The sequence below is a fragment of the Polypterus senegalus genome, chromosome 4 (genome assembly GCF_016835505.1).
Source record: "Polypterus senegalus isolate Bchr_013 chromosome 4, ASM1683550v1, whole genome shotgun sequence".
Taxonomy (NCBI): Eukaryota; Metazoa; Chordata; class Cladistia; order Polypteriformes; family Polypteridae; genus Polypterus; species Polypterus senegalus.
This window is the reverse complement of record NC_053157.1, coordinates 137,509,987-137,576,741: the sequence shown is the minus strand read 5'-3', so window position 1 is coordinate 137,576,741 and position 66,755 is coordinate 137,509,987. Positions and strand designations below refer to the sequence as shown.

At 38.7% G+C, this 66,755-nt stretch overlaps 1 protein-coding gene across 1 annotated transcript; it reads right to left on the bottom strand.

The window, feature by feature from the left end:
* Positions 1-25,000: 25,000 nt before the first annotated feature.
* Positions 25,001-50,374, bottom strand: chrna9a (cholinergic receptor, nicotinic, alpha 9a). Its single transcript, XM_039752780.1, has 5 exons — positions 50,333-50,374; positions 44,356-44,501; positions 43,979-44,133; positions 27,240-27,772; positions 25,001-25,852 (listed from the first exon to the last, which is right to left on the bottom strand). The coding sequence occupies exons 2-5, from the start codon at positions 44,467-44,469 to the stop codon at positions 25,275-25,277; spliced, it is 1,380 nt and encodes a 459-aa protein (XP_039608714.1). The 5' UTR covers positions 44,470-44,501; positions 50,333-50,374; the 3' UTR covers positions 25,001-25,274.
* Positions 50,375-66,755: the final 16,381 nt, after the last annotated feature.

Below are 66,755 nucleotides of genomic sequence, written 5' to 3'. Positions count from 1 at the left end.
GTTCGTTTTAACTGAACTATAAAATAAAAAGGTATAATAATAAAAGAATAAAAAGTAGCTTTTGTTGCCTTTGTCTGCTTGCATAGGATAACTCTTCTGATTCCTTTTCTCAGTTTATTACTTCCTTTAATGTAAAGGCTAATATTCTAATCTTTTAGAGCCTTGACATGGGAAAGGTGCTATACAAATAAAATGTATCATTATTATTATTATTATTATTATTATTATTACTAGCCATATGCGCCCAACTACGTTCTGCGTGTTAAAGTTGTCTGTGAAGGGCTCCCTGTTTAAACGCGTCTGCCAGTCGTGAACTGGGCCCTTCGTCGCACACCATTAGGATTTTTTATAAGGGAAACAAAATTACAAAAGAAAACCTTTGGACATTGATTCGATAGGAACGGCCTACTCGGAATCACTGTCCGAATAGTAATTATGTGGTGGTGTAGGAGCATTTCTGCTTCTGTCCATTCACAGTCCATCTCGTTTTCACGACGCTGTCGTTTCCTCTCACGATCTCCTCTCAACCTTTCTCCAATCTTGCAGGTTGCTTTGTGGCAATCCAAAGAGTAAGGCAATATACACAGAGCAATGGTTATAAAAGGGGGACACATAGGTATCCAGGCTCTTTAAAGCATAAATAGGGATCACTTCACTGACATGTGAGCAAGCCATGGTACAACTGTAAGACGTGCAGCACTCTCCAGCTACAATGTAACAATAATAATTTCTGGAACGTGCTGTTACGTTGTCATTCATTTTACCCACTGTCTTTCATCCATATGTTACATAGACACGTACCTTTTATCTTCAGCAATCTCATTCTCTAACCAGGCCTTAAGAGCTAACCAGCGTAACACTGTCCATCACCCCTTTCGTTATTCCGGCACATTGTTGACATCCGTAAGTAACAACAACGTACTAAACTGGAAGGTGGTCCAGGCATGCGTGGAATTCGCGGACAAACAAAGATCAAGATCTAAATGAAGATCTCTTTAGTTCATTTAAAGCACAACAATTTGTTTAGTTTGAATGTCTGTGTTTTGAGGTGTGACTGGAGTACTACAGTCTTCAGTAGTATAAGCCTGGAGGAGATTCTTAATGCAATGCCAATGTTTTAGCTGTTTCTCTACTGCCATCTAGTGCTTCTTCTTCTAATTCATTCACGGACAAACAAAGATCAAGATCCAAATGAAGATTATATATAGAGATTATTATTATTATACTTCATCTGTCTCTCTGGTAAAGTCTACCTTGCTGCTGGGTCATTCTATGTCAAATCAACCAATGGCCCACACACTTTGGATTAAAAAAATTCTGGAACAATTACCAGGTGTACTCATGTTAGCCAGGAGACAACCTGTAAAATTGTTTAAATATAAGATCAATACTTTCCCAGATACAGTCAGTGTAAAAAGGGGAGGGGGTGTTGATTTTATCTGGCCTGATTTTTTCAGTCCATAGCTCAAGAATTAAGCCACCAAGCAGATTCAGACTTTGCACGCAGGTTCATTAATTGGTATTGTATGTGACAAAATTGAAACATTTGATCCAGATGATCCTGCATGGTTAAAGCAGCCTCTTGAAACATATCAAAATTTAATTTGAGTTTTTGGCTTAGCTATGTTTAGGCCTCAGAAACATATATTTGCAATCAACACAGACTGTAGATTTTTTCATTATTAAGATAATTACTGTATATGGGCTTTCTGATAAACCAATAAACAGAAAAGTAACTGTATCAGGGTTTAAACATCAGACCTCTCAAATCCAAAAAATTATTCTGAATTTCATTTTCAGAGCACCCTAACGGCATGTGGGAATGTGCAGATCATTTTTAAAAATATTTTTAATTTATTGTATATTGTCCCTTCTTTCTCGAAACACAAACCTTACCTTTTTTAGGCAAATCTTTCATGTTTAGTTTCCAGCAAAAACACAGGCTAAATGTGCCATGTGTCAGTAATGGTAATCATTGAGTATTCAATCAGTAAGTTATCAAAAATGTAAAACTTTTTTCATATCAAATGACGATTATCCTGTCTCATGAAGCTGAACAGAGAATGCCATTCTGCATGGCCGAAAGATTATCTGGTACGATTAGAATACAGTAATCCCTCGCTATATCGCGCTTCGACTTTCGCAGCTTCACTCTATCGCGGATTTTAAATATAAGCACATCTAAATATATATCACGGATTTTTCGCTGGTTCGCTGATTTCTGCGGACAATGTGTCTTTTAATTTATGCTACATGCTTCCTCAGTTTGTTAGCCCAGTTGATTTCATACAAGAGACGCTATTGGCGGATGGCTTAGAAGCTACCCAATCAGAGCATGTGTTACATATTAACTAAAACTCCTCAATGCTATAAGATGCTTCCCGCGCGTAGCTTGATTGTTTGCTTGTCTCTGCCTCTCTCTCACCCTCTCTGACATTCTCTGCGCCTGACGGAGTGGCTGTGAGCAGAGGGGCTGTTTGCACAGAAGCTGTTTGCCTAGCGGATACCAACGCACCTCTAAGAAATGCCGGCCGCTCTATCGCGGTGCTTCCAAAAACACACTTATTGATTTTTTAAATGTTTGCTTTAATCTCGCTTTCTCTCTCTCTCTCTCTGACGTTCTCTGCCTGACGGAGGAGATGTGAGCAGAGGGCTGTTTGCACAGAGGCTGTTTGCTTAGAAGATACTGACGCTCCTCTAAAAATGCCGCGGCAAACTTAGAAGCACACGTATTGATTTTTTGATTGTTTGCTTTTCTTTGCGAGCGATCTCTCTCTCTCTCTCTCTCTCTCTCTGAAATTCTCTGCTCCTGAAGAGAAGATATGTTTGCATTCTTTTAATTGTGAGAAAGAACTGTCATCTCTGTCTTGTCATGGAGCACAGTTTAAACTTTTGACTAAAGGGTGTTACTTCATGTCTAGAGGGCTCTAATAATGTTAACAGTGTGGGAGAGTTTCTAAGGGCTTAAAATATATAAAAATAACCATACAAACATATGGTTTCTACTCATGATTTTCATCTATCGCGGGGGGTTCTGGAACGCAACCCCCGCGATCGAGGAGGGATTACTGTACCACTATGTAATCCCTACAGATGATGGCAGACTCAAATTCAGCTGTGTGTTTGGTGAAGGCAGTCAGTTGACTGTCCAAATATTCACCACTGAAGCAGCAGCTGAGATACTGCCCTCTCATGATCACACTCCTGATGGATCAGATGCATCCCTCACATTAGACATTTGTCCTTTTGAATACTATGTTGGGTGCATGTATGATGAAAAATATTATATTGATGTGATTCGTGACAAAAGTGAAGTGGACATCTTGATATGTTTCATGCATCCAAACTGCCTTTCCATTGACCACCTAGAGGCAATATTTGTTGGGTGCCAATAAAGTGTGTCATTTATATGCTTAGTGCATTTACAACAGATGGTGGGAGGCAGTACCATCTTGATCTCAAAGACAAAGGTGCCCTAAACACTGCACTTCAATTGAAACAAATAAAATGGGTCACATTGCTGCTGCTGCAATACCAGGATGTTAACATTTCATTAGATCTAGTGTTGTGTTTAATGATAAATCGAACAGCTGTTGTTCGTGTGCTGTACTTAGTGTGCCTTTGGTGATTTATTTTTTTCTATTAATCCCATACCCAAGTTAGTGATGAAGAACTTGATGATTATCATCACTGACAATGGTGAATTTAACTCATGTTTAGAACTGAAAAAAAATGAAAGATTCACCTAAGAAAAGTAAGACTCATTTTTTGAGAAAGATGGGACCATGTATGGTAGGTATCTTCTGCAAAAATGAAAATGAAAATTACGAGATGAAAAGGCAATCTCTCTGTTGCAATTTCATTTTCAAAGTCTGCCTGCAAGAATGCTGCAAAAATTAAAATGAAAATTAAACAACCCCACCCATTTTCATTTTCAAGTTCTCAACATGCAAATAGCATGAGTCAATATGTGGGGCATTGGCATTGCACCTCGATTTCCCTCAGTTTTTTGTCCTTCGTAGCTGCAGAGCCACTTCAATCGATGGAATACTTGTCACTCTAACTGTGTTTAATTCACATGCAAAAAATGAAAATGCAAAGTGGAAAATGAAAATTCAATGAGCAGCAGGTGGCGCCAGTACTTATTCGCATTTTACTTTTCATTTTTGCAGCTTCGTTGCAGTTCAGGCTGAAAATGATATTGCAAATGGGGTTGTTTCATTTTCATTTTCATTTTTACAGCATTATTGCATGCAGACTTTGAAAATGAAGTTGAAATTTAGAATTTTCATTTTCATTTTTGCAGAAAATGCCTTCCATTGACCATGTAGGATACAGGAAAAATAATTTTTTAAATGTCTAGACATTCCCACAATGCATTAAGCTAGTCTGAAAATTAGACCCAAAATGATTTTTTTCACATTTGAGAGGTCTGCTGGTCGAACCATGTTGGAGTTTCTTGCTTGTTTATAACCTTTTGAAAAGCTCTGTGTACACCCCTGCTGCATCTGTTCCGGGGGAGCAACCATGGGCAGCTCAGTACCTTCCCCGGGACGCTTGGTGGCAGCCTCCCTGGCGGACGGTGATCCCCCAGCCTGTCGCATGGCTCCATGGGAAATGGAGTCCTCCACAGCCGGGTTGGGGGCTTGGATGGCCGCTAGGGGTTGCTGTATGGAGTCAGCAGCCCGGCTGGACGATTCTTCTGCCCAACCCGGAGGTGCAATCAGGACCAGGTGGTCAAGCACCTGGAACACTTCCGGGTGGGTTATAAAAAGGGCCAGTCACCACCACTCAAGGAGCCAGAGTCGGGAGGAGGAGGACTAAGCTTGAGGAGGAGTGGTGGTAAAGGAGAAGTGTTGGGCTGTGTGGCACGGGGAAGACGTGTCCCACAGCTGAAGAATTAATAAAGCCTTTGTGTTAATTTGGTACGTGCCTCTGCGTCAGTCTGTGCCGGGTCGGGCGCTTATATAGCACCTTATTACAGTACCTAAACATGGAAAAAATCTCCGCAGGTTGTATTGGTCAGAAGTAAACTTTCTGAAAGCCTTAACATCACAAAGCCAAAGACGCAAAATATTTTTTTCCATTTTTGAAGTTCTGCGCTTATCAAGTGGTGTCATCTGCACCAAAGATTTTCATTTTGTAACGTATTATACCTATAAAAGTACAATTAGGCAAAAATTTAGCCTGTTAGGTAGTTTAGTTTTTGAGAAATTAAACTGTACAACTATGAAAAAATAAAGCTGTGTCAAATTTGATACCCCTCTTCCCTCACAAAATTGGCTGTATCTTGGAAAGTATCAATCTTACGTCAAAATAATTTTACAGGGTGTCTCCTGGATAACATGGATACAACTGGCATTTTTTTTGTTCAGACTTTTTTGAGACCAAAGTGTGTGGGATTTCTGGAAAATCGGTTGATTTGACATAGAATGACCCTATTCTATGTTTACAGGAAGGTTTGCAGCAAAGAAATGACACATGCCTAGCTCAAATATCACAATACCTGGAATAAAGAAGCACCAAAATTAAATTACCATAAAGCCTTGAAAAGCAGATGCCGAATTTTTTTTTTTGTGATTGGCCAAGTTATCAATCACCAGTCTTTTGATGTGAAAACTGACAGACTGACATTGGCGGCCAATCAATCAGAGCCTCAACAGTGCACAGTTGGAGTAGGCTGTGTAGCAGACATTTTGGCAGGGCTGAACACAAATGGGGAAAGTAGAAAAACATGGAATGCAGCATTTTTAAAGGAAAATTCTGAACTTCAAGTATAACAGTACGCAAATGAATTTCTTTATGCATTCTCTGTAAAAATTTGTCTTATTGTCAGTCCTGAGGATGATAAATGCAGGTGAAGCTTAGAGTTTTGAAGCAAATGGAATTATTTAGCATGCACATTATTAATCCTCAGTTTGTTACCGTTACTGTGTTCATCTGTCAGGGGGAGTAACTTTTCAAGCTGAGGACTAGAACAATAACTTAATAAAAGTTAATAAGTTTTAGTATAGCAACATCAGTGCAGGTTCAATCATTACTAATGCATATGTAGAGTCCAAATATCAGCCCAGTATTTTTTGGTTATGTCCTAGTATCAGGCATCAAACCATCTCTGATTTTTCAAACTCAATAATTATGTTACAAAAAAAAAGCCATTAATAACAACGTAAATGATTTAGTGGGTAAAAAATACATACTTTATTCATATGGAAAATTATATTGTGGCATGCTCAAACAATCACAGGATCACCAAAAAAGCAAAATTACATAAATTAGAAAGGAAAACCATTTCAAATGTTATTTGAGAACAAAAGCAATATCACAAAAAAAAACCTGACAGACTATGTTTCCAACCAAAAAGAAAGTTAACATTTTGTACAATATATTTCCAGAAAGCAAAATAACCTATATAGTACACTATGCATTTAGGACATATTTACAATAATAATGTAAAACAGAACTGAGAGTATTAATGTCACTGACCACACTGTCAACAGTAAAATGTGTCACTTGGGCTAAAATAATATTCATTTACCTCTCTGGACTCATCGTGACTTCTGTGGAATAGTATAGAGCAGGGGTGTCCACCTCCAGTCCTGGAGGGCCGCAATGGCTGCAGGTTTTCATTCTAACCCTTTTCCTAATCAGCAAGCAGTTTTCACTGCTAATTAACTCCTTTTCCCTTCATTTCAATATCCCTGTTTTTAAGGATTCAGTCCTCTAAATTGATTATTTCTTAACTAAATGGCAGCCAAGCAGAAATGAGATGTGAAATGAGCTAACAGATGACCGGCTGAATTAGAACTTCAAACTCCAGCTAATTTCACTCCAACCAGTTTCTTAATGAGACGCCAATTCTTGCTGTTAATTAATGCCGCTTTTGAATATTATGTCTTATTGCTGCTGTCATTCTGCCACAGCAGTCTGCTGATTTTCTGTTTTTTCTAAGACCACCATCAAGATGTTTTGGTGACCTGAGCAGACCAACACCTTTCTTTTATTTTTAAGGTTAGCTGGTCGTGTGGCGGCTTGGTTTGTGTCTCATTATTGTTTGGCTGCTCATTAAGGAAAAAAAGACAACTAAGGGGCCTGAGTCACGTCAATTAAAACTAAAGCAAAACAAGTTTATCAGCAGCAAAAACGGCTCACTAATTAAGAAGATGGTTAGAATGAAAACCTGCAGCCACTGCAACCCACCTGGACCGGAGCTGGACACCCCTGGTATAGAGTATGAACTATCGCACTTTGCTTGCATCTCTAAGAGTGGATGTAGCAGGAACAGATTACAACACAAACAAATAAGCTCCCAATTTTTCATCATCACTGAATACTGGAGGTGTGCAGAGTAAACAATTGTAGATTAAGTACAATACACTAATAATTATCTCCACTGAATGTCTCATTAAGATTAACTTTACATTTTTAAATGCTACATAGCTCATTGCTGACCTGTTCACTTATTGAATGCACCATCCCATCTACTGTCTTGAACAATATAATAGTTTCTTATTATTTCTGCCGTAACATCCACTTTCAGAGCTCAGTTATTTCTGCCTAGTTTGTAAGTAGCTTTCTCTGAATCATTGAGTGCATGACAGGAAATAACACCAGAGAGCAGGCCAGCCCATCACAGGAAACAAATAATTGCATCCTCATCCAGTTTCAAGGAACTAATTAGCCTTATCTGTATGTTTTTAAGATGTGGGAGGGAAAGAGAGTATATGGACTAGAAACTGAGTCCAGTTTTGAGAAAGCATTGCTAACTTTTGTATTACTTTTTTGGACATGCTGCACCTAAAGTCTGTCATAAGTACTGTACCAGGAATACAATAAAACCTGGAGACTACAAGCCAGTCAGACTTTGGATACACACAGAAGTGAAAGATTAGGTGGCAAGGCACTCAGGTAAAAGCTGTACTTTCTTAAATTTTGGGGGATAATCAGAAAAAAAAACTCTGCTCAATTTGGAGCACAGGAGCACTCAGAAATCTGCAACAAATGAGAGGCCCTAAAGTTAAATTTCAGATAATCGAGTCAACAATAACATTAAATAACGTTTAGTGCTTACTAATATAGACAACTGGTAATGGCATTAATAATAATTAATAATATAAATATAAAATAATAATAATTATGAAAGATTTTACTGTAATTCAAACTCAGTACATATATGAAAGTGGCCAATGAATCATTACTTTCAGAAATGCTGCCTGCTCGTATATAAATAACATTATGCTTTGCAGACCTAGCAACACAAGATGGCATTAGAAAAAAAAATACCAATAAAAAAAGCAAAAGATGTCCTCAACTGCCGTCCCTGTTCACTTAACAAACTAATTTTCTAAAGCACTGCTTCATAAAATGCATTAAAATATAGTGATATATGCATAATTCAGTTTTGTAAATTTCCAACTTAATTAAAGAAGCCACACTGACTTGAAACATTATCTGGGCCTGGTGGTTTTACGTTCATAATTCATTTGATATTCTTTCTGATTGAACACCTTTAACACACAGTCCAAAAAACATGCATAAACCCATGTGGTATCCGATTTCCCTACAGCAATATGACTTATTACTCCTGGCATAAAGGCCTTAGTAAAAGGAACTGCATTCAGAAAAGATTTGTAAATCATGGAGGTCTCAAAGCTGAGCGTCCCTGTTTTGATTATCTACATATGTCTCACTGTTCCAGCCGTTTTTGGCAACTGTTTCATTATTTTTGCCACCAACAGGAAGCAGACAAAACTCAGTACACCTGGACTTCTAGTAATCTTCTTAGCTTCATCCAATTTGCTCTATATGATTTTCCGCGACTTTACCAGGATTATCCCTCTTGCCATAAACAACTGTTATCCTATGAGCCTCCCTTGCAAGTTTGTGGTCATGATAATGCACACGGCTATGAAGATTAGTGTCTGGACCACACTGCTTCTCAGTTTATTCTGGCTTACTAAACTGAAAAACGTGCCCAGGGCACCATTTCTGATCCTAAAGAGGGATTTCATCCTGAAGGTAACTATGTCTATTCTGTGCATGTTTTGGACCACAACCTATATTCCCTTTCTAACTCTTCCTTCTGAAGACAGCAGCCTCAATGAAAATCTGTGTGTCTGTTCCGTTAACATGATGACTGATAGCTACAAAGGATGGTTACAAACGTATCGCATCTACTATTTCTCTTATGCTGAATACCTGGTAATCTTATTAATGGTTGGTGTCAATCTCTACATCATCTGGGTGTTGCTGAAACAGCATCAGGCTTTATTTGCTGACAATCAGTGTAAGCGATTGGCGTTAAGTCATCGCAAAATTAGTACTGTCAAGGTTATTTTGGGCTTAGTTTTGCTCTATACCCTATGCTGGGGATTTCTAGCAATAATGCAAAATGTTTCCGATTTATTAGGTCTGATTTTAGGACAAATTGGCTCTGTGTTGTACCCCACAATCTCTCCATACATAATTGGTCTTGGCTACCCTAATATTCGTTACCAATTCCAAGATATCAGTAGATGGATGAGATGCACACCCAAACGAAATAATAAAATTCTTGTCATTTCAGGAAATGGACAGAACATGGAGACCATATGAAATTTTACAATGTAATCCAGTATAAGGGATAAGACTTTTAAAGAAGAAAGCAGCATTTAAAAATCATGCTTTGTGTTTAATGGCAAAATGTGATTGTTTTATGAATATCTGTGAGCTGAAATGCTTTTCACATTCTAAGTTAAATATGTTAAATGTATTCACTAATTTGTTTTGGTAGATTTCAAACTGTCAGCAACATTTTTTTTTATTTTTAGTCAATCACAACTGAAATGACTTTAGATATATTGACTATTTCCAGTGGATTTAACTCAGATTTTACATATTTATTGTTTCCTTGATATGTATGAAAATAGATGATCATGTTTGAAATGTAACTAGTAATATTCTTGTATTCATTATTTGTAGGTTATCACTTTTAAACTGTGAGCATTAGGATTTTTATATGTATATATATTCAACCTTATATGTGTTAAAAAGGTCATGTAAAAAAGTGTAAGGCCTAAATCTAAGGCGTTCTCTATATCTGCTCTTACATCTGAAAAAGTAAAATTTACTAAAGGCCACTTTCAGAAAGGGAAACAAAGAGCAAATTAAATGTTAATATACCATCTGCTCTTGTCAGAATTGATTAGAGGACTTATGGCAGCTTACCAACTAGAACTGTGCGGTTAACGCAAATGGATCCCATGTAGCTTGAATGTTATGTGAATGCTTTGTCTGTGTCTTTAATGGAACTTACAGCTGCAGCTATTGTACACTCATGCAATGTAGTGTCCTGGCAGTGAATGAGTTAATAATCCCACCTCTAGCCCTTGTGTTTTCCAATGCTACTTATGCATACTATATACCGCATGCATTTTCTTAAGTTTCCACAAGTTATTTCCACTTAAAGGTAAAACATTTTTATATCCACTGTGGAAGATGGCTGGGGTCCATGTCTGGCCGGGACGCCCCTTCACTGTATGTTCAGGGGGAGCAGCCATGGACTGTGCAATACCTCCCCCTGGACGCTAGATGGCAGCCCCCCTGGGTTGGAGCGGTACCTCGGTTTCCTGTAGGGCTCCATGGGGATTGGAGTTGGGTGCAGCCCTGTTGGGTACCACAGGCGCCGCCAGGGGGTGCTGCAGCAGAGATTCCAGAGTCCGTATGGGCAATGTATTCGGCACACCCGGAAGTGCAGCTGGAACTCGGCAGTCAACCACCTGGAGCACTTCTGGACTGGTGGACTATAAAAGAGGCCAGCAGCCACCACTCAATGGCCAGAGTCGGGAGGAGGAGGATGAAGCTTTGACAGAGGAGTGGTGGTGGAAGAAAGGACTTGTGTGATGGTGGTGGTTTTGGTGTTTTGGGACTGTGTTGTGCCTGTGGGGGTCACAGGGAAGGCGTGCCCCACAGGTGAAGAAAATTAAACTTTCTGTGCTTTTTATGCGTGTCACATCAGGTGCCTATATAGCCCCTTTTTACACCACTAATAAACTACAGTAGATGGAGGGTGCACTGTAGAATCTCAGGTTAATGAATTCAGATCTAAGCTCAGACTACTACAAGTGGTTTGTTTGCTGTTATTTAATAATAATTCCTTTACGTTCAAGGGTGCTGTACGCAAAACATGACTAACATACAACTATAAATGGCTGGGGTTGTTAGAGGTGTCCTAGTACTGGCATTAGTGTTACTATTGTTTCAACAGTGTTAAATTGCTGCCTTTCTGTTGAGATCTGTGAAAGTCTGAATAACAGGGTGATTGTTTTTTCCTGCTTTGGTATTATAAGAAAAGGCTTCCAAAATTTGGAGTGTCTTCTTCAAATTACTATTTGACATTTCCTTCAGTATACAATTGGAAAATTCAGTTCTTCCCTGTGTGATGGAAGGATGCAGGAAGGCAGCTATTTTGGGAAACTGCCTCCACCAAGACACTAAATGGCAACTTCCCAGCAGCATAGCGGTGCCCTGGATTCCCGCAGGGCACCATGGGATCTGGAGTTCGACTTCACAGCCCTGCTGGGTACCGTGGTTGCCACCAGGAGACACTGCAGGGAGACCTGGGAGATTTTCCTGTCTGGATAGCCCGGAAGTACTCCAAAGTCACTGGGACAGAAGTCCCAAAGTACTTCTGGGCTGAAGAAAAAGCAAGTTCTCCATCTGAACCGAGGACTGTATAAAGGACTGCTGTGAACCCAGCAGGCGAGCCAGAGTCAGTTGGAGGTGGACAAAGCTTGCTGGGAGGTGTGGAAGAGAAAGAGTATTGTGTTTATTATTGTATTTAGTGAATTATTTGCCTGTTGTTGTGGCTGATGTGCTTAGGGAGCACTGTTTATTAAGAAGAACAGAATTAATAATCTTCTTAGTGCTTTTACCTAGTGTCCTGAGCGTCTGTCTGTTGGGGTTAAATGGGCAACAGTGGCCCCTAGCGTCCACACACTGTACTCGGCTCCAGTGAAGACAATGGTATAGCAGACCAATTTCTTCCCAGAAAGATTCAGTTCGGAACCTTGTGTCCTATACTGAAATAATCTGACAAATCATTTTTATGCAATGATACTTTCACAGCTTATTGTCCATGAACATTTTCTGTATTTGCATTTCATTGTCTGTCTTATATTTCTTTTTGTCTTTATGGATAAGCAATGTGCTTTTTGTGTCCTAATTTTGAAAAGTGTTGTGTGGTGTAGCTAACAAGCACGAGAAACACAAAAATAAAGAATACTCATTTTTACATTACACAGGAAGTGAGTATCATGTCAACTAATAGTTCTGGAAACAAGGTCTTAATCTCCCAAGCATAGTATTTGATGCCTCACAATTCCAAAAGCTTAGATTTAATTCCAAGTTTGTTTCTTTGTGAAGATCTTGCAGAGTCTGCATGTTTTTTATTCAGGGTACTCCAGTTTACATCCATACCTGTTAGGTTAATTAATACGTATGAACTGGCCTTGTATGTAGAAGTGAGAGTGTGTGCATCATCTAATGCAGCCATAAAAGCCTTCATTTCTTCAAAAGTCAGTATTGTTAAATTCAGAAGTAGAAAAACTGACTGGTGAATCTTACATTTAAATAATTTACCTCAAGCCATAAATTTATAAGAACAGCAAGATAAGCAGGCTGGAGTCACATATACATTTTGATAGTGGGCACAGTGGGTAGTGCTGCCACCTCACTGAGCCAGCATTCTGGATGTCAATTCCACACCTGGCTATTCCCCATGTACGGTTTGCACATTCTCCCTGTGTCTGCAAAGGTTTTTCTCTGGGCATCAGGTGTGCCTATCACTTCTCCAAAGACATGCAGTTTAAGTTTCTTGAATTTTCCAAACATTTTCCTAATGTGAGTGGGCTTTTCAAGGGACTGATGCCTGTCTTGGGGTAATTCCTGCTTTGTACCCAGTGCTGCTGGGAAAGATTTTGAACCCAAAACTCCCGTCCCTGCAACCCAGAACTGTATGAAGAATTCAGAATTTCAGTTTTTATATATTATCCTTACAGGAGAATAATAATGAAAAAGAATTATTCCCTCCTTCCCATGATTCCTAAAGTAGCAATTCAGGGTTGAGATGAAAAGTCTAACTGCAGTCACAAAGAGTTCCACAATGCATTGCAAAAGAAATGTTCTCAAGTAATCACCAATAGTAATAGTTAATTATGATTCTGTTACATCACGATAGATTGACTTGGCATCCAGGTTTAATTCCTGTCTTGGGCCCAGTGTTTCTGGATTATATTTTAAACTGGATAAAGTAGGTTTGATAATAGATAAATATGCTATGTATTATATGAGTGCTGCGGTGGGCTGGCGTCCTGCCCGGGGTTTGTTTCCTGCCTTGTGTCCTATGTTGGCTGGAATTGGCTCCAGCAAACCCCTGTGACCCTGTAGTTAGGATACAGCGGGTTGGATGATGGATGGATGGATGGATTATATGAGAGAAACCTAATTATTAATAATAATTAAAGCATTTACTTATACTTCTTACAGAATATTCTAAACTAAAAACTGCAAAATGGTACTAAATGTGCCCTATCATTAAATACAAAGAAAAAAAAGATGTCAAAAAATTCCTTCTGCAAGTTTTATCCAGGACCTAATGGAGTACTGTCTAATGCTTGTTCCAGCTTGATGGTGCTGTGTCTTTGCATTTTGACCACCAGAGGTCCCAAGTAAAAGCTGCATTGCCATAGTTTCATTTATAGGTCTGCTATGATGAAGAGAGAAAACCAGCAGCTAATTCTATGTCTGTGCTTGGACTACAATTCAGCTTTACACCGATCGTTTCACTGTCATCATTTGCACATAGCACTCCGTTGGTTCATGGTGCTCAAAATGGTATGGTTAACTACAAGGCTGCATTTACCTGTGATATAAAGGGGCCAGTTTATCCCCTGAAATCACTGGTTGATGACTGGATGCTATGATTTTGAAATACCTTGAACCAGGCTCTGAGGTTTTGCCTAAAGGCAAGGACTTTGGAAAGCAAGGAAACATAATCTGCATGTTTATCAGACTCATTTAAACATAGAAGCAGAAATTATTTTAGTCTCTCTTACTTTAGTATAAATACATGTGCAACTGTTAAGTCTGTTACACTATGTAAAGTAAAGCACAATATTAAACTTTTACTAATACAATATACAGAATTGTCTAAATAATTGCAGTTGTGCCCATCAGTCGATTTCTTGAAAATGCTTTATTGAGGAGGGGGTTGACTGTTAGCAGTAGATTGGGCACACTAAGAAGAATTTGGCTAGAATGCAAATTAACTCATGAAGACCTCCATCCATTCCGTGTCAAAAATGACTTTGTTTTCTTACTTGTGGACGCAGCAGTGATTCTCAGAAACCGTGAGATTAATATGTTAGGACTGAAAGAACATATGCAGCTATCCTGTTTCTAAATGTATTTTTATCAGTACCAAATTACAGAGAGCATCAAGCAAATGTAACATGAAAGTACACTGTATATGTGAGCCATACTGGACTTTTCACTTTCTACATTCAGACATGCCCGGATCAAGAGGGTCATTTTTCTGGGCTAAGCCCCACTGATCCAGTCCCACTTAAATAGCATATGAGGCCCCTCAATCAATGCTATCAGGATTGGCTGACACGACTTAAGCGACATTTCAATTGCCTCAGGCAGCACTTTCTAAGGGTGGTGATGTCATGTAACATAAAAGTGATAAAACAGAAAAAATTAAATGTAAACCTTAATAATTACATATACATCCAATGCCTCATTTATATATTATCTTTAAAACATTTTAATAAAAATTTTCATTTTAAAAGTTCCAAATTTTACATTTTACAGTGCAGTTCGCAAAGCCTTGCCACACTGCAAGCATCCGAGAATCAATTCAACAAATGCGCATTTCAAAGTCCCATGTCAGTACCAGGTACTGGCATTCATTTTCTTGATTTTTAACATATGACCATTGGATTGTAATGGTAAAAATTAGTTTGAAAAATGAATTTCTGTTTTGAATCTCTATGTTGTTTACAACTTCAGATTCATTTGCAAGTGGTTCAAATCCAATATGACTGTGCACTGATCTGAAAAAATAATATAAATGAACTAATCAGGCAGATGCAGCCTAATACACAAACATGAATACCAGCTACATGCTGACTTTACATTGTTATCGGTGCAGGACATCCGTGGATTGGTCAGTTCACAACGACCGCTGCTCAAAGGTGCTTTGAGTGGAATCATCACTGGCGAATGTGTCTACAAGACTCTTAGAAAAAAAAGCATTTCAGTCATGACAGTGCAGAAAGATTCTCATTCATTTAATTTGTGAACGAATGATTACTCGAGAACGAGTTGTATGGTTCTCGAGAACCAGTTATACGATTCTCATTCATTTGATTCATGAATTAAACATTACCTGGGAACCGCTTGCCCAATTCATGTATCATTATCTAATTCTTTTGAATTCAAACTAAATCATTACTCATTAAGGATTCACACGATTCTCATTCACTTGTGATTCTGTAGCATAATGTCTTATTTTGATTATGCATCTTAAATGTGATGTCCTGTTTTATGTGATGAAGCAGGTCAACATCAAATGAATTATTGTAATGTTAAATATATAAAATATATTTGATGGTAACAGCAGAACTGTATATACAGTATACTGTACCTATATATATATATATATATATATATATATATATATATATATACCGGTATATAAATATAAAATTTACTCATTTACTGATACACTCATCAACAAAAGCACTATTTCCCATTTAGTTAAAATGCTACAATTTGGCAGGATGGACAGATATCTGCTAAGAAAGGACACTTTGATGTAATAGAATTTAGGGGCAAAAACACCCTACAACAGAAAAGCTAAATACCCCAAAATCTCAAAAATGTTTGGACAGGTTTGATTGAAATTTGAAGACATTACAGAATAAAGAAAACTAGCAGACAGATGTTTTGTTATTTGTCACTATTTATTAATATTATGTTAACTTAAATGCTCTGTGCTGTGCTGACAGGGGGCTATATGTAACCAAAGGATACTAAATACCCATTACAATTCAAAAGAATACATTTCCTGGAAAATAGTGCTTTGCAATGACCATCAACAAAAGCCAAGTTACTAGGAAAAGCAGGAATGTTATACTTGTGTGGAATTGCAAATACCATGTTCATTTCATGATGGAATCAAACTTTGTGCACTGTGAATGTACCCTCTTCTCAGAAAGTACCTCAAATATTTGGACTCCATCAATCCAAAATAACATTCCCATGGATTGACCCGAAGGCCAGCTTTGCTTAGTGTCAGAAGCACAGCATGAACATGCTGTATGTAATCCTCACAAGTCCCAGAACAGATGACAACATCATCGAGGTAGGTGGCACTGTAGGAATTGTGGGGACGTAGCACTCTATCCACCAGACGCTAGAAAGTCACTGGGGCCTCGTGCAATCTGAATGGGAGGATAAGATGCTGCCAGTGACGACTACGGATACTAAATGAGGTCTTTTCCTTAGTGTATTCTGTTAAAGGAATTTGCCATTAACCTTTCATCATGTCAAGCCTGATCAAGAATTGAGCTTTAACATGGCATTCAAGGAGTTTGTCCACATGTGGCATCAGATAAGCATCAAATTGGGACACTTGGTTGAGTCAGCAGAAGTTACTGCAAAAGCGCCAACTCCTGTCACGCTTTGGGATCAATATGATAAGGCAAGACCAGGAAATAAAATGTTCCTTAATCATACTAAGATCCAAGATCATTTGATCTCAAGTACCACTTGTACACGCTTTGTTTCCAGAAAGCAGTATGAGCATTCTCGATTCACTACTCCCGGTTCTGTAATGATTATATGAGCAATCAGAGCGGTCCTACCTTATCTCTCCATTCTCCAATTCTAGGACAGACAAGATGGCTGCTTCAAGCTCTTGTTTTTATTTGGGTGTTTAATTGGTTCAGAAATAAAGGTAATTTTTGTGGGCAAAGAAAGAATGTAGTTGTCCAGAGTAAGGATATTTACTCATTCAGGAGGTCAGTGATTTGGTTATTTCACTAAATAATCGACCAGTCCCTTTCTTTCATTAATTTCATAGTGGTTTTGCCAATGGGCCATTCATTCAGAATGGTAAGTAGGAATGTGAATCATGACACAGTCTACAGGATAGAACTCACAGAGAGTCGTGCCATTGTCATAACAGCAGGCCTGTGCTGTTTGTGAATGCTCCATATTTTCCTTTCAATTGAGTTGAATTTTTCCAAATCTGTTGTGTAATTGCGCAATATACTCAAGAATATTTATGGAGGGGAGTGCCTCATCCTTCCAACCTTCTTTCCCTGGTCTTTTCAGACTTCCTTAGGGATGCTGACACTCGCAATGACCCGTAACAGTTCCCATGCAATATTGTTGGAACTGGCAACTCTCAAGGGGATAGCCTCTGGATATCGTGTAGCATAGTCTACCAGCACTAGTATATATTTATTGGCATGGGCCGAGGGCTCAAGTGTTCTTACTATGTGCCAGGGATGCCAGGGGCCATGACCCGGCCGGGACGTCATGAGGGACTGGATGTGGGTCTGTGCCCACCCTGGATCACGTGGGGGTTGCCTTCCGGGTTGCTCTGGGGGCCACGGGTCGAGAGCATGGAAGCCCTACCCTGAAGGGGCCCGTGGTCACCGCCAGGAGGCGACCCAATGCCTCGGAGACCTGTCGCGTGGTGTGGCGGAAGTGCTGGGGGGAAGACTTTGGAGGATACCCGGAGAGCTGCCGGGAGAACAGCCGGCACTTCCGCCACTCTGGGGCGTGGCTAGAGGAGGAATGCCGGGAACACCTGGTGCTCATCCGGGTCCTGTATAAAAGGGGCCGTCTCCCTTCATTCGAGGCTAGAGTCGGGTGGAAGAAGGACGAGGCAGAAGAGAGTGGAGGCGGCCCGAAGAAAGGCATTTGTGGCTAGGACTGAGTGTTTTGGGGTAATTGTGCACGTGACTGAGGTCTGAGTGACCATTGGCTGGGGTCTTAGTGACCATTATTGTAAATAATATATTGTAAATAAATGTGTGGTGTTTTAAACAACATGTCCGCCTGTCTGTGTCCAGGTCAACTGCCACATATGTCAACCCCAATACGCTTAAAGGGAATATCAATGAGTGGCACAGGAATCTGAGAAGCACGGTCCTTCTGAGGAATCTGTTGCAATTTATATTCAGGACACGATGCACAAAAGTGCGGACGTCCTCATTTATTCCTGGCCAAGAGTGTCTTTTCAGCTCCCAAATGGGCACCTAGGAGACAGATGTGAACTAGTTTACAGACCTGCCACTGATAAATTCAAGGTACTATTAGCATCATCCTTATCTTGCCCTCATGTCCCACTGCAGGATGTAACAAATCATTGCTTAATGCAAAGTGTAGCCCAGGTGGCACCAGTTGAGACTTGTGTTGTCCATCAACCAGAACAACTGCATTCTTATCAAAATTTAAAGGAAGCCAGAGTTTGCTGAAACTGGAAATGTAAATTTACTAGAGGATCAGTAGGGACCTCAATAGGGGTAGACAGGCTTTGGCGAGTTGGCTTCTGAGTCTTCAGAACGAGTTGATGGCAGCTCAGACTGGTCTTATCCGTTTCCCACTGTCGTGGGAGCACAAAATGGCGAGCAACAATAAAAATGTTACTGCTAAAATAAATCATTAACAATAACCACCCCAGTGTAGGGAAGGGACAAGGGATTGGTAGTGAAACTATACCTACAGTACCTCCTCACGCCTGTCTACACTTAATCAGTTCGCTGAAGTGAGGGTATGGTGTGGCCAACCTCCCAAAAATTGTAACAGCAGAGAAGGAGTAGTGTACACTTCTCCTTGGGTCGAACTGATGGTTCTGTCTTGTGGCAGATAGACTAAGGTATGGTGACACATACCATTGGGAGATTAGGGTGATCAGCGGACCATTCCAACGGTGTCACTCAAGGGTTGTGATGAGGTATTTCCATGGTTGTTATTTCAAGTCATCGGACTGGCTGGGCAAGGAACTATGGCAGGGCGTTCAGTAAGAAGTCAGAAGCCAAGACCCTGATGACATTCTTGGTATCTTTCACCCCTGGCTTTAGCCAACGCAAAATTCTACCCTGTAAATAGAAAGCTTGGGAGGAGGTTGGCCACTGAAGGTCAATGTTTCACTCCCTACATGCTTTTGCCTACTGGTCTGAACATACCCAGTATCTCAGCAGAACCTCAGTTTTAAGTTGATCATAATCTGCATTGACATGCTTCTCAAGGTCATAATTAGCTCACTAAGCTGGCCCCCTCAGGAATGGCATCATTATCTGTGCCCATTCTGCTTGCTGCCAGTGATGACAGGTAGCAGTACGCTCAGATATAAGAAAATAAGTCTCAACATCATCATCAGGCTGTAAAGGCAATACCTGGGAAAGTCCCATCAGGCATTTCTGCTGGATGGCCCAATGCACCTCTGCCTCAGCAAGCTGAGTCCATTGCTCTCCCACCTGGATTCTGGGCACCTATAACTCCGCTGCCATGGACTGTATAACAGTTGTGACATATTGGGACTCGTTCATCTTGCGAATCTTCATAAATCCTGCGGACTATGCCACTGTAATGAAACAGACAAACATCAAGGTTTGGGGCACCCACAGGCAAACCCTGTATAATTGAAAATATATGCGAGTCTACTGGATTTCTTTTTGTGGCTAGAGGTCCACAAAGGGAAAAAATGAGTCACGTACCTTAAAATACTTTTTTATTCCTAAGCTTTCGACAACCTAGCAGGTGTCATCGTCAGAGGAAAATGATTAGACATACAGGATTCAAAAGCAGGTGAAGGGTTGGGATGGAGGGAGAGGTTGTAAGAGCGGTGGGCTTCAGAATGTGTTGGTCATAAAGTCTTTTCTATTATTTGGATGTTTTCATTTTCATTATAGAGCCATGATATATACTACTAAACTAATCTGAATAGCCTAATATAATAACAAAATTCAATGAAATTGAAGTATTATCATCTCTAAACATTTAACCATAGTTCAACCTCACCATGTTTACCTCATCATGGCTAAATGCAAAGTAGTCAATGTAAACATTCAAGCAATGCATAGCGTCAGTTTTTCCAGGCTTTGGAGAACTTTTTTAGCCTGCTTTTTTAGTAAATCTGAAAAGTGTAATCATGAAGTCATTAAAGGAGGTAAACAACTAAGGATGAGATAAGTTGTTTCAACCTATGTTTTAATGTAAGTATATTTGAGACAATCTCATCCTTGTAGCTAACTGAGCCTTTAGCAATGGATTCAAAGTCTACTGTTACAGTTCTATTGCTGTTTTAATCTTTAAATTTTCTTTGCCAAGTATGCATCTTCTATGCTTTGCCAGTTTGAGGATTATTGTTATTATTTTTGTTGTTGTTTCTGAGTTATTGTCAATGTTGTAGCCTATTATTTTTTGCCCCCTACACCCACTGTTTATGATGGTTCAATGCCCATGCATATGGCACTGTATTTATATTGTTTATGTTATTTTCTAAAATTTTAATTAATGTTAATTTCTATAATCTGTTTAAGGTGTGAGTCACAATGTCTGTTAAAAGTCTTGTACGTTTGCAACATGGACGTTTCATAAAAAAGTGCAGGTGCCTTTTAACTACTGTAGATCCCGTTATATAAGCCGAGAATTTCGTCCTAGATTTTTGGGGGTTGGTTTATACAACGAGTATCGTTTCAGATTCAAGATTTCCAGCGCAATGCCGGTTTTGCCGAAGAATACGGAAGTAAATAATGACGAAACCACAGAGCCATCTTTCAGATGAAGAAGTAACTTTGCATGCCGGTACTTTAAATTAAATAAAGAATTTATTCAAAAAAGTGTTTTAGTTGTTGATTTTATTAATAAAATTTATAATATATTAATGGGAAGTTTAAAATGAAATTTTTTGTTTTGATTTACGACCAACATCTTGTGTTACGAAGCGGATGCGGTCACGTGTATCCGCTTGCGTGATTGTAAACAAACAACCGAGAGCGTTAGTAGCGTCAGTCGGAGCCCAGATACATGTGTTTGTGGATGTAATTTCCGTCATTGCAGTGATTTACCTATATATATAATTCATTAAGACCATGCAAGCAAGACACATAATTGCTAAAGAAGGAAGAGAAGGTAAAAGAAAGCGATCGCAATCGAAACGAAGATGGACATTGTGTGGAAATATCTCCTCCCTTACTGCAGCCCAAAGATGTCAAATTAAATGGCGAGTACAGTATGAAATTGTTTCTAGAATAGAATGCCTTTTATTGTCACTATACGCATCTACAATGAGATTAAAAGCAGCTCCTTCAGTGCAGAAAAAAGTTCTGTATAGGGCTTGTATGGTTGTTTTTTAGCTTTAGCATAACGCCGGATCTGCGGCCTCGCTTCTGCTTTCTTTCCCTTCTCCGTCTGTGTCGTCTCGTAGACCCAACAACAATCCACGGAGAGCCCGCTGGTCTCTCTATGTTGTCTGGGATGTTGTGCGTGTGATGAAAAATACTCGAGACAGATGTCTGGCTCTGGACACCGATGTCTATAAGGTTCTGAATGGTGTAGCGAATGTTCGCCGAACCGATCGTGCACAAACAAGGACAAAAAAAGTACAAAACAACAAAAAGTGCACTGAAAAGGAGAGCCCTGAGCGCTGCAACCATGCGCCGCCATGCTCCTAGCTTAATCGAAGTAGGCTAGGCACTTTTTATAACTTTTTAGTTAGTACATTAGAAAAATTATTGGTGTTTTGGTAAATTATGTACATTATATTATATATCAAAAATGCCGACAGTCTCAAATTCTCGCTGATAAACATTATAAATATACCCGAAGAGACACTTTTAAGGAAATTTTAAAAATTTTGCTTAGAGAAGGGGGTCAAATACATGCAAATACATGTAATTTAGTAGGAAGAGAAGAGGTTCGGCTAATATACCGGGTTGGCCTGTATTCCGGGATCTACGGTAGCAGGACAGTTTTAAACAACCAGGGAGTTTAGGGAAGTGTGAAGAAGAAAGAATGATAGTCCCGTGGTTCATTTCACATTCAATTTCATATTATACATTTTATTGTTTTTAATGCCTCTTTTGTGTGTTTTATTGTTTTAAACCTACACTTTCTCAATGGTGTACATTTTCTTAAAAAATAATAAATTATTGATTTTTTCATCTGAGGTTTCGCGAAGCCTGTACAGCACTACTTCTTGAATGTGAATTAAGTGTATTATCTCATGCCTAGGTAGAATATAAATGAATAATGATAATAGTTAATTAGATTTATATAGTATTTTTCTCAGTACTCTAAACATTTAGACACAGGAGAACCACATCAACCATCACAAAAGTGTAGCATCCACCTAAATGATATCATGGCAGTTATTTTTGAGCCAGAACACTCACCACACATTAGCTATTAGCTGGTGAAGTAGTGAGAGAGAGCCAATTAGGGACAGGGGATGATTAGGGGGCCAAAATGGATGAGGCCATGGTGGCCAATTTAGCCAGGACATTGGGATAAACCCTACCCTTTATGAAAGGCAGTCAGGGATCCTTAATGACCACACAAAGTCAGGACCTCGATTTTACATCTCATCTGAAGGATGGTGCCATTTTTACAGCACAGTGTCCCCATCACTGTACTTAGGCATTGAGATCCACATTCAGACCACAGGTTAAGAGTCCCCTGATGGTCTCGGCATCAATTCTCTTTCATTAGCAACCCAGGCTTTTTCCTAGATGGCCTCCCCTCCAAGTACTAGCCAGGCCCGAAAATATACTTAGGTAGATTACCTTTTCTGAAGTGCATGTGAAATGGTTGCTCACAAGAATATGGTATGGTGACGGTGTAACAGAAATGTCCCTTATTTAACACATCAGCCCTTCTGTTACATGTTGAATTTTTAGTAGCCTACTTTATCACACCATGCCCTCTCACCCCCCCAGGTATTTCAGATGGTCCCCTTACCATTTTTGTCTGGATACAGCTCATCAAAAATAAAGTGTCCATTATGAAGGTTAATTTGACATGACAAATAGAGGACACAACATTGAAGGTTAAGATTAAGCTATTGTATATAAAACACTTACTTAGTTTTGGCCGTCATTTTATCAAAAAAAAAGCCCAGTCTTCTGGGGTAATGTTCAGAGAAGAACAACCAGGCTAATTCAAAAACTGCAAGGCATGAGCTATAAGGAAATACTAAAGGTTTAATATGATTGAAGTCTTTAAAATTATGAAGGAAATTAATACAGTGGATCCAGTTTTTTCAATAAGAACATTAGAACTCAGATGGAACCTGTAAACGGCACATTTCACATGAGCTTTAGAGGTTTGCTGTACACAAGGAACCCTAGACATATGGAAAAATTTACCCAGTGGTGTCGTAGAGAGTTTGTTTTGATGTCATTTTGGAGAAGTAGGTAAACAGGATTAATGAGTCTTATTGGCTTGAATGGGCTGATCTCTTCAGAATTATTCTGATCTTCTGAAAATGTAGAAGCCAGTCGCAGGATGAGAGTCATTGGCCAAGAATTATACACATCTCCACTTACACCAAGCTATCAGTGACTCACCATAACACCTAATCTAACAGCATGAAGAAACCAGGGAAAATCCATGAAAACACTGGGAAAATATGCAACCTGTTCACAAAAGACAACCCACTGGGAGATGGTGTCTAGGCTCTTGACAAATAATACCTAGCTTAAGATATTAAGAAATAATCTAATTTTATAATTTTTAAACATGTAGACACCACTGAGCACTCTTATAGTATCCTTTTTCCCCAAATAATTCCAAGCAGGTCAAAATTTACAAAAGGGTTCATTTATTAAATAAAGACATCTGACAGGGATGGTTAAACAAAGGGAGAACGGCAGAATACACATTAATTGAAAATTTTGAATTTCTACCACTTAGAACTATGTGCAAAGTCCAGAACACTTTCTATCGTGTGGTGTAGCTTGCCCACTTGCCCACCTCAAAATCCCACACAGAATATCTCTAATATGGGACCATCCAACCAGAGCTCTCAATGCTGACCCCAGGTTTCCCTGCACTCCTGCACCTCAGTGTACCCTTTAATGGAAAGGCTTCTGCAGATTTCTGGCTACCTGAGTTATGTAATATATAGAAGAGGTTCATATATTCCTCAAAGGACCACACTGCTGTCACTTATTAACATTGGGGACTTTTAGTCTTTTGCCCATCACTCCCAGCTATGCTTTTATTTCTTCGTCCATAAAATAATAACTTTGGGTACCGTTATCAATAACTAAGTCATACCACCTCATGGCAGACACCCTCCTGTACTAAGATGACAGCTTTCATCATTATTGCCAGCACAAGAGTTCCTGTTTTTACTTCTGCCCTGCAGGTCTCCATCCTTGTTCTGTGCTGTGTTTTCCTACTTGTACCCTTCCTTTTCACCTATCACAAGCTACAAAAAAGTAATAAAGGCCACAGATTTCGGTGTTTTAGATTGTTTTTGTAATGATATACAGTAATAGATTAGCATTGTTTTCCATTAGATAATGAAAAAAAAAATATTTTAGACACACTGAAGATAACTGAATTCACTTTCCTCCAAGAATATGTTCTGCTTGTTTTGAGGACCCTGTTTTTTGAAGCCAAAACTGTTCAAGTAAAAAGTTTAGCAAGCTCAACAAATGCGTTGGCTAACTGCTTGCCAGACAAACTTGAGCTGATCTCTTTCAAAGCATTTGATAAGCTTATTTTGTATCTTTCTCATATACTATCACATTTCCAATGTATTATTTATGCAAAGCTCAAGCTCGTACGGTGATGACTTACACTTTCAACCCCATGGAAAAAGGTACAGTGAATGAAAAATTCATCACTTTGTTTTAAATACAATATGGCAGATATTACATTCCAAAAAATACACTTCAGAGTGATAGTCAAGTGTCATTCTGTCTGGCTTGAATGTCAGTCCAACATGGCATGACCAGTTTGCTGATTGCTGGCCACAGTATCTGAGCATTAGATCTTCATGTCATTGTGTTTGTATCTGCAACATTTGAATTCTGCAGTTTGGTGAACTGGAAATATAATCTCATCAGTAAGTAAAGTTACTCTCAACTCATTATTAGCAGACCTCAACTGTGTTTTAGACTACCGATGTGAAAAGTCCATCTCTATATCCAATATTGTCAGGCAACTCTATTACATTTCCCAAGCTAAAGTGCCATGTAAAAGAGTCAAGGTGCTTTCCCAATTATCAAAACGCTCATCAAAAAGACCATAATAAAAAATATCCACATAAAGAACCTGTCCATCACTTTGGCCACTTTTTTCCATTCTGCACCTTTTGCACATGTTGCCCTCTGTTCCCGGAAGCAATTGGCAATATATTCGATATTCTTTGCAATCTCATCATGGTGCGCACAGGAGCACATATACAGGTTCATTTTCTCTGTGCAGTCCACAGCTTCCTTCACACCTCCATTCAAGTGGCTGCTAGACTCATCCGCACCACAGATGTCATATTTTTTATGGCCTTCCACCTGCATCTTCAACTCTTGCTTTTTCCTGCTTTTTCCGTGTCCATTCTCCTCAGTATGAAACTTTATATCTTTTGTTTTTGCCCTTTGGGGGGTGGTGCAGTTTTCTCCTACTTCATAGACAAAAAATATTTTGGACATATAATCCAAGATAACTAGTTTTGCCCAGTTTGGTACCGGTTTTGCCTCCGCCCCACAATGGTGAATATTCATGATAAAAATGGTCAAAGCAGTTGAAGCCGTTATCATTGTCATTGTTGCTATGTAATATTTGCCTGTTAAAGAAAGTGGTGAGATTTTTGTTACTTCTTATAAATAGAGAGAACACAAATCCATCAGCACAATGAGTAAAATAAACCTGTAGGTTAAGAGTCATGTGCAATGTATGAATAAAGTAAGCCTATGAGTTAGAGACATGCATGGTGTTCTTTACCCCATAGTAGGTTGTCGTCCAATCCAAGCAGATGTGCACCTGAGTTGTATATGAACTAGCCACCGCAACTAATTGGAGGATTTCGATATCGTTGGAGGAATGAATGTACAATACTGCTTTTTCATTCCAGGTAGCACTAAATTAAAGCAGGTTAGAGCTAAAGTACCCCATTAACAGGGAGCATACTATTTTGTATGTTTTGATCTTAGTATGAGTATTGGGAATTCCATCCTCCCTTCTATTCATTTATATTTTAGGAACCCATTATGTACATATTCAAGGTCAAGAAAAAAAGAAATATATCTCATTGAGAAACTATGTTTGACATAATCCCAATTCATCACAGGGTACAGGCACTTACACCCAAGCTCATCCACATCAGAATAGTAAGTTGCTAGTCAGTGTCATGTCTCTTCCAGATTTCCTTCATTGGCTGCAGTTCAGACTCATGTTTTATGTCTTTTTTGCTCATTTTTGATTCTTTTATTTATGTTTATGTGCATTATTCTTTATTTTTGGTTTGGTCTATGTATAGCCTATAAGCTGTCTTTATTATGTTCTATGTGTTTTGTGGGTCGGTGCATCTCCCAATTCACTGCAAGGAACTGCCCTCCATGCTACAAATCCAGAGGGTCTTCCACAGTTCCTGGCAGTTCAAGGTGAATGCGCTCTGGAGTTGGTGAGTTAATTGTGTTTTTGCTGTGCTTGTGCCTTGATATACTTTTAGAATTTTGACCTGCATGCTCTTTGTTTGACTCTAGAACATCCAAACGGTATATTCAATGAAGATACATATAACAGAGTAGAGTTTTGTGCATGTAAATAAATAGGTTGTATGTACCTATTATTATGACTTAGATAAAGATCAGATCACATTTAGGATAATCCATTGGAATCCAGAAAACTCCAAAGGTTTCACTTTTTTTTTTCCTCACAGCCCTATGTGAGAATGTTATTCACAGTATTAGCAGTAATGTTGTGTTTAGTATTAAAACATTCGACTACAGTAGGACTACAATTTGTAAGGCAAAGTGGGATGTGGCCATTCTATGAGATTATTTACACGTTGCTTATGTTTGTCTGTATTGCGCAGAATCTCCCACTTTGCATTATTAAATGTCTGCGTGAAATGTAGTCCTGAGCAGTGTTCTTTATAAGACTTAGCTTTATGTTATTAAGTATTTACTTAATGTTGCATAAATTGTCTAAAGGCATCGTAATAGGCTTACCTATCAGTGGAACACTCTCAGAAGGAGGCATGCTCTCGGCAACCATAAGTTGAAATACTGTCAGCGCAAGAAGAACAGTCACTCCCAGGGATACTTTTTCTCCTGAGTCTGCAGGCAAGTAAAATCCCAATGGTGCCAAGAACGATATCATAACACAGGGAATAAGAAGATTAAAAATGTAAAAAGATGACCGCCGTTTGAGTAGTAAAGTGTAGGTAATGTCAGGGTAAGGATCAGAACAACAGCCATACATGATGACATTCTTGGCAGCTGGCATTCCGTGGACCTCCCACTCTACATTTTCTACAAAATCAGACAGGTCTCCACTATCCATTTCCATAGTAATATCTATTTGATTACCGTTATATGTCCATGAGCCAAAGGTCAGATTGCACTGTTGGTAATCAAATGGAAAGTAGGCTACATCAACAACACAAGAGCTCTTTGTTATAGCCGGTGAGTCCCAAGTTATTTGCCCATCATATCGAAGTACAACATTAGTGTCTACAGGTCCAGAAAATTCATCATCTGCTCTGCAGGAGAAAAATAATAATTGTGAGTTTGAGCATGTTAGCTAAATAGAAAATGTACATTTTACCTCATCAGCAAAAGTATAATCAAATATGTTAATAACATTTAATCATAAATACCCATTAGCAAAACTTAAAGTGATATTTGATTTTTGAATCAGTTCAAAATGAAGGGTAGAATATGCAACATGAGCAATGGCATGATAACAATCAACAGAGGTGAAACTCAAAATCGGCATCACACCAGCAATTCAGGAAACTGTACATCTGTTCTGATCTTACTTACAGATGTCAGAATACTAACATTTCTTTTACATGTTGTACCAGCAGGCACAACATTCACATAAAGCACAACAACAACCAAACGAAAAAGTACAGCTGTGGCCAAGGAGCCTGCTGCGAGTGTCATCTTGGACTCGCATGTTTTCATGTGGCACTCCTAGCACCTCTCTAAACTTATCAAACTCTCTCTGTACAAGATGAAATGTTCATAACAAAGATATGAATTAGTACATTCCAAATTTTGAAAATGCAAACTTTTTTGTCAGCTGCGTATAACCTGCTTGACTACCTTATTCCAGGATTGCCACACTTTGATTGTCTCTGATGAGCCCACAGATTCTTTACTTGCTTCTTTCAGTGGAATCATTTCATGGACATCACGTTTCAAGCTCAGTGATGTTTGTGTCTTATCTTTAAAGGGCTTTATTCATCATCTGACTCTGCCAGTGCTTATGCAAGCATCTCAATTTGTATGAATGTCAGTTTTTTTTCTCCTTCAGAAGTTTAAACTCTAAACACTGTAGTTATGACATTTCCTTGTCATCCATTTTGTTGTGCTGAATTTGCAAGAGAGGGTGAAAATGGCAATTTTCAATAAGTAGTGATGGACTAATAGTTAGAATACCAGGCATTTCAGTATTGACAGGCTCTATCTGATAATTCCAATCTGCTCATTAAATCCAGCACAACCCTTATCCATATGAATTGTTCATTGGGTATGTCAAGGTTCCAAATATGGGATCTCAGACTCAGCAATAACCATATCTATGTTTCACTTAGGATTTTTCAAAATAGAAATCTTTATTTAAGCATTTTATGAAACATTGCTATAATCAAACCAAACCCACTTTCACCTGTTACATGTCTACCTCAGATTTTAAGGAATCGATATTGCCCTTAAATTACTGTACTTAATATACTGTGCATACTGTATATTCATTTTGCCATGGAGGGTGAAAACAAGGAAAATGCAGACAGAGATAAGGCTCAAGTGTTGTAAGTACAGTTAGGTCAATAGGTATTTGAACAATGATACAATTTTCATACATTTGTCTCTGTGTGCCACCACAATGGATTTGAAATGAAGCGATCAAGACGTGATTGAAGTGCAGACTGGCAGTTTTAATTTAAGGCTTTTAACATAAACATTGTATAATCCATTTAGAAAAGACAGGCATTTTTAAACAAGGTCCCCCCATTGTCTGGGTCTCAGAACTATGTAGACAAACTAAAATATTCATGAATATAACGAACATTTTCAATACATGGTTGAAAACCCTTTGCAGTCAATGACTGCCTGAAGTCTGGAACCCATGGGCATTTCCAAGTGCTGGGTTTCCACCCTGTTGATGCTTTTCCAGGCCTTAACTGCAGCTGTCTTCAAGCCCTGCTTGTTTGTTGAACTTTCAGTTTTGTCTTCAGCAAGTGAAATGCATGTCCATTGGGTTGAGGTCAGTTGATTGACCTGGTCTTTGAAGAATATTCCACATCTTTGCCTTGAAAAGCACTTGGTTTGCTGTCACAGTATATTCTGTCTGTCCTATCAGTTCTGCAGCATTTGGCTGAATCTGAGCAGATAGTATAGCCCTGTGCACTTTAGAAATCACCCTGTTACGTTTGTCAGTAGTCATATTATCAATCAGCACCAGCAACCCACTTCCATTGGCAGTCACGCATGCCTGTGTCATAACATTGCCTCCACCATGATGTGGTATGCTGCACATCATGAGCCATTCCTTCTCCTCTCCATACTCTTCTTTGCCCATCATTCTGGTGCATGTTGATCTTAATTTAATTTGTCCAAAGAAAACCGTTCCAAAACTGGACTGGTTTTTTAACAATAATTTCTGGTAAAGTCTAATCTGTCCTTCCCATGCTTGAGGTTTATCACTGGTTTGCACCTTGTGGTAAACCCTCAGTCTTTATTTTCATGAAGTCTTCTCTTGATTGTAGACTTTGGCAATGATAGGTCTACCTCCTGGAGAGTGTTCTTGGTTTGGCTAAATGTCGTGAAGGGTTTCTTCCTGAAAACACATTACTTTAACATGGCCTTCTCATAACTTCACTTTAACTTAATCCGAATACTCTGCATGTTCAATTCATCACAATAACTATTCATAGTGGCTCTAAAATCCATACTAACCCCTACTCTCTCTTCTGTTTCTTTTTCCGTTTTTTTTGTGGTGGCGGCCTGCGCCACTACCACCTACTCAAAGCATCATGATGCTCCAACATTGATGGACTGAAAGCCAGAAGTCTACGTGACCATCATCATTAAATCCTTCCGTGAGAACCCTAAATACAAAGAGGACTGTTTCAATTATGTTAGGTAGATTGCCCAGAGGGGACTGGGCGGTCTCTTGGTTTGGAATCCCTGCAGATTTTATTTTTTCTTCTCCAGCCGTCTGGAGTTTTTTTGTTTTTTCTGTCCACCCTGGCCATCGGACCTTACTTATTCTATGTTAATTAATGTTGACATATTTTATTTTCTTACTGTGTCTTTTATTTTTCTACTAGGCTGACCCGCCTTTTAAGGCGACCGACTTTTAAGTTGACCACTTCTTAAGGCAATTCAATATGTAGATCAATTTGATATTTTATACAAACTCATTAATTTGGTTATATTGCATTTGAGCGGTATTACTTCAATACTCGTAGTTTCTGTTATTTTTGTGATGAAATTTAAACTTTTTTCTATATTGAGGTCGCCCTTTTGAACACTCCCTGATATTTACTACGTGGTGAGGCATTTGTACTCCAACATTAATTATTTCCAGAGACATAATTTTGTCTGTTTTTCCAGCACATCGCACACAAAAGCAAGGGAACGATGGGAGCACCAGAACTCTGCTCACATCATGTTGCTTCGTACCGCAAGCTGCAAGTAGTAAGTCTGTGATAAGCAGAATACCGCTACGCTTTCCACTCATGGGACGGAAGGACAATCCTGACCGCTTTTATATAGTAAGACAGAAGAAGAAGATATCGCACAGTCTGGAGAAGAAAATCATCTTTTACCTGGAAAAACAAAACTACAAATCCCATCATGCATTGCAAAATGGACAGGGCGTGTGTGAAACACCGCTTTTATATAGAAGGATTCTTCATTTTGTAAAGCACTTTGAGCTACATTTTTTTGTATGAAAATGTGCTATATAAATAAATGTTGTTGTTGTTCCTCACTAAGGAGAGAATTCTGTGATCATCCAGCACAGTTCTCTTCCATGGTTGTCCAGACCTTCTGGTGTTGCTGAGCTCACCAATACATCCCAACTTATTAAGAAAGTACCAGATGGTTGATTTGATCATTTGTTGCGTTTCTGCTATCTCTCTAAAGGGTTTGTTTTGTTTTCTCAGCCTAATGATGGACTGTTTTAACTTTTACTTGCATTAACAGCTCTTTGAACCTCATATTAAGAGTTAACAATGACAGCTTCCAAATGCAAATTCCACACTTGGTATCAATTCCAGAAATTCTACCTGCTTAATAGTTAATGAAATAATGAGGGAACTGCTTCAACCTGGCCAAGGAACAGCTTGTCAGTCAAATCTTCAAAAACTTTTGAACCCATAAAAGTGGAGGACCATGTATAAATATGTCTGCCATTCCTAAATGTTTCTTACGATATTTCTGTTAAAACATTTGAATTACTGCTGAAAGCCTACACTACACTACACAACCATGTATTCATTTCAAATCCATTTTGGTGGCATACAGAGCTAAAACTGTGAAATTATGAAAATTGTATCATTCTCCAAATTCTTATGGACGTAACTCTGTGTTACTGAATGAGTAGCCAGAGTGAACCCAGTTACTTGCACAGATTTAATTCTCCTTTAGCGTGGAATTTGCAAAGTGGAAGCGATTTGAGTGAGGGGACATTCCAGAAGAATGAATCCCTGCAATATTTTATTAAATGCAAGGGTTATACAGTATGTGTTGCATGTTTGCTACATTCATTGGTTGGAAGTAATGTTTCAAGAACATATTATGCAATCTGGTTACATTTCCCAGTTAAAAAGTAGTATAATGCATTAGAGTTTAAATTCTTATAAACATATTACAATTAGAGACTTAAGTAGAATTGTGGTAATTGTATTACTCAATTAGTATTTCTCTAAGAACAATACATTTAAAAGTCGTAAATACAGTATCTTGAAGTGCAGGTATTCTCTTTTACATTCAAGGAGGCAAGTGTGGCTATCTTATCTGAGTCTCCGTTCAATTACCACTGCACTGTTTTCATGCGGATGTAATACACTGAAATTTACAACTTTGTCAGATCTGCACCAGATGTGTGTGTGTGTTTATAATATTCCACAATACTTTATTTTACTTTGGAATTGTACCGAGGTTGACATAGTGTTTATTAAAAAATCAAGATTTTCAGTATTACTTTGAAAAATATCTGTTTTGCAACATATTCAAAAAATATATTTAAAGAAGTGAATGTACTTTTTGCTAAAGGAAGACTGTCAATGTCAATTTATTTATATCGCACATTTAAAACAACATAGTAATGCTGTGACCAAAGGGCTTTACAATAATAGAATAAAAGAAAAACAAAACAATTAACATAAAAACATAAATAGAAATAAAATATATGAAAATGAAATAAGATGCATAATAAATAGAAATAATGTTATATAATCACACAGAGGAAACAATCAGTATTACTGAACATCACGGAATGCTATGGAATAGAAATATGTCTTTAATCTTGTTTTGAACATTTCAATTGTAGACGATTCCTTTATGTGATGAAGTAAAGAGTTCCACAGGCGAGGAGCAGCAGCTGCAAAAGCTCTGTCCCCCTTAGTTTTACACTTGGTACGAGGGACAACAAGAGACAACTGACCAGAAGATCTAAGCACTCTGGATGGCTGGTGTAAAACACACAATTTGGATAAACAGGCAGGAACAAGCCCATGTAAAGATTTAAAAACTAGCAACAAGATTTTAAAATCAATTTGAAAACTGACAGGCAGCCAGTGTAAAGAAGCTAATATTGGGGAAACAGAGTCATACTTTCTTGTCCTAACCAGAAAGCGAACGGCAGCATTCTGGACCAACTGTAACCTGTGTAGCAGGGATTTACTAATCCCAGAATACAGTGAGTTGCAGTAACCAAGGTGAGAAAAAATAAAAGCATGAGTAGCTTTCTCAAGATCCCTAGAAGATAAAAAAGGCTTTAAGACAGAATGAAGTGAACCAATGTGTGTGTTAAGGAACTTTACAATTAACTGTATAATAGCTACATTATTATTATCATTCCTTAGTCCTTGTATAGCCTGTTGATCAAGAAGTCTATAAGGAAGCAAAAAGCAAAAAAATTCTTCTATATCCAATCAAAGGAAAACATTATTTGCATCATTCTAATGGAAGAAAGTTTGTGTACAAGCATATTAGCTGAACATTTGCCTTAATTTTCACTGAATGTAAGATAGTTAATTACAAAATGTAAATATTTCCATTTCGATTGCCACATGCCTTCTTCAATAATGTAAAGAGCACTGAGACAGGAGACATATATTGATTATGTTAACACAATAAACACTGCAGGCACAATAGCTGGACTCACCCAATCAATAAGTGCTCTTGCCCTCTGACCTCTACACTTGGAATAATGTTACTGTTTAGTGACTCCATGTGTTCGAGTGATAGATTCCATTTTATTTCTAATTATTAAGATACTTTTCATTTTGAATTCTTTATGTGAGCTAAAGGCCTCTACCTTCTGATTTATATATTTAAAATGGATCAGTGCTAATGTAAGTCATGCAGTTTAATTGTTGAATTCACATTTCTTATGTTTGGTTATTTTCCCCTTATTAAACTACTGACTAGACGTTTGGCCATTATCCTTATACAATACTTTTCAATTGTCATATTTTTGCATTGGTTTAGAGAGTAACTCTGCTCTTTACAGACTGATTTTCATACACCCTCTTAGTCCATCTGCCAGTGTCTTAAGACTCTGCAGCCTTAAATAAGATTAAATCTATTATCTAAACACAATTTTTCCTGATCATGGCTAAGGAAAGCTGGAGTCTACCCTGGTAGATGTAACCTTCAGGTGGGAGACAATAAAAAAGTCATTCTTACAAACAAAGCACCACATTTGAATTTCCCAGCGATGCGAGTGCATAAGAGGTTTAGGAGTGAAATCCTAAGTACTTGTTGTAAATCCATGTGAACAAGTAAACTCCATATAGGAGGAAATGCAAACCTTTCCAGTTCATAATACTGTATATAGCACACGTTATAAGAAAAACAGGCAGTAAACCTCTTTTTTTTGGAGCCCACTTTTCCTAGCTTTTGGGTCATACAAGTCTAAACCAGAAGGAGCCAGGCTCATACAGCCAATCAGCCAATCGCAGGACGCACTCACACATCAATATTTGTTGTTTCATTTTTTAGATGCTCCATTTGCGGCCATTGCCAAAGAAACAAGTAAAAATGAGTCTTATTTTGGCTCCAAACTGCATTGTCTTAGAGAATATACTCCCAAAGAAAGCCTTCACTAGGCTAAAATATCTACTGTACATGCTTAGTCTGTCTAAAATATTCATGCACTTAATTAAGATCTACCTTCTGTCATTAAGCTCCATTGACATGAGGACAATTAATGATTAGGTTTGGGAGCGACTGTGAAAGATGAGCTTGATCTCACATGATAGCGTATCTCGGACAAACTTTTTTGCCAGAAACAAAAAGGCAGAAGAAAACTTAGCTTGTCTGAATTCCAGCCGGAGGAGACGTCTTAACTGCTCATGTAAATTGACTCTGAAAGCCTCTTAACAAGAGTATCTTTTGATCTGGACACCTTTAGGTCTTGTCAAATGTATCCTTCTCCTCCTCCCTTTTTAGTAATGTTAAAGCAATATCAGAACTACGACATTGACTTTGAGTTACATGCTAATGACATTTTTAATTGTAATTGTGCTTAATTTTGTCTGATTATTGTTTTTGAACTGCTTGATGGAGTTACGAATGTCTGTTTTTTTCATGTTTTCTGGTAAAAGATCACAATTCGCGTGCAGCTTTCATGAGTTTTATGGTGAAGTACAATTTTTAGATAAGAAATTACAAAACAACTTCCCCTCAAGCTTGTTAAGTAGAGTAGTGATGATCTTGCTTTTAAAAGTCACCAGAGTCACTATTTTAAACATCCATACTGTGGTGTGCAATATAATAAATAGTCAGTATAATAATAATTTGTTATATACTCAAAAGCGCTCCATGCAGGGAGGACACAGGACATAAACCTACGATCACCTAACTGCAAGGCAGCAGTGCTACCACTGCACCACTCTAGCTTATACCTTAAACAGCTATAGGGACATACAGTTTATATGATCCTTTTTATTTTTTCCAGAACTGCATATTTTACACACAGATTTAGCTGGCATTCACACTTGCATATTAAAATATTTAGCAGTGCTGAGAACACTATAGGACCTGCAAACAAGGCTTTTTGGAATATAAACATCCAGGAATAAATTAGAAAACAATTATTCTGTACCTGAAGCCCAAACACAACTGGGTTACCAAGAGAGAGAATGGGAAAAGATATATTATTGGGCAAAGTTTGAAAAATAATATTTGAGTTAGATGCTAAAAAGATTGAGATGCTATACCCACTGGTTCTATCTACTGTGCCTTCATGTGTTAATATGGGTGTGCTTTGTTGTTGGAAGTCATCGAGGCATCCAGTCTTTGGACCTTCTCTCTGAACAAAGGCACCTTGACACAGCTGGACAAGCAAGATTTCGGCCAGATAAAACAAACCTGCTCATCTCCTTGCGGTACCAGAGACTCTTGTTTGGTACCCTTCCAACTTCACAGATGATTGTTCCAAGTTAAACCACCATTAAAAGGTAAGATAAGTTTTTTCTTCTAATCATTGACTGTTTTGTTCTTCATTGCCTGTTCTGATGTGTGTTTTTGATCCCTGCATTCTTACATCTCTTTTTTGTAGAAAATCTCCACTGTGCCTATTTCATTTAATAAAATCATTGTTTAACTTTCTTTATTGATGTTCACCCCCACTGTTCACATTTTTAAAAAACTTTGCAAGAGATTCCCTTGGAAGTGGACTACTCACATACAGAATTTGTGACATACTTATATTGTGTTATTTTTAAAGACTCAGCAGATTAAAATAAAACAGACTCTGAAAGTCTTGATGTGTAAGTTAATCGTGTGTGCCAAAGAGTCAGACTTCGTACTCCAAAGCTGCAAGTTCTGACACACACATTCTCTGTGTAACTCCAAGCATGTCATTCAACCTGCCTGTGTTCATAATATAAGAGCATTTCGAGTTATATGATACTGTTCACTTAAAGCAATTTGATATGGTGGTTACCATTTAAAATGCTTTCCTATAGATAAAAAACTCTGTTGTGTCTTTTAGTTGGTAACATTGTCCGCATGTTGTCTGTAGATTGGCTGCATTGGCATAGGCGAGATGCATAGAGTTTACTGCTGCTCTGATCACAGATCTTTAAAAATGCTCGTTTATTACTCAAGGGGCACAAGGACAGAAATATCTAAGGTTCTTTCAAGAATTTCCTCTTAAGTGTGTCAACGCTGCTTCAGAAATTCCTGGAGGAACCTATGTAGACTCTGTTCTTCACTCTGTACACCTCGGACTTTAAATATAACAGCAAGTCATGTCACCTGCAGAATTCCCAGATGATTCTGCGCGTATGGGGTATATTGATAAAGAGGATGAGACAGTATAGGAGTCAGGTGGAAAAGTTTGTTTCTTGGTGGCAAGAGAACTGTCTGCAACTGGTTATTGACTTTTGCCAAAGAGCCTCAATGTTCTGTCACTATTCATTGAGGTAGCAAAGGACAGGATAAAAACAAAACTGAGTGCCATTATGAACAATGCTGAACATCCTCTCTGTGACACACTAACATTGAGTACTTTTAGTGAACAAATTATTTTGCAGAAGTGTGTCAAGAAACGCTACTGGGGCTGTTTTGTATCAGCAGCAATACGCCTACATAATGCCTCACAGGGAAAGTTTACAAGTTCTAAACAAAGTGTAAACTACTTAGTGGTCATGCTATTCCCTATGTCTTAGATTTTATTGAAATATGAATATTTTACCTATACAAGGCAAAGATTAGCCCATCCATCCATTTTCGCAGCTCTTATCCAGTGTAGAGTCGTAGAGTCTATCCTGACAGCAACTAGACAGAAATGAAACCTAGTGTCGAATGGATGGTACTTCTTTATAGGACACACATTCACACTCATATTAAATGTACTGTCATGCAAATATTTAGAATGTGGCAGAAGAAACTAAAATGAACCTGAGAAAATTGCATACAGACATGGGGAAAATGTAAAGACTCCACACAGGTCAAGATTCAAGCCCAGAACTCTGTAGATGTAGCTCTGCAACAACAGTCCTAGCTTTATCTGTATATTCTATGAGAACTTGTCGTCTCCTTTGCCCATTTTCTTCGCTTGTATTGTGGTGTGTATTTTTCGTTTTATGTTTGTTTCATGTAAGCACTTGTGGGTTAGATGTATATAGTTTTACTGTAATACAGTTATCATTGAACTAGTTAAATAATTTTTGCCTTTGCTTTTTGAATTTCGTAGTGATTTATTTATTGTTGTAAATTCAAATATTTTGTCTGTTTCCTATTTCATTCTTCAAGGTTGTTTTCTTCGAAGACTCCCCTTGTTCCTCTCTTTTCTGCAATCTAGGCCATACAATTTCTTTCACTCCATCATCTAGCGTTGTACAAATGAAAGTCAGTTTTAAGAGTCATGAATATCTTACCATTATCAAAGGAAGCCAAATAACTATAAATAAAGATTATAACAGAGTACATATTATTAGAATGTGGTAATGCAGGATGATACATAAGAAAGTGGTGCTGCACACAGTAACGCGCCCTGCTCAGTTTTTAGCAGCAGATTCACCAAATAGGACTTCCTTTTTGTACAGCTCCTGCCAGCTACGGGGATAAAGTCTACTTATTCACAGCCACTTATTCACTCACAGTCAGCCACCAGCTTTGCAACCTATGCACGCTATTCACTTATTCTTTGTTAACAGTAAGACTGTTATTGTTTGACAAGGACATCCTCCCTGGCCCAGATGTCTTTTGTTTATTTCTTCTTTTTAATGTATTTTGTCTTGAATCATGTAATTATGAATATTCTTTTGTTTATTTATTTAATATTATTGTGCTATGACCGTAGTATGTTTAATGTCTTTCAAGTTATGTATCACATGTACTTTATGCTGATCCAAGTGGGGATGGGGTTATCTAATGCTATAGCCGGGTTTAAGAACCAGTAGTATATGAAATTGCTGCTTTGGCATTGCATTTATCTTTGATTTTGAATTTATATTTGGATTCCTGGGTTTGTGAATGTCTAGCTTTCATTTAAAGGTACTGTTATTGGATTTTGCATTGGATTTATTTGCTTTCAGGGTTGCCTTTCAGGCAAATCTTTTTGTTTCCCATTTCCATTAGTCCTGCTTGTGTTCTCCATTGTTTAATTTTTTAATTATGAATACATCTTTATATATTAAAGGAATTTAGTTTTGTTTTTGAGATCTTATGGTTTTCCCCTCTCTTTTTGTGGATGTTTTTGACTTTAAAGCCTTTGCCCAATTATTGGGCCTGTGCATGCGCTAAGCCTGCATCATAAGCTTGGGGCTATGCAGCTTTACATTGGTGAGGCGTACACTTTTTGATCAGACTTGAATGGGAGTTTAAGTCTGATTTTAATTTTTGAAATTTGCGTTTAGGTAGAATCACAACAAAGACATAGTGTTGTTCAAAATATACATATATAATTATACATGTAATTAAAATAATTACCAATAAAAAGAAAACATCAATATTTCAAATTTTGATCCCGCAGAGGTACAAATGGGTTACACCATGTTGAGCAACTTTAATCTTTACAGCTTTCAAAGATTTGTCAGTGAATTTGACATGTGCATTTTCATTGGCCAAAACCCAGCTGCAGTTTAGCTTGTCCTAAACCTGTGCAAATTAAAGTGGTTCAATGTTATTTAACCCTTTACTGCACTCACACTTGATATGCTATGCTTTTGACTACTGTACTTGCATTGGGCTAGGCAAACTTCACCAGCAATTTAAGAAACGTCTTGTCAAAAAACTGTGAAATTTAAAGTTTCCCAACACAATTTAATTTTGTTTATTACTGCACAGAGTCAAAATGTAGAATATTAATGTTTCCTAATTATTGATCAATGTTAATGACAGAAATCAATGTATACCTTGTAGAATACTATGTCTTGCTATCAACACAGAATATGTAAGTGTTTTTGTAAGCTGTAAAAATAAGTAGCTGGTGACTGGCTATGAGTGATTAAGTACCTCAGAATAAGCAACCAGCCTAATAAATAGCTGCAAATAAGTACTTAACTTCAGCTTCATTTCAGCTCAACTTGAGGGATTTATGGGCCATTTTAAGTGCTCCTCTGAAATGCACAATTTAGCAACTGGTGAAAACTAGCATGCTTCTGGCTCTGTTAGCAATGCACTAAAACAAAGAAACCTTTTGTTGGCTGTCAGGAAATTTTTTTTGGTCATTTCTGTTTTCAAGAATATGTTACACTGCATGGAATTAAACAGACAACCTTCCAGATACTACCAGAGATCCTTAGCCTCAGAGCTACCACTCCATCTTTGAGCATAGAAAACTTGGCATTTCTCTGGCCCAGGTGGAGTGGGGAGGTGCACTGGATCACTGAATCGCGTCACTGAAGCAGACAGGTAGGTGCCCAGGTAACCCTGCTGGCCGATGGGACTGTTCCTACTCATGTGGAACAAGAGATCTGGGCTGGTGCCTGGTAAGGTAGCACCAGCCACCCAGGCCTCTCCAGGCCATGCATTCAGCCATGCCCCAGGCAGGACTTTAGTGGGGCTCAGTAGAAGAAACTCGATGGGGAGGGCATTGAGCAGGTACGCCAGACTTGTTTCTCACTCTTGGCAGATGCCTTTCCATCCAGCCTTCATCCTCCAGAGAGGAGGAAGAGGGCCCAAGGTGGTCCAGGGGTTGGGGGTGAGAGATGGGACCATGGCCTTGATCTTCACAGACATCGGGGGAGGCGTCAGTAATGATTTTTCTGCAGGTTCAACTATAGAAACCTTAATACGACTTTTACTTCCTCTAGATAGTCAAGTTCAAGGCCTTTAGTTACATTTAATAACAATAATAAAATAACAAAATAATTCTGCAAGTGAGGGAAGCATGGTAGTGCTGCTACCTCGCATCCTGGTCATCCCTGCATGGAGTTTGCATGTTCTTCCTGTGTCTGTATAGGTTTCCTCCCTCTGTCCAAAGATATGCAGGTTATGTGAACAGGTGATGCTAACTTGGCCAGTGTGTGTGAGTGTTCCCCATGTGATGGACCGGTTTATTGCTGAGTTTGTTTCTGCCATCTTAGCTGGGATAGGCTCTAGCACTTTTAAAATGTAATATAACATTTTCATTTAGTACTATTAAAACTCTAAGACTGGGCTACTTTTTAATGCACCATCTTGTTTGTGGAATGGGGCATTGCTTATATATACTGTAGATCAGTGTTTCCCAAACTCGGTCCTGGGGACCCCCTGTGGCTGCAGGTTTTTGTTCCAACCAGCTTCTCTTTTTAATTGGACTCCTGGGTTAATTTCAGTGAACTGTTACTTCCCAAGTTGTGTGTTTTGGGAACAATATAAAAATTAGAAAACTAAGTTTGTCAAAAAATATGTAAATGTACCAAGCAGTTATACAGGAATAATGTATTTTTTTTTTCAAACAGTATTTTCATCCTATTTTTCAAGGTGTTCTAATTGTTTAATTAATCCAATATTTATTAATTAGTGGGTCTGACGCTAAAGTAGTTGCAGCCTTTTATGATTCAGTGTTGTTTGCCTGGGTGTCTGCTCTGCTCATAAGATACAATGAAGGGGAAAAACTACACAGAGAAAGGGCAAAATATAATGAAATCAAGAAAGGAGTGTTAAGCATTTAAATCGATAGCAAAAGCAGAAATGCTTCTAGATGTCTTATAAATGTAACAATCAGGCTGTTGTGCTTTTCTGAATGTCAAATAAAAGAAAACAAAAATACCAGCTAATTAAACGAGTCGAATGTTATCAGGTGTTGTCAATGATTAGGAATGTAGTTGGAACAAAAACCTGCAGCCACAGGGGGTCTCCAGGACCGAGTTTGGGAACCACTGCTGTAGATAGATATTCAGCATACATTTAGCCTTCAATTTCAAATACAATTAATATAATAGTTATAAATGTTGAAAGTCTTTTCATGTGGGAACATTCATTTATACTACAAAGAGACAAGATAATTTAGCTTTAGAGGAAGTGTGAATGTTGTTCCCTGTAACATTCAAGGTGATGCTATGTGAACTATACTTCTGGTCAATGGCTTCCATGTGGCTTGTAAATATTTATACAGAGCTCATAGACTCATGTTTACTTGTACTGTGGAAAAGAATAACTGTGGAAGCTGGCCATGCCACAAAGCAAAACCAATATTGAAATAAAATCGCTTAATTAATGACAGGCAAAGTGAAGAACATTATGGGGAATAACAAAGAAGAAGTCAAACATACAGCAGCCCTGGGCCTGACTAAACCCCTCCTTCTGTCCTTGTCTAACAGATTGTGTGGCATTTTCACTTGCCTTCTTCAACTGTAACTCCATGCCAGTTGAGCACTTGTTCTAACCTTATCTTATGAGTTTACAAAGTTATTTTTGGAGTCATTTTCTAAATGACTATCAGGATCAAGGACAGACTAACCTTTCATGGTCCCTGAAATCATATCCTCTGTGACCTCGTGTTTCTGTTTAGTCAATGATGTTTCTAAGCACTTTGGCCCCACATTAGACCTTTCTAGTGCAATGCGTCAACATAAAGAAATTTTGTTGCTTTCTGTCGGCCCTCAGGTTTTTTTTTCACGTTCTGGTGCCCTTGAATCAGCTTTTTCTGAGGCACCCCCTGGCAAACATATTCTACATTTAAATCATGATTCTCATGCTTTAGGTCTTATTTCGTTTATCTTAATTACTCTGAATCTATGACAGATAAACTTACTTCACATTGAACACGGGACAACCTATTTCCAGTCTAGCTGTGATTAGCATGATGATAAAAAACCCAAAGTATGTAAGAGGGGAAAACCTGGGTTTATACTGAAGGTGCAGCTTCCTTTATTAAGGAAACTCCCACAGAGGCAATTGTAAAAATATTATATGAGACTGCTATATGACATGAAGAACCAGAGCTTAGCTTTTGTCACAAATATTTGCACTATGGAGTAATTAAAGTCTGCAAGATATTTATGGTAGGCATAAAAAAAGAGCATTTTGCTAATGCCCCACCATTCTTTTAAAATAACAGTCCAAAGCTCACAATACTATGGCAGGAACTCAAGAAGCTGAGAGACAGAAGTGTAACAGGTATGTCACGGGAGCGGATTACGTACAATGAGCTGCCTAAATAATAACAAATGTGTATGTATTAAAACCACCTCTGATTTAAATTAACATATCCATCTTGTGGCAATTAGTGTGCTTATGGATGCAAAAGACCACTGCTAGACAGCTATGCTTATAATTTAGAAAATTTTAAAAAATATATTATTTGATGTTATTTAATAATTAGCTCATTAATTAGGGGCTAGCATATCAAGTAACATTGATACGTTGTCCTGATCTGCTGCACAAGAATTAAAATTTCAGCAGCTTGAGTCCACAACTTCTATATTTCACTGGCATCAGAGCGAGAATCAGACCTTTGTGTACGCCCCCACTGTCACCCGCCACCATCACCACTCTTCGACTATTGCTGTATTACAGGTGTAACCTTTCCATGGAGTCACTGATGTATCTTAATCTCATTGTGTTTTGGTCATGATGATCCATAGTAGTGCTACCATACTATCCCTCTCAACTCCATGTATGTGTGAAAGAAGCTTATGGTCTTAGGCAGACCAGATGACATTCTGTATTATATCGCAGAACAGAATATTTTCATTTATAATGAAGTTTTATTCAAATGTGATACCCGTAAATTTAAAAAAGTGATAAAAAGATTATGGCTGACAATATAATTTAAGCATTGTGGAATCATGAATGATGCCCCATGGTCCATCCAAAAAGGCATCAACCATATACTCCTGCTGGGAGATAATGTCCATGGAGGAGCAGTTATGCAGTGTAGGACTCCTTGGCAGCTAGTAGGCAAATATCAGAAGTCATTGCCATGTTATAAAATGGTAGCATGAAGGCCAGCCACGACAGGATCTTCTTAATATATTGTTATATTGTCAGATCTCCCCTTGCAAACAACTGAGGCAACCTACTACCATATATAATAGTGTCCCACACCATGACACTTGCTATTCTAGTAATGTGCCATTTGAGAACTGCATTGCTTTCTGCCTTATTTCCACTTACGAAGATGGTAGTGTTTAGTTATGGGAAGAGATGGGACTCATCACTACAATTTATCTGATGTCAGTCCACAGTTGTTCAGGTCATTCAAACTTAACACCTGTTCAGACATAGTCAACAAAATTGTCAATGGTGGACAACATAATAGATTCTGAAATGAAGTCACACCTTTGGAAGATATCTAAAGCATTCCTAAGAGTTCCATGGAATGAATCACTTTCTATATGCCAAGCTTGCCATCCCTTTTGTTTAACACCTAGTTAAAGTGAGTCATATGCAAGTATTTTTTTATGGTGGTCACGTACATATAAACCTAATGGTCTGCATACCTGACCTTGCAGATCTCCCAAATGTTAGAATTAATTCTGGGCACCACTAATTTTTAATTCTTGGAGAGCGTTTCCTCAAGTGGAGAAAAGTGACTTTATGAAATTAATTAGATTATTTTAACTTACTTGTTGTACAGAACAATATCAGGCCTCCATACCAAGTTGCTAGGGATTCTGATAGCATCAAGGCCATCGTATTGTTCTTTGTCCCACTTGAGATAAGCATCATACCATGTTTGACGAATCCACAAGTAAGCTGTCAAAATTTGATTCCTTTCATCCTAGAAACAAAAATTTTAACAATGGTGCAGTCATTTATATCGGTCTTCAGGAATATCCATTAAAGTAAATCTCTTGATTCAAAATTATGCATTACAAAAGACAGCATATGTCTAGCAAGATATCAGCTAATAAGTTAATAATGAGTACAACCAGGGATCGCTTACTTTATTTTTTGCCCCAAATCACTTAATTGCCAATCCCTGTGCAAGCTTTTGCCTTACCATGTCCTTGATTTGTGAGAGTGTGACCTGTAATGTCACATTTAAAGCTTTGTCTGTGTCCTCAACTGGTCTGATGGCATTTGAATAATTTTCCAGTAAGTCCTGAAACAACATTTGAGCATATTTGCCTTGAGCAGATTCTGTGACTGTAAAAATATAACAAGAAAAAGAGTTTATTACTGAGTTTATCTAATGTCCATTTTCAATATTTTTAACGACCTATGGCAATTTAATATTGTTCTCACTTTTTAACAGATACTATCATATCAGCATATTTTTATTATTTAGAACAACATTTGATCCCATATATTTCGGAACTTTTAAAGGTGCAGAGAACTGATGATAATTCCTTCAGAATTATGTTGTTTACTCCCATTAATGCTTATAAAATTGAAATATATTAGAACATTAAAACATTAGAAAAATATTGACATGAACAAGTCATTCAGACCAACAAAGCTTGCCAGTCCAATCCACTAATTTCTTCCAGAATAGCAGCATTTTGAAAGTCCCTAAAGCCCTACTGTCTACCACACTACTAATTCCATTTGTCTGTGGTTCTCTGTGTAAGTAACTTCCTAATATTTGTGCGAAATATACTCTTAAAAATTTTTCAACTGTGTTCCCATGTTCTTGATGAACTCATTTTAAAGTAACAGTCTTGATCCACTGTTCTAATTCCTTTCTTTGCTTTCCTTTAAACACTTCAATCATGTCTCTAAGTAATCACTTTTTGCCCTGGAATTGGCCTAGTTGCTCTTCTCTGGACTTTTTCCAGCACTGCTATGTCCTTTTTGTAGCCTGAAGACCAAAACTGTAGACAATACTCCAGATGAGGCCTAACCATGGCATTATACAGTATATCTTAATCATAACCTCCTTGGACTTGTACTCTACACTTCAGAGCGCTATATAACCTAACATTCTTAATGGCTTCTGGACACTGTCTGGCAGTTGATAGAGTTCGAGTTCACTACAACTCCTAAATCCTTCTCATTAGGTGTACTTTAATTTCCAGACTGCCCATTGTGTACTCAAACCTAACATTTTTACTTCCTACATGTAATACTTCACAGTTACTGACATTAAATTTCATCTGCCACAAACCTGTATGCTGTCCAAGTCCCTCTGTAATGATTCAACAGATTTGAGATTATCTGCCAATCCATCTATCTTGGTATCATCTGCAAATTTAACCAGCTTGTTACTTATACTCTTATTGAAATCATGTATATATTTTTAAAAAAATAACAGCGGCCCTAGCACTGACCCTTGTGGAACACCACTCATAATGTCAGCAATTCTGTAAGGTTCCTTCCACCACAACTCTCTGTATCCTGTGTTAGAGCCATCTACAAACATCACACTTAACTTCCACTTCTTTTTGTTTGATACCTAACTTCTCATGTAGCACCTTATCAAATGCTTCCTGAAAGTCAAGAAAATTAATATCATTTGCACTACATTGATTGTATCCTTTCGTTGCTTTCTCATAGAATTCCAGCATATTAGTAAAACATAATCTCTTTTGTATGAACCCATGCCAACTGTTCAGTAAAACTCCTGTTCTTGCCATGCGTTGCTCAATTGTTTTCTTAATAATTCCTTCCATTAATTTACCTATTATTAAGCTTACTGGCCTATAGTTGCTTGAATCTGCCAGTCACCCTTTTTATATAACGGCCTATTTTCCAGTCCTTAATAATTTCCGCAATGTGCAATGACTTCCTAAAATTTACTATTTCTGGGCTAATTTTGTTCTCTATTTTGGCTGAATGTGTTTTTCAAAAATCTTTGAAAAGCACACAAAGCAATGGTTTTGCATATAAATCAACATAAAATACTTTGACTTTGACAAATGTTACTGTTTTTTATGTTCCATGAGCCTCTATAGTATACCCATCAATGGTGGCAAAAAAATGGAACTCGGTGAGCCTTTCTGGAAGTGGTTTTTGTGATGGCCTTCTGTACTTTCAACGTATTTGGACAGCCAGCTGTTGACCGCATTCGTGCGGAAATTGGCAGCAATCAACGAACTGTCTTTGTTTTACTGCTTGTAAAATATGTAGCCAATTTCACCAATTAACACGTGTCCCAAATGTAAATAACTAATGAAAATTACATCACACAGAGTTCAGTGTGTGATCCACATGCCTAACTACACAGAGTTTTACAGCAACAAAACAACAAAAAAATGAAAATATGGCAAAAGAAACAAAAAAAAGATGTTATCCTCTGACCATTGATATTAGGAATAGTATTGCAGAAATCAACAATGCAAGTGGAACCAAACATATGTAACATAAAAGTATATTAATTAACATACTTAAGGAATACTATAAAACACATCACCAATAGAAATATTGCTTTATCCAGGCGCCGTGTACAGACAAGCTAGAAGGACCTTGAATGTTCTCCAAAATCTTTGGTGACGTAATATTTCTAAAATTGGAAACGGTGCTCTCCCAGGGAGCTATCCAGCAGAATGTTATTTTACAAAATCTCCGTTCAGTTATGTTCTTACTACTAACTATGATGATGGAGGCTAGAGAAGAAAACTTTACCTAAAACTCTATTCCAGGCACACTTTTTCTAGAAAATAAAAGTTACCTAGAATGTATTTCCTACAGACCAGTGTTCTTATTGAGCAGAGATATTAAGACACTGAAAATGGTCCTCATGAAGAGAATAGAGAAAGTGATGCTTTCCATTATTTTGGAAGGCCAAACTGGAGTTGTTAAAGGCAGATAACTATTTTTAAATCTTTTACATATATTTAATGTTGTATACCACCAACCTCCCCACAGCAGCCATAAGCTTTCCTAAGATCTTACTATCTTGGGAAACACAAAGCACTTTGATAAGTTGAATGGTTTGTCTCTTCAGGGGACCTAGAGACTGACATTTCTTTTACCATGTGGTGAGAAAATAATTAAAAGACGCCTTGTATTTAACTTCAAATTGGGCAGTAGCTGGAGAAAGTAGTGTGTTAGACCCTCTGGCAAGTACCAACAAGATGCACAAAATCTAATTATTAACTGGAAACAGAAGGATATAGTTTAGTCCGAAAAGTCCTGTGAATCCACCTTACATTCCTGTTTTACAATTTACCAACATATTGCCCTCCTGTTTTGATGATTATCAAATCCTTTAGCAAACAAAAGTTTCTTCAGTTTCCTCCTTGACCGTTCTTTTGATTATACTACTTGAAACTGAAGCTATGAATAATTATTACTGAGAACTTTACTAATGAGTTTATTCAGCCAACAACATGGAGCTGAGTTCTTTTTGTCAAGAAGAAGGATTGGTTTACATTCTTATACTGGTAATTTAATAAAATGAAAGTTAAAAATAGCTATGTTTTACCATTCATTTCAGCACTGCTGAATCAAGTCAGTGGTTCAAAAGTTTTCACAAAACCTTATCTTCAAAGTGCAGGCAATTAGATAAGAAATAAGGAAGGAAAGGAATGAGATAATTCTTCTTCTTTCAGCTGCTCCCATTAGTGGTTGCCACAGCGAATCATCTTCTTCCATATCTTTCTGTCCTCTACATCTTGCTCTGTCACACCCGTCACCTACATGTCTTCTCTCACCACATCCATAAACCTTCTGTTAGGCCTTCCTCTTTTCCTCTTGCCTGGCATTCTATCTTTAACGTCCTTCTCTCAATATACGCAACATCTCTCCTCTGCACATGTCCAAACCAACGCAATCTCGCCTCTCTGACTTTGTCTCCCGACCGTCCAACTTGAGCTGACCCTCTAATGTACTCATTTCTAATCCTGTTTATCTTCATCACACCCAGCACAAATATTAATATATTTAACTCTGTCACCTCCAGCTCTGTCTCTTGCTTTCTGGTCAGTGCCACCGTCTCCAACCCATATAGCATAGCTGGTCACACTACCGTCCTGTAGACCTTCCCTTTCACGCTTGCTGATGCTCACCTGTCACAAATCACTCCTGACACTCTTCTCCACCAATTCCACCCTGCCTGCACGCAAACCAATAGTAATTATTCATAAGCCAATAATGTTCACACGTAAACCAATAGTTTTTGTACAAAAATATATGATTTTTGGTCTGTTTGGCCCCTCATACTCTTCACCTCTTTTCCACAACCTCTGCTACTCTGTACTGTTGATCCCAAGTATTTAAACTCATCCACCTTTGCCAGCTCTACTCCCTGCACCCTCACCCTTCTACTGACCTTCCTCTCATTCACACACGTATTCTGTCTTCTTCCTACTGACCTTCACCTATTGAAAAACACAAAGCTTTGCATGAACTGATTTTGAGGTACCCTGATATACATTTCAGTCATTAAAGTAAGTTTATCTTTTTTATTTTTTAGACTAGGTACAGTAGTGCTACCTCGCAGATCTGGAGCTCTGGTCACCATCTCTTTGAAGTGCTTGGTTTTACTGCCAGTACTCTGGTTTTCCTTACACATGTCAAAGATGTACAGGTCAGGCTAATCGTTGTGTGAGTTAGTGGGAGTCTGGGTTTACATGAGCATGCCATGTGATAGCCTGGTGCCTCATCCACAAATACTTTTATTTTGCAAAGTTTTCTTTATAGCGAATGCTATTCACACTGTGGTGTGACCTGTTCAGTTGCTTGGCATGTCTCTGGTGAATACTCATAACTTCCATAACCTCCAACGCCATGGTTTCTGGGCCATCACATCAGCCATTAAGTATGAATTTGGATATAGAAATTCCTTACTTGCAATAAGAGAAAATAGGGGGAAATGGCATCTTTTATACTTTTTTACTTGCAATAAGTCATGTAGCTCATTCCACACTTAATAATAGCTTGTTTCTTTCAAGAAAGTCCACTCTTAAATTTCAGATGGTGAACTCACCCTGTGACCCTGACCAGATCATGAATTAATTGGAAAACCTTTTCCGAGCGCATATCACAAATACGCCACAGTGTATTCCAACAAGTACGCGTCGGTTGGTAGTTTATCTTGGAGTTTAATCTTCGCTCAATCTTGTCTTATGAAACTTTGATGCTTGCGAGACGGAGGATTAGTGAGTGTGCCAAAAAAAGAGATGAGCCAACTGGACACTACATTCACTGAATGTTCACCGTTATAGACACAGGCGGGTGGTACAGTAGTCCTTATCATAGCTCCAGAATTCCAGGGACATGGGTTCAGATCCCAGGCTGGGTACTGTTTGGAAGAGACTGTCAGCTTCTATTTGGTTTTCCACCAGGTTTTCTAATTTAATTAGAGCAAAAAGATGTGTGTGTTTGATAAGTTAACTGGCAACTCTAAACTGGCATACATGTGCCCTGTGATCAGATGCTGCCACACCTGAGGTTGCTTTGTAGATTTAGAAGAGGAATCCATATGCTTTTGTGGTAATAACATGCATTTTATGCAATTTAAAACAGAATAAACAACACAGTAGCTATGTCCCAGACAAAATGAATTTCATCTAGTTGTTGGTGGTGCTGTTTAATCTACTATTGCTAATTCATCTCTCATTCTTACTAGGCATCCTAGCAGTGGTGCACCAATAAAGATCGTTCTTCAAGCATAGTGAATATACACCATTGACAACCCAGAAGAGACGGCAGACGTGTGATCAGCCAAAGAAGCTGTCCAGTCAACAATATCTTTGAGTCAAACCTTTACTAGATTAGCAGGCAGTCTGAAGTGTGTACGCTCTGTTTAAATTTGTCATCCTCGAGGCATACAGCATCAAAGAAACTGAAACCTGCTTACCAGATGAACTTATAAAATGCTTCTATTAGTCATCACTCCTCTAAAGTACTACAAAAGCCAAATCATGCTTAAATGAATAAAGACAATCACATGCAAGTGATATTAGGAAATGTATCCTTAACTTCAGTCATTTAAGATTAGTACTAGTGCAAAAGTTAAACATTCAGATTAAATATACATTTGTGAAAACCGTTTGCATTGTTACGCATACCTTTTTCCATTATTTTGCACCTACCTTGCAACACTTCAGCAAGGATGAACCACTTTGCCAGATAAAATAAAATCATCTTCATTACTGACCCTAAAAGCAAATGAGCAGAATCCTGTGCCTTGATCTACATGTCTCTACACAGGCGTATGCATGTGTCCCTCTGAATAAATACTTTCCTTTAGAGAAAAGTGGGCCCATTTATGAAGTGACTCTCTTAGCCACAAGGTTTAGGTTGCACTGAACTCACTCAGGTGAGTCTCTTTGACATTTGGAATGAGAGCTGGGGTATCACGTCACCGTAGAGCCCCCTTCAAGAAACTAGAAACGCTTTATTGTAGCAGACAGCAGACTGAAAGCCTGTGGCACTGTTCACTTAATCACATGAAAGACAAAAGATGATATTGAGCTCTGCAACAATGTTTCCAGTTGTTATGAACTTAAAAAAATTGTTCAATACGGTCAAAGTTAACAAAAAAAGTTTTATTCCCAGAGTTGATTTGAGTTCTTCAAAGGTTTGAATGGTAAACAGTGCACATGACACCCTTGATCATAATTGAACTATGGCAATTTTTATTGGAAACAATGAGGTTCTTAAGTAAAACTGCAATAACTCTCTAAATCCTAACTGTTTCTAAAGCCTTTTTTTCCATTGTAGGGTTACAGGTTGAAGTATATTGGGGAAGTGTCAGGCGCAAAGCAGAAAGCATTTCTCAAATGGGATACTGGTCCACCGCGGAACGCACATCCACAGATTGTCTGGCCTAACAGTGGTGAAGGTAAGTAGACCACCCAATGGAAATACAGTCAGATTTTCGAAACATCTTTAGATGCATACCAAGTAAAAAAAGGATTTGGCAGAAATCTGCCATTTCTTCCTGTTTTCCATTTGTTTTGGAGTGCCTGAACTTTTTTTTATTACCTACATATCATTTTATATTTGAAAATGAGAGTTAAAAAGCAAACAACATCACAAAGGCAAAAGGAAATTAATCAGTTGCACATATGTTTACGCTCTGATTTTTCATATAAACAGAATGAAAGAGTTAAAGACAAGCATAGAAAAATATTTAATTTTGGCAATATCTAATTATTCATCTTATTTAGTAACAGTTAATTAACTACATTGCACATATTATTATTTTTAACTGTTATTTAACTTATTAACAATGCAAAGAAATGACATGGTACAAAAACAAAATAACACCATAATTGGAAATTTATCTAATCAGGTAAAAGAACTATCAAATAAACCTGAAACTTGAATAGGTACATGTTTTATTTCATAAGCTGACGTATTCATACAATTATTATATAATCTGTATGCTGTCACAAAAATAGCCAAGAGACATTGGGAAGGTTTGGAGCAGCCACCCGTACAATATTTCCCGGGGTGCAAAATCTGTCAAAAGACAAAGACATGTTCATACAATTGAGTCCGAAACAGAACTGAGTATCTTCTTTAAGATGGCGGCTTTTAAACCCTCAAGGGGGAGGTGATCCATCAGGACCGGAACCAGAAGTGACGTTATTGGCTACCCCAAAACAGGGTGGGATTTCCCGAGAATGATCTGCAAGGAATTAAGGGAGAGAATTAGTGCACTTCACCACCCCCTGGTCCGGCGTGGAATTGCATTTATTCAGGCCCTTTGGTTGTCCCCTAAACACGCGTGTGTGACAATACATACAAGAAAGTTGAGTAGAGAACACTCCAGATTTTTGTAAATTAAATATTTTCAAATACATGTTATTCATTTAATGACATTTTTAAAATTTAGGTAATTTTAAAATTTTTGACCTTTCCTGTTGTGAATTGTATAACAACCATACAAAGAGAGCATGAGTATCTGCCTGCACAGTGTAGCTCCTAAAGAGCAAAAAGAAGCACTACCTTGCTGACAACATACAAGTACTAAACTTGTGTAAAATAAAAATTCCAAAATACACTCACCTAAAGGATTATTAGGAACACCTGTTCAATTTCTCATTAATGCAATTATCTAATCAACCAATCACATGGCAGTTGCTTCAATGCATTTAGGGGTGTGGTCCTGGTCAAGACAATCTCCTGAACTCCAAACTGAATGTCAGAATGGGAAAGAAAGGTGATTTAAGCAATTTTGAGCGTGGCATGGTTGTTGGTACCAGACCGGTCTGAGTATTTCACAATCTGCTCAGTTACTGGGATTTTCACGCACAACCATTTCTAGGGTTTACAAAGAATGGTGTGAAAAGAGAAAACCATCCAGTATGCGGCAGTCCTGTGGGCGAAAATGCCTTGTTGATGCTAGAGGTCAGAGGAGAATGGGCCGACTGATTCAAGCTGATAGAAGAGCAACTTTGACTGAAATAACCACTCGTTACAACCGAGGTATGCAGCAAAGCATTTATGAAGCCACAACACGCACAACCTTGAGGCGGATGGGCTACAACAGCAGAAGACCCCACCGGATACCACTCATCTCCACTACAAATAGAAAAAGAGGCTACAATTTGCACAAGCTCACCAAAACTGGACAGTTGAAGACTGGAAAAATGTTGCCTGGTGTGATGAGTCTCGATTTCTGTTGAGACATTCAAATGGTACAGTCAGAATTTGGCGTAAACAGAATGAGAACATGGATCCATTATGCCTTGTTACCACTGTGCAGGCTGGTGGTGGTGGTGTAATGGTGTGAGGGATGTTTTCTTGGCACACTTTAGGCCCCTTAGTGCCAATTGGGCATCGTTTAAATGCCACGGGCTACCTGAGCATTGTTTCTGACCATGTCCATCCCTTCATGACCACCATGTTCCCATCCTCTGATGGCTACTTCCAGCAGGATAATGCACCATGTCACAAAGCTTGAATCATTTCAAATTGGTTTCTTGGACATGACAATGAGATCACTGTACTAAAATGGCCCCCACAGTCACCAGATCTCAACCCAATAGAGCATCAAAAAAGTTTTGAAGAATTGGCGTTCTAAGTTTAATGATGGCTTAACATCTATTACAGAGCTGATTGTGTGGTGATTGGGTACTTGGAGAAAGAAAAGGAAGGACAGGAATTGGGGGTTAGTACATTTGAAAGAGACAGTACTGCTGCAATAAATTATTTCATAGAAGGTCGCGCACGGCACAGCAAGCATCTTGCATGAGGCAGGAACAATCTCTGGACAAGGCGCCAGCTCATCACTATCGCTGATCCACTGTGTGCCTTTTATTCTTTTCTCTGTACCCTAATAAGCTTTCATATGACATGTCACAGACAGCTGAACGATGACACACAACTTCAAACCCTGGTAGAATCTACCAGTTTGATTGGACGCTGTGAGTGACACTCCAAACTTACAGCCAATGAGCCGATATGTAACTTGCCATGCCAACTTGTAAACAAAACCGATCGGAGCTGCGCGAAGCTGCCATTTGTGCCAGTCTGCAGACTTGGTGCGTGGTTGTTTATTGTGATTTCACCAAGTTTTTTCGCATTTTAAATATGGATAAACATGCAGATAAACATAAATACACTCTCGATGAAGTAGTAGAGGCATGTACGCGGCGTGACAGTGATCAGTCGGACCAGGAGACGTCTGAGGCAGAGAGCGACATGTGACACGCCCTTGTGCTTTCTGCCTGCTAGGGATTGCTACAATCAGTGGCACATGGAAAAACGCTGAGCTGTGTTGTAACAGTTTGTAAAAAATGTATATAGTTTGTGTGCATTTTATAAAAAAAAAAAGTAAAAAATAAAATATATATATTTTTTTGGCCCATAAGACTTGTTTTGACTATTTTTATATTGAAATGTGTATTTTTTATTGTTTTTATTATGGAATATGAATTTTCATAACTAATAGAGTGACACTGTGTGTAGATATAGATTCCACTTTTTCCATACGTTCCAAAATGTGGATAATGGATAAACCATAGGTCCCTCTAAAAAGCACCTGGACATGCCCACATAAAAACTGGTGTAAAAATTTCATTTTTACAGGTATTCTTTTCAAATTTGAAATGTGAGTAGTCAACAAGTTATTCTGTTGGTACATAGTGTGTTTCTGTTCCCACCTACCTACTGCAGCTATAGAGGCCTTTATTTTTACAAAAAAAAAATCATTTTTTCTGTGTGTTCTAATGTGCATAACTTTTGATCAGTCACACCTACAGTGATTCTGACTACTACGGGTGAAACTAGAGAATGTTACCTTTACAAAGAGACCAAACATGTGTTTATACTCCAGATAGTTCAATAACAGCAATGATTCTAATTTGGAGAGGTCAAATTACAAGCGATTTAGCAAAAATGACCCCGCTTGATAAGGGGTTAAATCAACAAATAGTATGTTTTTCCTTGCCTCCACTTGGTATTCACTAAAATTCTTCTATTTTCCCCCGTGCTTTTGCCATTGCCTTTTCATAGAACACTGAGCTTAAGGGCTATTTATATTGATTTGCATATTCAAAGAGGCATAATTCTGGGAGGAGTTCAGGTGGGGCATCAAGCACATGCACATGCGTTACTTTTCACACTGACCAGAATTTATTGGGTGGAAGTTGGCGTTCGCACAGATTTATGCATCTGGATTTTTTTGTGCATACGCACATTTCTGCTTTTGTCCGTAGGCCATGTTTTAGTGTGAATTCTATGCATGGTGTAATGCATGAGGCCCCAGGAATGGCCCTCCATCCTATTTAAAGGAGGGCCTTCCATGGTCAGCATTGAACGCGCTTGGAGTGGAGTGTTAATGTGCCTTTTGCTTTTGCGATTGTTTTTTGATTCTCTGGATTTTGAACCTGTGCTTTATTTTTAACTTCATCTTTAGATTTCATCCTGGGCCTGTATTTATTGATATTTTTGAACCTCTTACTACAGTTTTGGCTTCTGTTTTGGGACTGACTTTACTGTGTTTTTCCTTGTCTTTCAGGCAATTCTTTGTGCTCTTTTGAGCTTTGTGTTGCTCAGCCTTCGTTAAAATAAACCTTTTATTTAAATAAGATTTCTCTTGGCCTTTTGGGTTTCAAGTTGGGGTTTTGATGGTGTTTCCCCTCTCATGTGTTTTTGGTGCCTGTGCTTTTGGGACTCACCTAGATCACAGCAGTAGTATGTTGTGAATTAAGATTTTAAATAAACTTGCTATGAACCAGATTGGCAAGGTAATTATATGACCAGTAGGGGGAAAAAAGAAGCAGTGTAATAGAGAGGTGCATCTTTTGTAAATATTCAAATTCATATTTGTTAATAAATCAGAAGTTTTTGTTGAGTTAGTCACCTGCCTCACATTGAATCCTTCACTGATGCTTCCAGAATGAACAAAGAACAGTACAATTCACACATAAGAAATCAAATTGTGGAAAGAGTAAAAATTTATAAATGACTAATTGTATAGCTAAACTAGTCAATTGAAAAGTTAATTAAATAATACATCCATCCATCCATCCATTATCCAACCCGCTATATCCTAGCTACAGGGTCACTAGGGTCTTCTGGAGCCAATCCCACCCAACACAGGGTGCAAGGTAGGAAACAAACCCCGGGCACGGCATCAGCCCACCGTAGGGCGCACACACACACACACCAGGCACACACTAGGGACAATTTAGAATCGCCAATGCACCTAACCTGCATGTCTTTGGACTGTGGGAGGAAACCGGAGTACCCGGAGGAAACCCATGTAGGCACGGGGAGAACATGCAAACTCTCCGGGTCACCTAACTGCGAGGCAGCAGCACTACCACTGTGCCACCGTGCCACCTAAATAACACATTTCGGGAGAAATAAAATCAAACTAGAAACAAAGTGCAAAATAAACAGAAAATAACAAAGTTATTGTTCCTTTCAGGGTACCTGCAAAGGTGTTGATTCCTCCTCCATTTCTGTTAGGTTAGACGTCTCATAATTTCCACAATTGTTACAGTGCAAAACGTATTTTCTTCACCACCTCTCTCTATCTCTCTGTCTCTCCCACAGTGCCCTGGCCTCTCATTCTTCCACCAGTTGAGCATTTGTCCCAGCTCATTCCCTGACACTACACTTGTTAGGTTTCTAGCCTGCGGTGATTTTAAACTACTTCTAGGTGTCATATCAAGGACTGAGGCAGGTCTTACCAAGGGTTACAAAGCCAAAGTGACTTCTGGAAGACCCCGAGACCACTGCACCACACTTGAGCTTCCGAAAGACTTTAAAAGGCCTGGTTAGTAAAACCATTTTTATGCTGTTTCTCTTAAAAGGGTCAGCTAGCCCAACCTCTTCCAGTCAAGGGCTGTTTTTTTCACCTGATGGGTAGAGGTACCGTTAAAATGATGGTGCATTTCTACTTCTTGGTGAAGACCTTGTACTGCCTCCTATACTCCCTGCAGTGTTTTGCTTTCCCGACTGCCAGCCTTTGCTGTTTCAGCTTCTCTCACATATCTTGAGTTAATGTTTGTTATCATTGTTTTCTTTATTCACATTTGGTTTTATTTTTCCCCTCTTCACACCTATCAGAGTACACATTCTCCCAGGTTGCAACTCTTTTCTTAACCATTGTCTTACCAGCACACCAAGTAGACTTTCAGGGCTAACCACCCCTTGATGGTGCTCTTTCACCTGCATTGTCTTATGTATTTAGAATCCCACCAGCACTATGGATTCTTCCCTCACACTTACTGGGCCATAACTAAGTCTTTCCTGGCAATCCATTCCACAAGAGGCAGCTAATCACTTCAGATAATACCTGTAGCTGTTACGTCAGTTGCTGCTGTTATTTAGGTTCAAATATTTCTGAATTAAATACTGCCACTTTTTTCCTGTGCCTCTCTAATGCAACATATCAAAGAATGTAATGATTGTGTACGTTTATATTTTATTTGTTAAAGGGGTTTTTAGTTCCAAGAAGACAAGAAACATCACTAGCTGTAGATACGTGGGTGTCTTTAAAGATTAATGCATACAACAGCTATAGGGTAGAGTGTTCCAAAACGTAAAACAAGCTTTCGCAAGAGCCTCAGAACAATTCACTAACAAATACAACAATAACCCACACTAAAAGAAAAGAAAGCTTGTTTAGGCCAGCCAAAAAACGGAAAGATAAATATACATGTGGTTGTCAGCTTTTCTTTTTATTATGTTTGATGCAACACCAGAGTGAAAGGAAATGAGCTTTAAAAAGGGAAGGAAGCTCAAGCTGGTCTCCAACATACACAGAGGTGTGCCTGCAGCTATTAGTGGCACACGCTTCATAAAAAAGGCTATGTATGGACCTCAAGCAACTAACCACTGGCACTCATTTGCCTTTCACATATTTATCTTTGTATGTCCACTTTAGAGGTAAATAACTAACCCATTTTCAAAATGTATTTGACTCTTGAAGGATGATATAGGAACTAAAATAATAATATATTTTATTTAAATTGCATACAAAATTGAAGGAAAGGCTCAATAACTCACACTGGATGGAAGCTAGTGTCAAAAAATATAAAAAGAGGAAACACATCCCTCTGCCAAGAACAGAGAAGAACAGTAAACAGGAATAAAATACAAGGTGTTCAAACTCAAGAAACAAATGGCATAGTTTGCAATACTGCATGCCATCAAGACATGGACTGAGCTAAAGGGTCAGACAGTCAGTGTTAGTTAAATGACTTCCTGAACAGACGTGCTTTAAGTTGCCTTGTAAAAGAGTCAGCAGATCAAATTTCTTTAGGGAGCTGAAGGTTCCATCATCCAAAGAGCACAAGATAGCTTGGGCACTCCAAGATTGCCAGCATCAGTGAACCGAGGTGGGTAGTCACAACTATAGTGCTGCAGGAAGTTACTGATGTCTGTAACTGGCCATTTACAGCTTTATAGGTTAGACGGAGGGAGCCAGTGAAGATGCTACAGAACAGGCATGTGGAGTGAGTGTGGACTGTTGCAGCAGACATTTTAACCCACTGGCGCCGATATAAAAGAATGGAATGGACACCTGACAAGAGAGGGCTATAGAAGTCAACGTGGGATGTGAAAGCTCAGATGAGCTTCTCAGCATCAGAAAAGGAGAGGAACAAGCAGACAATCGATTTGATGCAGAGGTGCTAGTTATAAATATGTTCATGTGATTTTGGTGAGTTGAATATAAAAGGGACGAATCAAAAATTGATTCCATGCTAAAGACAAAATAATAATTATAATAACAGATTTTATTTTAAAGCACCTTTCAAAATACCCAAGAACACTGTACTGTACATTAGTATAAAATATTACAACATATCATTAAACATCCAAATATGTAAGAAAAATTAACAAAATCAACAAAAACTCATTAAAAGGTTTTAAGTTTAGATTTAAAAGCAAACCGTGAGGTGCAAGTATGAAGCTCCAAAGGCAGGGCATTCTGTAACCGAGCGCCCGATACACTTAAAGCACTATCACCCATAGTACGCAGTCTGCACGGTGGGTCAGTTAACAGCATAGAATTGGAAGAGTGAAGCGAATGGGATGAAACATATGGGTTCAAATTGGAAAACTGATGAGGTGGGGCCAGGCCATGAAGGCCCTTAAAAACTATGAGGAGAAGTTTATATTGGTTGCAAAAAAGGACAATGTAATTTTTACGGTGTAGTCAGAGAGGCGAGATTGTGTTGGTATGGACATGTGCAGAGGAGAGATACTGAGTTTATTGTGAGAAGAATGCTAAGGATAAAGCTGCCAGGATACAGGAAAAGAGGAAGGCCTAAGCAAAGGTTTATGGATGTGCAGGTGATGGGTGTAACAGTACAAGATGCAGAGGACAGAAAGATATGGAAGAAGATGATCCACTGTGGCAACCCCTAATGGGAGCAGCTGAAAGAAGAAGAAGTAATATGCCCCCAAAGTTTTAAATGCGTAACAACCCTTGCAGCTGAATTTTGGACATATTCTTGTTTGTTTAGGCTCTGCATTGGGATACCACACAACACACTGTTGTAATAATCAAGTCGTGAGGTGACAAGAATGAGAGTCCAAAAGAAAAGGACACAACCTTGAGATTTGCTTAAGGAGGATAAAGGCTACCTTGGTAATATTAGTAGTCAGAAGAGAGCGTGGGATCTAAAATAACATCAAGATTTTTGTCCTGTGCAGACAGATGATTTTCTATGAGAAATTGTTCATTTTCCTTAAAGCACCTGGAGATGAAATAATTAAAGCCTTTTTCACTGTATACTGAAAATGTCAGATTTTCTTCAGAAACTTTAGAAGTGTCCCTCTAACCTTGATGTTTGTCTTTCCCTTTAACACAGAGAATCTCGCTGACCATCATAAATACATTATAACTGTTGTGGAAGACTGCCGGCTTCCCAGGCCGGTCCGCACCCCCAGGCCGACAGGAGGAGCTCTCCCGACAGCAGGATCGTGCCCCGAGGTCCAGCAGGGCCTTATGGACTCTGTAGTGTTTATACACAGCCCTGCTGGATACCTTGGGGACCACCAGGAGTCGCTGTGGGGGGACTTGTGGGATCTGTTGTGCCCTATGACCCGGGAGTACGTCACAGTCACGTGACGGGAAGGAATGGCGTGCTCCCGGGGTGAAGTAAAAGACTGATTGCCCTGACCCGGAAGGAATAAGGAACTGTGGACTGCTGGGACAGGAACACCTCCGAGTCAGGGGCTATAAAAGGACGGTGCCTCAGTCCAGACACTGAGCTGTGCTGGGAGGTGGAGGAGCAAAGTGTCTGGGCGAGGAGGAGAGTTTAATAGTAGTGGTTTGTTTAAAGAGTTTATGAGTAGTGTGGAAGGTGCTTGGTGCACTGTGGGAAAAAATAAAAAGGTTGTGGACTTTTACCTGGTGTCTGGAGTTGTACCTGAGGGTTCAAGGGTGCACTACTGCCCCCTACTGCCACACTGTACAGAATAAGAAAAGTTTCGGATAACCAGTGTTTTATATCAGCCAAACGGGCAACCAATGCAGGAGGAGGTAAATAGAAGTACAACAGTGTTACCATCTAGAGTGATTGTAAAGGGGTACATTTTCTGAAGCTGAGCTTCAGGGTCAGCATGAGTTCAGGATTGTTGCAAATTAATTATAAACTGTTGCACTTTATCCAGCATTTAATTTTAATTTCTTTAGGACACATCATGAGCTGGAAGGCCCCGATGAGCTTGCACTTTTAAAATTAACTTCGATTTATGTGTCATCCATAAACAAAAGTATAAACCAGTCAAATGCTATAGCTAATAAGAAGTGTGTCGATACAGAAAAGCCGAGGGCCACAGAAAGCCTAGTGTGACTGGCACATAGCTGGACCTACTGCTGCCAAGACTGGCAAACTTTTGACTTAAACTACTGGTGAGCAGAGCCATGGTTACCCATTCTGCTGTCTATTTTGGGCAGTAGAATATTATGACTAGTGTGGTGAATGGCCTGGGCTCTTACCCGGACAGGACGTCTTCATTATGGAAGAAATGGGGGAGCTTGTATGGGGTAGTACCTTACCCAAAACAGCAGAGGGCAGCCCCCCCGGCTTGGAAGCTTAGCCCTATTGGGGTCCAAGGTCACTTGCCAGGATGTGCGTCGAGAACTGCTGAGCTCTTTATGGCAGCACTTCCACCACCCTCAGAAGTGTTGCCAGAAAGAGATCATGGGATTCCTGGAGCACTTCCAGGTGTTTTATAAAAGGAGCCACTTCACTCTATTCGAGGAGCCAGATTCAGGAGGAAGAGGACAACACTTGTCAGAAGGAGTGGAGCTGGAAGTGACAGAAAAGAGGAAGAGAAAGAAAGAGCTGTGTGCTTTATACTGTATATTGGTGGGAAACAAAGGAAAACATTTCTCCCTTGAAAATAAAGCCTTGTGCGTTGCTGGACTTGTGCCTGTGTCCTTTGTGTCAGGAGCTCCCTCTGGTGGCCACAGTAGCAATAACAAATGCTACACTAATAGATAGATAGATAGATAGTTTATTAATCCCAAGGGGAAATTCTGATGAATTTTATGTTTTCATAGAGTCAGCTGCCAAAAGTAGATCTTTGGTTACTCAAAGCAGAGTAGTTTCACATCTGTGTTGTGCCCTGAAGATGGACTGAAGGGGTTCAGTCGGGTTATCAGAAGTAACATATTTGCTGAGTTTAGAAACCAAGAACTTCAGATAGAAAAGATAAGAGAGAGAGAGATAGGCTGAAAATGTTCAGACAATCGGCCACATGCCCTGACTTTCTTAAGGCATAGCCCACAGATATCTCATTGGCTAGCCCTGAATTCTCAATGAAGAACACACGTCGGAGGACAAATCGCTAAATACTTTGTACTGATTAGTACAAAAATCCACTGCTGAAAAGGCTCCATCCACTGAGTTTCTTCTTAAAAACCAGCCCCATATTTCCTTCAGTCTACACACTTTAAACGATCAGGGTTACGGTGTCCCATTTTTTACTGTGCATTAGACAAATACGTAAAATAATTATAGAAAGCAAGGGAAAGAGAAAAAGAAACCGAATTAAAGACCAGACACAGAGAAAGTGGAAAGATAAAATTGTTGCTGTCATTTTAAAATCTCAGTAACAGAAGCTTAATGATTAATTGATATATCTTGCTGCCATTTTGACTACTGCATCACTAGATGGCATAACAACAACAAAGAGTGTTTAGAGAAGCATTGTGGTCTTTATATATAAATACTATGTGCTAAAACACTGTGACTATATTCAGATATGGCGTGTTTGGCACTTCTAGTTAGACAGTTTCTTAACAACTCTCTTGATGGCAGCTCTTTTCACCTCCATTTAACTGGGTGTGATGACATTGTTTAGTCTGAATGCGTATTTTACAGTTCTTCTCTTCACAGCCATAGCTGCCATTTCATTCAACCTCACATTAAATCTGGGGCTCATTTTTCAGCTATAGAAGTTTATCCAGTCTCGCTGCCTGCCAGGCTAGATTGACAAGCGCACTGGTACTCTGTGGCATTTATATCATCACTCCTACTCTGAGCTCCACCTTCATGAGGCGTTGGATTGGTTCAGAAATTTGAAACTAATTGTTCCCACTTACTTTAAATCCCAATTCACTCATGGTTGTCTCCAGATGTATGTTTTATGTGTCTGACACAAGCTATTGCAAAGCAGTTGACCCAGAGCTAGAGTCAAGTGATATTTTAGAGTTTGAGGAGTATGTTAGTGCTAGGCCTCATTTTACAGAGCTGGTCATTGATAGATGAAGATGAAACAAGTTAAATGTGGTATATGAGCTGGACAGAGCCTGGATACAGGGAGGAATAGAACAAATGATGATCTAGCATTAGTGGAATTATTTAGGTTTTCAGTTCCATTAATAAAAAATCGGGAGACTTTCTCGTATACTCAGATATCCATCCATCCATCCATTATCCAACCCACTATATCCTAACTGCAATGTCACGGGGGTCTGCTGGAGCCAATCCCAGCCAACACAGGGTGCAAGGCAGGAAACAAACTCTGGGCAGGGCGCCAGCCCACCGTAGGACACACACCAACACACTAAGCACACACTACGGACAATTTAGAATCGCTAATGCACTTAACCTGCATGTCTTTGGGAGGAAACCAGAGTGCCTGGAGGAAACCCACCCAGACACAGGGATAACAAGCAAACTCCATGCAGGGAGGACCCAGGAAGTGAGCACAGGTCTCCTTACTGCGAGGCAGCAGCGCTATCCACTGCACCACCGTGCCGCCCATACTCAGATGTGGGGATGGATATTTGATGAGTAAACTGCAAGACAATGATTATATTTTTATATTATGTACTTTAAAGAACCATCAACAACAGATCAAATCAAATGAATAATATATTGAACAATTATTGTAAAAATAAAGTTGAATAAATCAGACTCTGCAGCTGCATGAATAAAAATGTACCACTTCTGGTTAGTGGAAATAGCTCAAAAGATGATAGAAATCTACGTTTTGTATCTAATACTTGTATGTAAAATGAATGTGTACTCAGGTTATCATGTTTACATACACACACGCAGACATAATTCCAAAAAATGGTATTTGGAAGTCTAAAACGTTGAGATTCATCAAAATCTCAAGATCAGATTTTTGGACGATTTTTGGACGATCCCTATACTTTGTATACAAGAAAGTAAAAAGTAACGGAATTTTTCTCATTCTGCAGTGGAAGAACTGCTAACAGTGCAACGTGCAGGCTTATTAAGCTTATCAAGCACAGAAAACAAAATCCTCATATTATCATGGCTGCTCTGTCTCATTCTGCTATAATACTGTGTGAATTCTTAACTGTGGCTAGCATATCTCCGTAAGCTCTTTGTGGGTCATAGAAAGCCTGGGCATGCACAGAAAGGCCAGTCTTACACCCGAGTCCCTCCATGGCCTTAGAAAACCATTGGCGATTGTGCAGAATTATACAACAGAGCCAAACGCTCAAAGGAGACCACCCTGTGTTATTTTATTTTGTCTAAAACTGAGCAGAGGGTTGAGTTATAAAGGTCAGCGAGATTCTCTATGTTAAAAGGAAAGACAAGCGTTAGAAAAAGAAACAGCAAGGTTACAGGGATGTTTCTAAAGTTTCTGAAGGAAATTTGACATTTTCAGTTAAAAACAGGAAGAGGCACCAATATTGTAAAAGAACTGCTTTATGGTCAGAGAGGCCCAAATAAGTAAAGGGGATGTTGTCAACAGACAGACCACCACCCTGATCTGGTTTGTGAGCAACTGCAAAGTAAACATAACCAGATGGAATCCCCTGATTCAGAGATACAAAAGTCATTAAGGTTTTGCAGTTTCATTTAAGTATAATACAACTAAGTCATTGATGAATTTGTACAGTGCAAGTGCTTTGGCATTGACAGAGCTTCTGTGAAGCAGGGCAGGGTTGGCAGCAGATCATTTCACTCAGATCCATATTTGTGGATTTTGGCAAACTGAAACATTTGTGAAACAAGATGGTGTATTTAAATGCCTAACAAACTGAAGATTCAAGTGGCATGCCAAGGAAAAGAGGGTAATGCTACAGCACCCTTTATACACAGCAATCAAGGCTGGGAAAGAGAGAACAGGAGAGATAAAGACAGGAGCTGACATATGAGGGTCTACATTAAAGTTTATAATAAATCTTACCTAATAAGTATTTTTCTTCCACAACTTCATTGTTCATTACAGATGTCACCAAACTCTTGAGTTCTTTTTTTGAGATATTTTGCCAAGTCTTCATGGAAACCATTTTAGTGACTATTTCCTATCGGTGGTTTCTGATCTGGGCAGCACGGTGGCACAGTGGGTAGTGCTGCTGCCTCGCAGTTAGGAAACCCAGGTTTGCTTCCTGGGTCCTCCCTGCATGGAGTTTGCATGTTCTCCCTGTGTCTGCGTGGGTTTCCTCCGGTGCTCCGGTTTCCTCCCGCAGTCCAAAGACATGCAGGTTAAGTGCATTGGCGATCCTAAATTGTCCGTAGTGTGTGCTTGGTGTGTGTGTGTGCCCTGTGGTGGGCTGGCGCCCTGCCCAGGGTTTGATTCCTGCCTTGCGCTCTGTGTTGGCTGGGATTGGCTCCAGCAGACCCCCGTGACCCTGTAGTTAGGATATAGCGGGTTGGATAATGGATGAATGGATGATTTCTGACCTCATTCTCCATTTAAATAAAACTAAATGCATGCTAAATTGGATTTAAATCAGAAGATTGACGTGGCCCATCCACTACTTTGTACAACTTAATATCTTGTTTGTGCTAGTGGCGTGTTTTGAATCAAAATTGTGGTAGATGATGAGATGGCAAGCCAAAGCAATTTCAGATATCTTAAAATGCAGTTCAGGTTTTCACTTATCTGAAACTCAATTCACGACATCTAAAAATAAGCTCCTTTACATTATATTTTGAGATACCATTATCATTTATTTCATGACATCTCATATAAATTTTCAGATACCACAAAATAACTTCCAATGCATTTCAAGATACTATACCTCAGATAGATTTTGAGATATCTCAAAATGACCTTGTATGTATTTTACAGAATCTGAAATTTGTTTCAATATATTCTTAAATCACTTTTTATAAAATTAAACATTTTAAGATATAATAAAATTTATTTAAGGTAAAACAAACAGAACGGCTATTCTGAGATACCTTGAAAATGGACAAGCAGGTATGCTGAGGTATGCTGAGATATCTAAAGACACATTTGAGATAGCTGTAATTTTTTATTATGTCTTGAAATGCCCTCACGGCCGTATCACATTTTCTGACATCACACCTCATCTCTGTCCTGCTGCAGCCAAGATTTACGCAGAAGCTAAAATCTTCATCCCATTGAAGAGAAGGCTATGCAGGACTGGTCCTGAGGTTACAGTTAGGCCCGTAAGTATTCAGACAGTGACTTAATTTTCCTCATTTTGGCTCTGTAGGCCACCACAATGCATTTGAAATGGAGCAATCATTATGTGATTGAAGTGTAGACTTTCAGCTTTAAATAAAGGGGTTTACCAAAAATATTGTACAAGCCATTTAAGAATGGCAGCCATTTTTCAGCATAGCCCTCCATTTCCAGGAGCTCAAAAGTATATGGACATTTGACTTACAAGCTCTTCTATTGCCAGGTGGGAGCAGTTCTCTCATTATTTCATTAACTATTAAGCAGGTAAAAAATTGGTCTGAAATTGATTCCAAGTTCGAAATTTGCATTTGGAAGCTGTCAGTGTGAACTCTCAATATGAGGTCCAAAGAGCTGTCCGTTTAAGAACAAAACAAAGCCAAGAGAGAGGTAGCAGAAACACGAGGAGTGGTCAAGTCAACCATCTGATACATTCTTAAAAAGAAGGAACACACTGATGAATTCAGCAAGTCAAGTCAACCATCTGGTACATTCTTAAAAAGAAGGAACACACTGATGAATTCAGCAACACCAGAAGGTTTGAAAAACCACAGAAGACAACTGTGCTAGATGATTGCAGAATTCTTTTCTTGGAGAAGAAGAACTCCTCCACGACTTTTAGCCAAACCATGAACTCTCTCTGGGTGGTAGATCTATCATTGCCAAAGTCTATAATCAAGAGAAGACTTCATGAAAGTAAAGACAGAATGTTTACCACAAGGTGCAAACAACTGGTAAACCTCAATCACAGAAAGAACAGATTTAAAAAACAGTCCAGTTCTGGAACAATTTTCTTTGGACAAAGAAAACTAAGATCAATATGTACCAGAATGTTGGAAAGAGAAGAGAATGGAGAAGAGAAGAAATGGCTTATGATCCAATGACTACCACATCATCTGTGAAACATGGTGGAGGTAGTTTTATGGCATGATTATGCTTGGCTGCAAATTGATGTCCGTCACTAGTATTTATTTCTGATATGACTGCTGGGAGAAGTAGCAGGATGAATTCTGAAGTGTAAAGGGCTATACTATCTGCTGAGATTCAGCCAAATGCTGCAAAACTGATAGGGTGACTCTTCACAGTGCAGATGGACAATGAGCCAAAACATGCAATAACAGCAAACCAAGTGCTTTTCAAAACAAATAAGTGGAATATTCAATCAACTGACCT

Coding starts and splice junctions, on each gene's coding strand:
- chrna9a (XM_039752780.1), bottom strand. CDS start 44,469: ATGTTGTTTCAGGACTTACTGGAAAATTATTCAAATGCCATCAGACCA. Junction 44,134..44,355: donor TCTCACAAATCAAGGACATG/GTAAGGCAAAAG, acceptor TTTTGTTTCTAG/GATGAAAGGAATCAAATTTT. Junction 27,773..43,978: donor GATATTGTTCTGTACAACAA/GTAAGTTAAAAT, acceptor TTTCTCCTGCAG/AGCAGATGATGAATTTTCTG.